The sequence below is a fragment of the Sapajus apella genome, unplaced genomic scaffold, assembly GCF_009761245.1.
Source record: "Sapajus apella isolate SASKATOON/1434 unplaced genomic scaffold, GSC_monkey_1.0 scaffold142, whole genome shotgun sequence".
Classification (NCBI taxonomy): domain Eukaryota; kingdom Metazoa; phylum Chordata; class Mammalia; order Primates; family Cebidae; genus Sapajus; species Sapajus apella.
In genome coordinates, this window is record NW_022437082.1 from 2,958,497 (window position 1) to 3,029,618 (window position 71,122).

The following is a 71,122-nucleotide window of genomic DNA, read 5'->3' on the forward strand; positions in this document are numbered from 1 at the left end:
AATCTCTGCCTTAAATGTGACATTGCAGAGCAAGTTACATAAGGAATTATCTATCTAATAGATCACAGCACTAACTGATCAAAGTGCTTAACATCAGCTTAGCACCAATGTTTAAAGCAGTCAGTATCAAAGAGATCCTTAAAGTTGTAAATTCTAAATGCGTGTTTCCCCCTCGTTGTCTCCACGTGGCATTTTCTCCCTCTTTAAACGGTTGTCTTACTCTATTGCATAGAATTCATCTTTGTAAGCTGTTTTACATCTTTTCTGGAAAAAATATACAACATACACAGATTACCACATACATAGGTGCATGCCTCTCTGTCTCAGAAACAGTCTACCATAAACCACATACACTTGAGTCTGCTTCAAGACTATTTCTTCTCTTCCAATAGTCCATTTACTCATTCCTGGTGGTACACCACACTCTCTACTTACTGTATTTTCTTCCATTTAAACAATCAAACATCTCAAGTCTTTCCCATTAAAAAAAGAAAATTCTCCCACTGTTACCTGCACTTGGCCACTAGCTTCCATGCTCACTCTCTTTCCAACCTTTTACAATCATATTTTTCAAAAAGGCTGTACATGTGGCCTTCTGTTTCCTCAGCCACTTTTCAGTCCTAAGCCACTGCAATCTTATTTTTGCTCACACCATGCCACACAAAATGTTCTTGCTAAGATCACCAATGAATGAGACCTACGTTGCCAAATCCAGAGGGCAAACTTCAGCCTTCACTAGCTTGACACAGGTGACCACTTCTCCCTTTGCCCTTCCATACTCTTGGGTTTCCTGCAGTCACTTTCCTTATTTTCCATCTTGCTTCTTTGCCTCTCCTCCTCTTTCCACTTCTTAAACACGGAAGCTCCTAGGATTTGGGGGCTGGGTTACATTCTGTTAACAGGATCACCACACAATTTACCTAGGAGCACTCCACCTCATCTATGGCTTCCAACATTACCTGCAACATGGACCATGCTACATGTTCACCAAACACCATTTCCTTTTCCTCCTTTACATGCAGCTAGACCACATTTCCTGGAATTCCTTTTGATTACATGTAATTAGCTTCTGACCAATGAGATGTGGGAAGAAGAGATGTTTGACACTTGCAGACCTGGCCACTCAAACCTCACATGTGACCACTCTTTTCCGTGTTCTCTCTTTTCATTCATCTGCCAGCCAGGTGCAAAAAAAAAAAAAAAAAATGCTAGTAGAGATCTCTGAGTGCCTAGGGGCCCCTGGAAATACTGGACAAGAGGAAGCTGAATCTCTAATAGCCTGAATAAAACGGAGCCCAACCTCCACCCTAGCCCACCTCCACTGACTTTGAACATGAGTGAAAAATAATCCTTTATTGAGTCAGCTCACTGAAATACAAAACTTGTTTGATGCGGCAATTAACCTGGCCCAACTAATACACTATCTCTATGCTAATGACAACCAAATATTTGCATTCCGGGCTTATTACTCTAATTATGCATCAAATGATTGACAATGCAGCCCAAACTGATGAGATAGTTTTTTTTAATAGATTACTAGGAAGTCACAAAGATTCACGAATGCATTCATTCATTCAACAAATGTTTATCGAGTGCCTACAGGCACCAGACACTGTGCTAGAAACTAAAGTTGCAATAACGAGCGAAGATAAAACCAGTCCACTCACTCACAAAGTCTACTGTGAGCCAGATGACAGCTGAGCCTCGAGTCTTATTACATTCCAGCTGCGAGAAACTTCCGTAGCATTTACTCCTTCGTGCAAGCCCACTACCCATAAAACTGAGGCTTCCCCTCTCTAGGTCCTGGAATCCACTGTTCTCCCCTCTGTGAAAGGGTGCAACTGGATGTACTAGTATGACACCCCTTTCTCCTAAGAATTTTGTCAGTTTTTTTTTTTGTAGTAAAAGGTGTGTAACACAATCTTTATCATTTTAACAATTTGTTGGTATATAATTTAGTAGCATTAAATATATTTACCATGTTGTGTAATTTTACCGCTATCTATACCCAAAAATTGTCATCAGGAACAAAAACTCTATACTCATTAAATAGTAACTCCTCTTTCCCCTTTATGCCAGCCTCTGCTAACCTCTGTTCTACTTTCTGTCTCTAGAATTTGCCTATTCTAGGTACCTCATATAAGTGGAATCATGTAATGTTTGTCCTCTGTGTCTGGTTTTTATCATGAAGCATAGTTTTTAATAGTACATCCATGTTATAGCATGTATCAGAGTTTCAACTCTTTTCATGGTGGAACAATATTCCATTGTATGGCTAGACCATACTTGTTTATCCACTCATCTGTTGATGTGCTTGAGTTTCTACTTTTGGCTATACTGAATAATGTTGCTATGAACATTGGTGTACAAATATCTTTTCAAGTCCCTGTTTTCAATTCTTTTGAATCTATATCTTAAAGTGTGATTGCTGTATCATATCATAATTCTATATTTAACCTTCTGAGGAACTGCCACAGCTTCCCAAGGTGGCTGCACCATTTTACATTCCCATCAGCAATGAATCCAGGTTCCAATTATTCCACATACTTGCCAACACTTGTTATTTTCCTTATTTTTTATTATAGCCATCCTGCATGTCCTAGCATGTGTGAAGCTGTATCTAAGAATATGTTTAAAATATAAAAGTTATATATGAATAAAATTTTGTTCTGACAAATTCAAACCCAGAGCAGAATTTAAAAATCCACTTCACTGTAGCCATGTCTAAACTCCTTCCCCTCTCCAGAGAAAATCACTGGTAAAAGTTTGGTATGCATCTTTCCTAACCTTGTTCTCTGAATTTGTATTCTTTTTATGCATATATGGATTTTTATTTGTGGCAGAAGTTTTATATATTTATAAATCACTTGAGAAAAGGTAAACTTTTCAATAAATGACACTGGAACAAAAGATTCTCCATATGGGGTAAGAAGGAAAATTTTGACACCCAACAAAAAATTAAGATGAAATTGACACTAAACATTAAAAAAAAAAAACTATAAAACTTACAGAAGAAAACACAGGAAAATATCTTCATTATACCTGGGCAAGGACAAATTTCTTTTTTTCTTTTATTTTTACATAAGTTATTGGGGTACAGGTGGTATTTGGTTACATAAGTCAGTTCTTTAGTGGAGGTTTGTGAGAACCTGGTGCACCCATCACCCACGCAGTATACGCTGTACCATATATGTAGTATTTTATCCCTTGGGTCCCTCCCACTCATCCCTCTAAGTCCCCAAAGTCCACTGTATCATATTTTTTTGTGCATTTGTAGTCTTATGTATGTGCAAATGTAAGATTACACATAATGGAAACAGCCATTCTGTCACTAAAGTCAGTTTTCCTTTTTCTTTCCAACCGTTCCACTGTGTGTGTGTGTGTGTGTATTTTTTTTTTTCTGTTAGAGAAGTTCCACTTCTAAAATTTTGCCCTTTCGCTTATACCGCTGCTTATAACGCAGTCTTTGATTTCCAGGAAGAGTATGCTGTGTTGGGTGAAGTCACTAGCAGGAGAACTTTGGTGTCTGTCTCATGTAGAATGTGTTGCCTAGGTCGTCTCAGGCCTGATCTGAGCCGAAATTCTCCTATCACATATACCAACAACTCTTTATGCTTTTCTCTTTCTCCGGAATTACCTTCTTTTGTCTGGAAAAAAAAAAGGAATGAAAAGATTTTTCTCCCCTTCGGCGAAAACAACTATCCAACGGGAAGAACTTGCGAATCAGCCAGTGTTTGGTGAGAGATCGCCCTCTGCTGGCTGTGTTCGTCAGGGTTCTCCAGAACAGCAGCTAATAGGAAAGATAGATATATTTGTAAGGAGTAACATAATACATATAAATAACTCTATGTCTATATTATATATAAATATATACAGGTTGGTTATAAGGAGCTGGCTGACACTGTTACAGAGGCTGGCAAGTTCCAAGGTCTGCAGGGTGAGCTGGCAAGCTGGAGACCCAGGAGAGCTGATAATGTACTTCCAGACTGAGTTCGAAGGCCTGAGACCCATGAGAGCTGATGACGTAGTTCCAGTCCAAAGCCCAGCGGGCTGAAGACTCAAGAAAAGCCGATGCTGCAGTTTGAGTCCAAAGGCAGGAAAAAGCCAATGTCCCAGTTTGAAGGCCTTCAGGCAGGAGGGATTCTCTCTTACTTGGGGGAGTGTTGGCCTTTTTTTTTCTATTCAGGCCTTTAACTGATTGGATGAGGCCCACCCACATAATGGAGGGCAATCTTTACCCAGTCTCCTAAATCAAATGCTAATCTCATTCCAAAACACCCTCAGAGACACACTGGGGATGATATCTGATCAAATGTCTGGGCACTCCGTGGCCTGGTCCAGTTGACACATAAAATTAACCATCACACTTGCCATATGGGCCTTTTAGGGCACCTGAACCCATCACAGGAATCTCTGATGCATTAAACAATTGTCCTGATGGGCATTATAGGCAGTTAAAATTCTAAGCCAGAAAGATTAAGGAAAAAAAAAAGCATGTAAGCCAAACTGGAGAGAAAGAGAATGCAATGGCAATGCTAGTCGAGTTTCTTTCCTGCTCAGAACCCCGTGATGGCTCCTCATCCCTGGTAGAACATACCCTTACCTTATGGGGTTTAGGAGGCCCGCCTTGCTCCCTGCCTCTTGCTGACACCACACCTACTTCTTCACTGTCCTTCCCTTGTTTCAAGCCTGGTGCTGTTTCAGGGCCTTTGAGCTTGCTGTTCCATCTGCCTGGGTGCTCTTTCCCAGATCCTCACAGGGCTTCATGGCAAGGCCTTCCCTGTCCCCCCAGCCCAAAATAGCACCCCCTCCATCCCTTTCCACCTCCTTACCTTCCTTTATTTTTTTCGAGCTGGTTTTCTGTCTCCTTCACTAGAATATAAATTCCATGAGGCCAGGGACTTTATTTTTTTTCTCTGCAGGGCCTGGATTGGAATAGGTGTTAAGTATTTGTTAAGTGAGTGAATAAATGCAAAAGATACAAGGAGGTGACAGATCGAGTGATGGATAAAAAGCACATACAAAATGGTATGGATGCTAAAGAAGAATTAATTTGGGGAACACTAAAGCTGAAAATGAATTGAGGCTTTCAAAAAACGCTGAAGACAGATAAGTAAAATGCCTTTTAGTCAGTGCAAGGAAGTGAGAGAGCAATTTCTTGGAAGAAAATAAATCCTCTTTTGTTGGCATTTTTCCTTCTAGAAGATTGATCGTTAAGCTAAAAAAAAGTTGGAGGAGCGGGAGGACAGACAGCTGGTGAGGTTGCTACATCCCAGAGGCTCCAAGGTGCGATTGATTGCAGGGGATGTCTAGATAGTGACAGAGAAAGCGTCACAGAGATTCCCCAGGCCCCAGAGCAGCAAGGAAGCAGCAGCCTCATGCCCTCAGGTATGGCATAAAAATCATGCCAGAGTTGCCTCACTAACAAAAATCCCGAAGGACCAGGAAGCAGGCTGATCTCAGGAAATGTCTGTGTGGATAGAGGATCTCTAAACTAGCGCCCACCTCCACACACACACACACACACACACACACACACACACACACACAGTACTGTGGCACAATGCTATGGGTTTGCATATTTTTCTCCATGCCCCTAAAGGTGATGTCCAAATCAAGGGCAGTGTGTCTGAATCTTTTTTGGCTCGTGGACTCTTTGAACAAATCTGATGAAAATTGCCACATGCACATTATTTCAGGGACTTTAAAGAAATTTCAGCAATCCTCCTCCAGGCAATTCATGGACACCTGAAGTCCCAGTGCCCACGTTAGAAACCCCTGTTCTAAGAGTATACTGCTCAATTGCAACACTTGGATTAATGATGTAACTCCTTAACCCTAGAGTTGAAGATGGCAGCCAAATTCTGAGTGTATTCATTCAACAAATGTGTATTGAATGACTGCCATGTAGCTTATTTGATCCTCACAACTGCCCTTGAAGTGGATTATATTAATACCATCGTCAGTCTTAACAGAAGCAACAAATGAGGTACTGAGGCTTTGGGTAACTTTCTAGAGGTCACTCATTTTGCACTAGTCACTAGTAGGGGTAGAGCCAGTGATGGAAACCCAGAAGTTCAGCTTTAGAGACATTTTACCACTACCCCATGATGCCTCTTGCGAAGCTGGTGTCTGTTCTTTCAGATAGTCCCATTCACCCTGAAAACATTTCTATAAGACTATATATAGTAGGTTAGAAATGAAAATCCCACCACAAACGACATCGGGAGGTTCTGTCACACTGCCTCTGCATATTCATCGTTCCCATGCTTTGCTCCCTCAGTTTTTAATCATCAGCTCACCTTTTGGATCTATTTGTATGAGAGATTGCACAAATATTTCCCCACATCCAACATCTCACAAGGAGATGGCCTCACATGCATGTTCAAGTTCATTCTCCAAGTGGAGAAGAAAGCTTTCTGATAGCGATGCTGCACATCCCCAGGGGCTCATGGATCTCTCAGCAGAGACCACATCCAGTGTCCATGAAGTCATGAGTTCTGCAGCTTAGATTCCAAATTCAGGTTTTGTTTCATCAACATTACTGTGTGCACTTCTGGTTGAGACACTTAGGGGAACAGAGAAAGTTTTTCAGTGAGAGAGAGGATGTATGAGCTTCCTGAGGCTGATGTAACAAAGTACCCACGTACTGAAGTGTTAAACAACAGAACTGCATGGTCTCACAGTTCTGGAGGCTGGAAGTCAAAGATCAAGATATCAACAGGGTGGGTTCCTTCTGAGGGCTGTGAAGAAAGGATGTGTTCCAGGCCTCTCTCCTTAGCACGTAGATGACTGTCTTCTCCCTGTGTCCCTTCACATCATCTTCCCTCTACACATGTCTGTGTCTGTGTCCAAATTTCTCCTTTTGTAAGGAAATAAATACTGGAAATATTTATATATTTTGCACTATAATACTGGAAATATTTATATATTCCTAGTATTTATTTATATATTTACAGTATTGATTCATACATGTATGTATTTCCAGTTTTTATTTATTCAATATAAGGAAATACTGGTTGTATTGGATTAAGGCCTACTGCCATAAACTCACTCTAACTTGATTCCCTCCATAAAGACCCTGCCCCCAAATAAGTTCACCTTCTGGCACACCTAGCAGTTAAGACACCAACATATGAATTTTAGAGGTCACAAGTCAACTCATAACAAGGGATAATGGTCAGGAAGAAAATAACCACAGAATACTAGAAATTTTAATAAGTTAATAAGCCCTTGCTATAGCATCAACAAACTCAGTAAATGAGTAAGCCTCATAATGGATGGATGGAGCATTGTACCAGGCACAAATCCCAGCTATGATGACATCAAAGGCACCTGCTGTAAGATATTTCTCACTAGTGGTGATGGAGGAGCTCAAAAAATGGTAGCTCAGGCACGATGTGGAAACTTGACACCATTGAGAAGTGTTCAATGCAGTCAGGGAGTCTCAATGAACCCATGTAGCAGGTAAGATCGCTCACACTCAGAAATGCAAACGTATCATTTTGTTCACTTATAACTAGACTTAATAGGGCATCCATTCAAATGAGCTGTAATTCCATCAATGCCCACACCTGGTAGCCGTTTCCAAGGGGTCCAAACCCCACCAGGATTCTACCCACTGTGGCATCCTCTCCATCACACTCCAAGACTAGATGGCACCACAGCCCTTTTGGAGCACTAGGAAGATCCAGCTTAAACCACTGCTGAACTCAAGGTGATATAGGGGCACTGCCTCAGAACCTCTCTGCCCTGACACTCCACCTAGTGGCAAGGAACATATCTGCAAGACTGCTCTCTTCCAGAATTCCAGCTGGGAAGCAGTCCTCTAGTCCAAAACAAATTTTCTGAAAGGAGGGAGCTCTGAGGAGGAGTTTCATAAGGAGTTCCCAAGTCAGGGAAAAAAGAAAAACAAGCTAATTAATTAACAGCCGTCATCAGTGGCAAAGAGGCATCAGGCTCTACTCTAGCCTTTGTTTGCTGTCTTTGACCTTACCGCACCCTTGTTTTCTACTTGAGCAAATTGAGGCTCGATGGGTTTGAATCCTTTCCCCCAAGGCCACAGCTGCTGGGGGGAAGAGTTCAGGATTTGCACCAGGGGTGACTGACTCAAAAGGCTATGCCTCTTCCCTGAGCAAAATAATGGCATGACAGACAGTACTGCAGATTGTTTTAGGAAAAAGACAGGACAGGGAAATCAGCTAGGAGGACATTTCAGCAATCCGAATTTGGGTTGAGGTGGTGGCCTCAGAAATGAAAAAGGAAGGGGTGGATGAGTGTGAATACTGTAGGGAAAGTCTGGGTGACATGTGAGGCAAAAACAGAAAAGGAAATGAAAATAACATCAATCCTCTAAACCACTGAAATCAGAAAGATAAAGGCAAAAGGTGGTGGTTAAGCAGAGGCTTGGAGCAGAAGACAGGGAGGAAGCAGGGAAAAGCTGGAAATGAGGGTAACTCTAGCTCCAGATACATCAAGTGCTGATGGTGATGTTCTTCGCAGTGGGTCCAGAAACCCACATAAGAGTTTGAGGGGTTGCTGACAGAGATTTCGGTCAGCAAATGGGTCCAATACATCCCAGCATGGCATACAAAGATGATGTCTCAGCTTCACAGCTGCAGATGATGCAGATGCACTACTTTTGCTACAAATGAAGATGTGGCCACTCCAGCGGCTTCCAGCATGAAGGACGATGAACCAAGCAGGTCATGAGATATGGAATGGAGAAAGGAGCAACGTGCTGTAAGATACTTCTCACTAATGGTGATAGAGGATCTCAAAAAACAGCAGCTCCTGCACTGTGTGGGAACTGGACACCATCTGGACAGCAAGCCCTTCCAGTCCAACTAAAGGCTAAGTGTATAGTGGGCTGACTACTGGCCATTTCCTACATAGTAGTGACTAAGTTGCAATTGTTGTTAAACTGTTGTTTTGAGTGTATGACTTCCTTCCGGTGTACAGCCAAAATTCTAGTATTCAAAGGTATGACAAAAACATAAAAAGTTGAGCAGTCCTGGAATACAGTAATCCTCGACAGCAGGGGTCCCACTAGAGGAGAGCTGCTCTAAAATCCAGTTCGATGTTGCCCCAGTGACAGCTAGAGATCCTGGCACTTGACATTGCATTTGGAAGGTCAGCACTCTCAGAAGCCAGACTGAACTTTGAGGAAATTTCCCCCAGTGGATGGTGGGGCACCACATGGTCCCTGAGAGACCTGAGTCTAACTCCTAGGCTTCCTAAAGAGGTGGTTAACCAAGAAAAACATGGTAAAACCTGTGTTTTTCTTGTCTTCCCGGTCATCACGGAACTAAAAAAAATCTCAGTCCCAGCAGCTCTTCCATGTCTTACAGAGACAGAAAGTGAACCACGTCCTTTCTTAAATCATTTCGTTATCTCAAGCTTGAGCATGTTTACCAACGAATTCTGCTGTTCACAGTAGTTCTAACACTTGGGAGCAAAGAAAAGATGAATGTACTGGACAGTTTTTTCAAGGAAATTTAGCACAACCCTAAGTTATTAAGGAGGCCCACAAGGCCCACCATGAACTGACTCTTCTCCCTCTCTATCCCCCTACCTCCCCTCCCCTCCCCTCCCACTCTCTGGTCCATCCTCCAGAAACTGACCTCTGTTCCCTCGCCCTCTCCACCACCGCACTAGGTGTCTCTGGTCCAAGCCTACATCAACTGACCTCTGCTGTCTTTCCATTCCCATCCCTTATCTCCCATCCCCCTGCACCTCTCTGGTCCAGCCCCGCATGAACTAATTTGGGTTCAGTCTCCTTCCCAGGACCCAGTCCATCATGAAATGACCTCTTTTGCTCCCTATGCCTCTAAGCCTTTGCACCTCTGCTCCATCCTCGCATGAACTAACCTCTGCTTGCTCTGCTTTTCCGTTCCCCTCAACTCCTCTGACGTCCCTCTGGTCCAGCTCCACATGGAGGAACCTCTGCTCCCTCTTCCCCTCCTTTTTCTCTAACTCTGATTGAACTTTTTAGTTCAGCCTCACATGTAGCAATCTCTGCCCTCTTTAGTTCAAAATTCCACCCCCACCCTCCTGCAGCTCTCCAGTCCAGCCCGGCAGGAACTGCTCTCTGCTTTCTCCTGTGCCTTATCCCCCACCCCCCATCGCACTACTGCTCTCTGCCACAGCTGCACATGAACAAACCTTTGCCTTCTCTCCAGCCCAATCCCCATATGCAACTGACATTTCTCTGGTCCAGCCCCGCAGGAACTGCTCTCTGCTTTCTCTCCTGTCCCTTCCTCACCACCTCCCTACACTGTTCTGTCCCACCCTGCATGAACTGACCTCAGCCTCTTTACTTCTGATCTTCTCCCACTCCCCAATATCCTTCTGGTCCAGCCCCACATGAACTGCCCTCTGTTACCTCTCCATTCCAAACCCATCCCACTGCACCTACATCTCTCCGATCCACCCACAAGGGCTGACCCCTGCCCATCCCCCCGCAGCTCTGTACACGATCAGCATTTGAACCCACTTACCTTGCCTCTTCCTCCCTAACAGCAAAATGGGAGGCAGGGCCCAGTCTTTTCACTCCTCTACAATATTATATGTCACCTCCACACCCCTTACAACTTACCCAGTCACTCCCCCTACATCTCCCTGATCCAGCCCTCCATCATGAACTCAGCTCCATTGCCTTTCCTTTCCCTTTTCCACCATACATCTCTGATCCAGCCACACATGAACTAAGCTCCATTCCCTCTCCTTTCCCTTGCCCCAGACTCCGGCTACCTCTGTAGATACAGCCACACATAAGCTGCTCTCAGTGGTTTTTCCTTTCCCTGACTCTCTACATCTCTCCAGTACAGCTGCATAGGAGCTGGCCTCCAATGCGTCTCCCATGCCAGCCCATTCAGCCTTCTGCATTTCTTGGCACATCCTACATGAACTGACTTCTGCTCCCTCTAAGTGTCCATCCCCCTCTAGCTCCCTGGACCAGCCCCACATGAACTGTCAACATTTCCCCTCACTCCCCAACAATTTCATTGTCCACATGAATAAGCCACTAACCCTACAAACCCACCCACCGCCACTCCCACAAAAACTCAGCTGCATGCTCACAGGAACTGATCCCTGCTCCCTCTCACTCCCTTCCCTCCACCCCCACTCCACGCACCTCTCTGGGATGCCCCATGCCCAGATCTCTTCTACTTCTCTGTCCCTATCCCCTGCAATTTCCCTACATCTCTTGGTTCAGCCCCACGTGAGCTAACCTCAGTTCCTTCTCCATCCACATCCTCCCCCACCTTCAGGACTCTTTTCTGCCTCCATATGAACTGAACCCAGCTCCCTCTCTTTCCCCATGTTCCTGATCCCCTTACAACTCTCTACTCCAGTGCCACTGACTCATACTCCCTCTCTGTCCCCATCCCTTCCAGTGAACAACTGCACACCTATCTTAGAATGGCTGCCAGGCACAGATATGGTGAACACATTAAGCTTGTTTTTATACTCAGGGATAACCTATTACTTGCCACTCTCTGTCCTCCCTCAAGAGATTCCTGAGAGATTTCATTTATGAGAATATTAAGCAGGAGGAGATAACAATGTTTCCAAGATAGTCAATTAGCTTAATTTAGCCATTCAACAATGTTTACATCTTTCAAAACATCATATTGTACACCATAAATATATACAATATTTTCCATTTCAAAACTTTTTTAATTAACTTTGTTTCCTTATCCCTGTAACTGTTTTCTTTTTTTAAATTTAATTTAAGTTCCAGGATACATGTGCAGGATGTGCTGGTTTGCTGCATAGGTAAACGTGTGCAATGGTGGTTTCCTGCACGTATCAACCCGTCACCTAGATATTAAGCCCTACATGCATTAGCTATTTATCCTGATGCTCACCTTCCCCCCACAACCCCCCCTCCTCGGCCACCACCACCACCACGGGCACTGGTATGTGGTGTTTCCTTCCCTGTATCCATGTGTTCTCATTGTTCACCTCCCACTTATGAGAACATGCAGTGTCTGGCTTTGTGTTCCTGGGTTAGTCTGCTGAGGATAATGGCTTCCAGTTTCATCCATGTCTCTGCAAAGGACATGATCTCGTTTCATTAACTTTTTTAAAAATGAGTGTTTCCAGGGTTACAGTTCACAGTAAAATGGGAGGCAGTCTTTTCACTCCTTTCAAATATTATGTCTTTTATCCAATCATATGCCTATTATAAAATCACAATACAACAAAGGCCAAATCATACTAGGAAATGCTATCAACTGACTTTGGGAAACAGTAATTATAAAAGCTTCATGGACCCGTATTTAACAAGAAAGCTTATATGATAACTGTGACAAAGGAATGGGAGTGAGACCGAACACCTTCAAGCCAGGTCCTGTCTGTAAGTTTGTATTTCACCTCCAATGATTCTGAGTTGGCACAACTCTTCTCCCCTACACAGACACGAAACTCCGGGCACTTAGACAAGTAGCTTGCCCCAAATTGCCCGGCATGGAAGTGGGGGAGTATGTGTGTGAGGAGCCAGGGTCGGGCTCTTCCCCCAAGTATTCCCCCAGGAGCAGTTCTTCTGCATGAGGCTCATCTGGGCAATATGGTAAAGTTCAGATTCCTGGTCCCCCAAGTCCTGCAGAGTATCAGGGTCCAGGCATGAGACCCAGGGCCAGACCTCTGGCCTCTGTAACATGCTCCCCAGGTACGGTGGCCAGTGGCATTACACGATGCCCAGGTAAATTTCCATTTCAGATCAACAATTAATAAACAAAAAATCCGAATGGGATATGCTCATACTAAACAAAAATGCATTGTTGATCTGAACTGCAAATTTACCTAGGCTTTCTTTTTATTAGCTAAATCAGGCAACCCTATCCCCAAGGGACTAGCCGACCCCTAGAAGTTTGAAAACCCGTTTACTGCCTCTCCATGTGAACAAATGAGCTTTCCATGATTGTTCATTTTCTATTCTTCCTCACCCCTTCTATCTCCCCCGACTCTCACCCTGGAGCAGAGACTTTGATGTCATCTACCAGGATTTCTGTCACAGGTAATCCCATGCAAGGCCAGGAAGATGGCTGGGCAGGGTCACTCAGCCCAATCTACCTCCAAGAGTCTGCGAGATACCCTAAGCACGTAGATTCATGAGAGGTTGGCTGAATCCATCCTAGTGTTGGATTAGCCTGGCTCTCCCCATTTCATTCAAGCACAAATTACTAACAAGACTCTTTTCCAGTCTTGCACTTTGCCAAAACTATTTTTAGAGCATCATTTAGGTTTAGGTGATACAAAAATTCTGCTAGTTTTACAAACCAGCAGGTTCCCAAGGCAAAAAGCAATTCATGCCAGGAGAGTAGCAAAGGATTATTCATTTTCTGTCCATAGGCTGGTAAGGAGTTTTGTATATAACAGGCTGCCTTCAACACAATAGTTGAGAAGATGAACTCATAGACAAAGCTAAAAAACTCATCCTTAGAGAACACAAGGTCAAACTGAGAAAGGTTTTATTTTTAAGATAAAACAGATAGCATTAACACACATCCAAATGCCAGTGCGAGAGTTCACTGGGTTGTATAAAGGAAAAACTGCACTCAAGTGTCAAACAAAAACTGGAACCACTGAAAAATGACTGCTGCTTGTGGTGACACAGGTACAACATGTGCTTGTCTAAGAAGTCGCTCTGCGTTTGTGGATATGTGGCAATGCATGACAAGAGTGAAACAATGCAAGGCAAAATGGCAGGTGCTCAAAGCTTTAAGATCCTTTTCTTCACGCTAATGTGCTCTTGTTTTGCTTTTGAGAATTAGAGTAATTAGCAGGTCATTTTACAAAGAACTTTAATATAAAAGAACACTTCCAAAAGGCTAAAATAGGTTCAAGGTCATTATTAAAGTGATACAGGGAGGTCAGTGAGGGAAACGTTTGTGTTCTCAAAAGCCAGATTTCACACAATGGCAGGTACTAAATCTAGTTACATGTGCTTGCAGTAGAAAAGAAGACACTGATCTTAATAAAGGCTGGTCTTTTTCATGATGCGCAGAAACTCTTGCTCACTGACCTCTCCATCTCCATCTCGATCAGCTTCATCAATCATTTCCTATATGACAGTAAATATTCAGGTTAGGTTAATTTATAAACTAATGCAAAAAGGTGATTAAGGAATAGACCTTTTTTTAGAGACAGGGTCTCTATGCTGCCCACACTAGTACCAAATTCCTGGCCTCAAGTGATCCTCCTGCCTCAGCCTCCCAAAGTACTGGGATTATAGGCGTGAGCCACTGTGCCTGGCAAGCAACAGACTTTTTTTTTTTTTTCTTTTTTTGAGACAGAGTCTTGCTCCGTCGCCAGCTGCCAGGCTGGAGTGCAGTGGCACAATCTCGGCTCACTGCAACCTCCGCCTCCCAGGTTCAAGCAATTCTCCTGCCTCAGCCTCCTGAGTAGCTGGGACTGCAGGCATGCGCTACCATGCCCGGCTAATTTTTGTATTTTTAGTAGAGATGGGGTTTCACCATGTGGGCCAGGATGGTCTTGATCTCTTGACCTCACGATCTGCCTGCCTCGGCCTCCCAAAGTGCTGGGATTACAGGCGTGAGCCACCGCGCCCGGCCGTAATAGACTTTTAATAATGCTATGTGAAAAGATCATTGTAGTCCACCCAATGCCAGTATGCTACTCCTGATAACAGCCTGGTTCCTGAAAAGTTATTTGAAAACCAAGTCATACTTTGTCAAACATATCACCTGGGAGGGAGCTTGAAGACTACCTTGACTGGAGGGATTCCTGGAACCCAAAATAGTAAGTAAAATTGTGCATATGTGCATTTTTCTAGAAGCAGGGTTCACAGGTTTGTCTGACTATTAAAGGAGAATTCAGCTGTCCGCAAAGGGACAAGAGTCCACTGGCTTTCCTTCAAAGAGACGCTCATACCAGGAAAAATGTAACAGAAAAGTCACAGAAGGCTGAAAGGTGGGAATCTGAAGTTCAGTGTGACGTGTTACAAACCTGCAGCTCCTCATCAGTCAGGTTCTCACCCAACTCCTTGGCCACGCGTTTCAGATTTTTGAACGAAATCTTCCCAGTTTCATCATCATCAAAGAGCTTAAAAGCCTTCAGGATTTCTTCTTTGGTATCCTTCTCAGACTTAACAAGTAGAACATAAAACACATGAGTAGGCAGACATCACGGTTACTTCTGTCCTGTAGCCCTGCCACTGCCCAGTCAGGTCACCCTCTCCTTTTTAACAATAATTCAAGTCTAGACTTGCAGCCAGTGTCAGGAAGCCCATTTTGGCCTCAGAGAAACACCAGGCAAGCCAGGCACTCCATCCAAGGTGACATTTGCTCCCTGTCCCTGTATCTGTCCCTATCCCACATCTATTTCTTAACCGGTTTGGAATTCTGAGGGAAGAGGTGTCTGCTTGGAAGTCTTGAGAGAGAAGCACAAGGGCTTATTTTGGGAGCCCAAAGTAGCATGACGGGAGGGCAGGCCTCCTGATGCAGCTGCTCCCTGGACTGCTGTGTGGTCACATGACTATTTTAACAGGCAGATGCCATGGGCCTGTGCAGATGACTGGGGCTCTGTACCATGCTAATTGTCTTAACTACTTACCATTTTCTGGGTCATCACAGTTAAAAAGTCACCAAAGTTCATTTTTCCTGTCCCTTCCTTATCAATTTCACTTATCATTTTCTTAATTTCTTCTTTCTTGGGTTCAAAGCCCAGGGCCCTCATTGCCACCTATAATGAAAACAAGATTGTCTCAATATACACATCTAAACTAGCAGAAGCAAAAATAACAGTGTTGAGAGCATTAAGCCCACATCTGATGTGATAATGTTAATATGATTGGGGAACACTATAACACTGATCTAATTGGTATCTGCAATCAATTTGATAATACTCAAGGTAAGTAAAGACAGGAAAAGAGAGCACAGTACAACCTCCCCTGTTACTTACTGCAGGGAGAAGAGGGCAAAAGGGGTAGAGAGGTGATAAGGAGATGGCAAGGAAGAGGGAGAGGAAAGGCAGGGCAAACAGCAGGAATGCATAGAGCTTGCCTTAAGTTCCTTAACATCTATGCTGCCAGTTCCATCCGCATCGAAAAGATCAAACGCTTCCCGGATCTCCTGCTTCTGCTCTTCTGTAAGCTCAGGCTTAGGACTCATTCTTTTTCGCTGGGCACTTGACGCCATGTTTGCCTTCTTAAAGTTGGAGGCCTTTATATGTTATGTAAATACATAAGCACAATAATATATAATACAGTCCATATTTACATAACATAGTTACAGACAGCTATATGTATTTTTAAAGTCATTTATAACCAATTCCAAAGCTTTGCTTAACAAGAAAGATGATAGGGTTTACTGACAAGAACAATCAATCTTTCCATGAACTTCTATCCCTCCCTTTTCTTTACTATTGTTTCTAGACGCAGGGAGATAATTTGTTCAGTAAGGATGCCTCTTATTGAAAATCATCCCAAAAGAGAGCTAGTCAAGAAACTGACTGTGAATAACTAGAGATAATCAGCTCTTCCCAAATGTGGGGATCCTGGTTCTGGAAACAGCCTTAAAATGCCCACTCCCAGTACTCCGCTTCCCAGTAAGTACTCTCTCTGACTTCCCAATTACTTCTAGATTTCGCCAAACATTAGTAAGTTGTTAAGATGTATATTGTGTCAGTATCTAACAATAAAACTCAATCCATCTGGCACTTTCGTGCATTCTCCAAGAAGCTAGAAGCACCCCCTTAATGCCCCTATATTTATATTGTAGAAAACATTTTCAAAGAAAACAATACACATTCTCCCAGTTCTGTGGGGAAATTTTGGCAGGATGAGGCGGCCAGGAGGCCAAGGTCTGAGAGAGTCAGGCGTCTGTGAGGGATTCGAGTCTTTTTTGCCCAGGGAGGGTCACCGAGGGGACCAGGGAAGGCCAGGGGAGCCCGAGGAGCGGGTGTGGGCCTGTTGTGGGTGAAGGGGAGGCAGCAGCGAAGCGCAGGCCCAGTAGGTTGGTTAGCGTCTGTACCCTACCCTTCCGGGAAAGAGCTCAAAGGAAGGACTGATACGCCAAAGCCGAAAAAGGCGCAGGAGAGGCGGCGTGGCCTAGCCGGGGCTTGGGAAGGGCTCAACCTCTGGGCGTGGGGCACGACGGAGCGGCCAGCACTCACCATAGCCAAGGGACTCCGCTGCCGGTTGTTAGGCAACCGCCGTACACACTGACTCGGCGCCGTTCCCACCGCCCCCTGCGCGCAGCCCCGCTCTCCATTGGCCGTCCTCTCGCCGTCGCCGCTCTCCATTGGTTCAGGACCGAAGTGGGTGGAATTAACCTGGCAAAGCCCTGGACCAGCGCGGGGAGGGGCACGCTGGCGACACAGGCCAGTCATTATTGGGCAAGATCACGCCGCGAACGCCAATTGGCTGAGCCAACGCTGAGCTGGGCCAATCCCCTTGGTGGAGGAAGCTCGGCTGATTCTCGTCTCACTCTGGAGGGTAGTAAAGGGTGGCGGTCTGGGGCTAGAGTTCGGTGGGTGCAGCCTGCTTGCAAGCTGAGGCCAGCCAGGGGGGCGCTTACGGACGGGTAAGAGTCTTGGTCTTGCCCTTGGAGGTCACCTTGTGTCAGCGACTGGGCAGGGCGGGAGAGTGAGGAGCTGCGGGGCCGCCCGGGTCGGGTGCTTTCTGGGCTGATCTCAGGCTGAGTTAGGGACCGAGTGCATCAGACCCCCAGAGACTACTGACCTTGCGTGTTGGAGTAGGGGCTGTACTCACATGGCAACTGAGACCCAGAGAAGGGAAGGGGTGTGCTGAGCGTCGTTGCAGAGGTCGAACTGCTGAGACCTAGGAACTGAATCCAGCCGAGGCTCGCTCTTTGAGGGTGGCCCTTCGAGAGCACCCCCAGACTGCCCCCAGAAGTATATGACCCAGATTAGGTTCCAAGAGGGGATCACTTTAGGTCTCACGTGGCTAAAAGCAGCCCAGTACGGTGAACTGGGGGCTTTGGGAACGGACTTTGAAAGGCGTGAGGGGGATGTGAGCGAGCATGAGGGGCCGGGAGAGGTCATCAAAATATACTCTTTGACACCCACTCAAGGCAGATAAGGAGGAGCATTCCAGGCCTAGAAGCCCTCATAAGCAAAGTCACAGGAGTTTTGGAAGTTACTGGTATGCCTGGAGGATTAAAAGGGAGCGTGTGCAAGGGCTGTGGACTGAGATAGACCTGCAGAAGGAGAGCTGGAGTTCCAATTTGCCCTCTTTCGCTATTCCCGTGGCTTTCAGCCTTCACCTGCCTTTCCTCCAGGCATTGGGGCAGTAATCTAGGGAGGCAAAGGGCAGAGTGTAAGTTTCTCAGGCAGACAAAGGCCCGAGGCTTATTAGAACTTTTTAAATGGAGCCTCTGCCCTTTGCCCTCTTCCTTCTTCAGCAGTGAACAGATTCATAACTTTTGGGTCATCATCAGCCTCCCAAGTAGTCCGAGCCAGAGTTCTTACCATGTTCTGCAAAGCCTGGCACATGTTCCCTCCTATCACTCTTCTTCTCTCCTCAGGCTCACTCCAGCCCCACAATACTGGCTTTGTCGTTGAACCTCATGTGCCAGCCACACTCCTGCCTCTCATTTGTGTCCCAGTTGTTCCCTCTGCCTGCCTCCTCTTAAGCACCCTATTTAAGTACTGCAGCCTCCAGTACAAATAAACCACTCACCTTGCTCTACTTTTTTTCCAATATTACTTACCACCTTCTGACCTACTGTATATTTTGCTTATTTATTTTGTTCTCTGTTCTCCCTCCGCTAGAAAGCAGGCTGTCTGAGGGCAGGCATCTTTGTGGTATTAACTAATGGTACTCCAGGACCTGGAACAGAGAGGGGAACATATTAGGTGCTCAGTAAATCTTGGTCAGACAACAGATGAGTAGTCCCCCTGTTTCCTACCTCTCACCTATCTAGCCCCCCCCCCTGCTCTGCCAGGCTAATCTTCATAGTGAACAGCTCTGGTCAGGGCAGCTCCCAGCTCTTAAACCTTCACAGCCTGTACTGTAAAGGGCTCCTTAGCCTGGCATGTGATCCCTCTGCCCAGTTTTGCCCCTGCTAACCTAACCCTTCTAGCTTAATGTCCCTCCACACCTTGCTTCCCCATCCGTCAGCCTGCAGATTGGAGGCCTGACAGACCACACGAGACAAACCCAAGTTCTGCCCAGGTTGTGTGCAGGCTGTGTGACTTTGGACAAGTTGCTTAACCTCTCTGAGTCTGCTTCTTATTTGTCGAGTGAGACTGGTACTGTCTGCCTGATGGGATACTTTCACATCTCAATGGGATAAGGTACTTATATGTAAAGTGGCCTGATGTTGAGCAGGTCTTCAGGCAATATTACAGTTGACCCCTGAACAGCATGGGTTTCAACCTTGTGGGTCTGCCTATGGAGGCAGATTTTCTCTCATCTCTGCCACCCCTGAGCAGCAAGATCAACTCCTCATCTTCCTTCTCAGCCTACTCAGCATGAAGACCGTTCACTCAATGAATGGTAAATATATTTCCTCTTCCTTATGATTTCATAGTCAAATTTTCTCTACCTTAATTGATTGCTGGAACACAGCATGTAATACATGTAACATATGAAATATTTGTTGATCAACTATTTACATTATTGGTAAGGCTTGCAGCCAACAGTAAGCTCTATTAGTAAAGTTTTAGGTAAGTTAAAAGTTCTGTGTGGATTTTTGACTGTGGGTCTCAGTGCTCCTGACCCCCACATTGTTCAAGGGTCAAATGTAATTCTTGTCTCTTTGCTCTTGTCATTCCCCCTACCCGACATGCCTAGAGCCTTAGACTTGTCCAAAATCTCTTCCCCACACTGCTGCAGGGTGATCTTTCCAACCACAACTCTTACTCCTGCTTCCAACTTCCAGGAGCCTCAGCATCTTTCACCCCGGGGAACTCCTTAGCTTGGCACACAGGCCCCTTAGGTTCTCAGCTTTGCTCCTGATCTTACTTCACACTTGCTGTGACACAGCTTGTCACATTTATCAGAACATGCTGTCTCTGTGCCATCACTTTGTCCTTCCCACCCCTGGCCATGGAATGTCTTTCAGGACACCATGCCCTCTGTTTGACTCATTCTTCTGGGGTCTTTTGAAGTCAGCTTAGGGGTCGACTAGTTGGGGCAGGCTCCCCTGAGCCAGCAGCTGGCATTGGTGCTCTGGGCTCACCCTCATCAGAGTGGGGACACACTTCCTCAACTGTTTGTTTGCTCCTGTCTCCCAGCCTAGATGGGGGACGAGAGGGGAGGTATTCCGTGCAGAGGAACAGCATAAGCTAAGCTCACAGGCATGCTGATGGGTTTCTGATTCATCTCTCTCTCTGGTTTGAAACAGACTGTTCTTTCCTTTGGCCTACAGGAATCAGTGGCCGGAACGTTCCCTATCAGGAAGGATGAGGTTGAGCTAACTCGCTTCTCTCTTCTCGCTTCACCTGAGGCGGCACACACCTTCATTATGGATGTATTTCTTAGATAAATTGCAGCAAAGCAGGAGGCCTGTAGGAGCAAAAGTAAGGCCTGCCTTTCAGAATTCCAAGATGTGACACGGGAAGGAAAATACCCAGATTAGGATTAGGGAGGCCAGTGGCTAGGAAGTCACATCTCTTTAGAGGGGTCCATTTGGCCTTTATTTTGCTGGGGCAAGTCAGCTCAGCTTTGTGCTTCCGTGGCCCTGCACTGCGGAGCAAGGTGCTGGGATTTTACCAGTACAAGATGGCTCTGTTTTCCTAGATTATTTTTAGCATAAGATTTTCATCCCAGTGTACATAGTGGGTGCACATACTGGTTTTTAATGGATTAAATACCTAACATTTTAAAGGAAAAGACTTGAGGCTTCTGATGTGTGAACCATAACAATCCACCAGCCCCTAGAACATTGCTCTTTGGAGTCTTGTTTTCAAGAGTTCAGAGCTATTCTTCTGTGTGTATGTGTGGTAAAGTAGACATAACGGAAAATGTACCATTTTCACTGATTTTAGGTGTACAGGGCTTTTTTTTTAAGTGGGAGTTTTGCTCTTGTTGCCCAAGCTGGAGTAAAATGGCGTGACCTTGGCTCACTGCAATCTCCGCCTCCCAGGTTCAAGCGATTCTCCTGCCTCTGCCTCCTGAGTAGCTAGAATTACAGGCATGTGCCACCACGCCCAGCTAATTTTTGTATTTTTAGTAGAGACAGGGTTTCACGATGTTGGCCAGGCTGGTCTTGAACTCCTGACCACAAGTGATCCACCACCCTCGGCCTCCAAAGTGCTGGGATTTCAAGTGTGAGCCACCATGCCCAGCCTGTTGAACATCTTTTTATGTGCATTTTGGCCATCTTTAAAATAGATCTTCTTTGGAGAAATGTCTGTTCAATCACAGCCATTCTCAATGTACATTTTAACCCGAGCATACATAACATGGTGAATTTAGGTGAGCAGGCAGGGGATGGGGGTTGCCCGTGGGATCTGACTCATTTGCTAGGCTAGCTCTGGGCACTCCAAGCCATAGAGACAGCTAAGCTGTCACCAGAATTCTTATCTGACTCATAGTATTTACAAACTTTAAAATAATTGGCATATAATTTGAGACAAAAGAGATTTTGTTTTGACAAGAGACTGGTTTGCAAGGAATTGTGTGATTATTGTTTCAGCAGTACAGCTCTGTTGGGGCGAGACATGTTTCTTCTTTCACCTCCTACACCCTCCTCTAGCAAACGAGGAGAGGAATAGGCTCTCAGGCTTCTTGCTTTTGCTAGTCGTACAGGAGGATGTGTGGAATTGGCAGCTCTGCTATTTGGATTTCGGGACTGCAGAGGATACTTGTATAGTTTGCTAGGTCTGCTGTAGCAGATGACCACAAACTGGGTGACTTAGAACAACAGAAATGCGCTTCTCACAGTTCTGGAGGCCAGAAGTCTAAAATCAAGGTGTTGATAAGACTGTGCTCCCTCTGAAGGATCCAGGGGAGACTCCTCCTTCCTTTGTCCCAGCATCTGGTGGCTCCAGGTGTTCCTTGACTTGTAGCCACATCATTCTAACCTCTACCTCCATCTTCACATGGCCTCCTCTTCTGCCTGCCTTTCCCCTCTATACGTCTCTTAGAAGAACACTTGTCATTGGATTTTGGGCCCACCAGGCCACCAGGGGCTTCTATTGGACCATTCTTTTCCTACTTTTCATGCAAAACTTAAGGCTGCAGGAGCAGTGAAACATTCTTTGGTTCTAATTTTTGTTAAGAAGAACTGAATGAAGGGTCTGGTATTAGTCGTTATGCTGTTCTTTGAATGAGGCCAAAGAGGAAATAATTCTTTCCACCCAAGTTTGCTTGCAAGTCCCAATCTGTCTTATTCTTTATTTACACCCCTGCTCATGCTGCCACTGTACACATACTTTACAAGACAAGTCCTTGGCTGTTTATTTGTTAGCCAGCATCTGGTTGTTGCAACAACCCCAGGAGTTAGCCTTTAAAGCAGGACCTGGGAGTCATTTCCAGGGCAGATAGAATAGTCCCTGCCTGCCCAAGCTGACACCACATGGCAGCAGGTTAGACAGGGGAGGACTAGAGTGGTGGAGAGACTCCAAAGAAGGCCCAAGAGGATGCATGGCCAGGGAGACTCCTGCACAGGAAGCTATGTTACAGTGATAAGAAAATGAGCTGCCTTGAATGGCGTGTTGACAGGTATTTGACACTATCCTCATAAAGACCTTATGAAGCCATTTACTTGACAGATGAGGAAAGGCAGGCTCAGTTCTTTTAAATAACCCCCCTTCCGAGGGCTGCCTGCTGGTAAAGAATAGTACATAGCTGGGATTTAAACACAGCAGACTCTTGTTTCATTCATTTATTGCCAGCTGTACTGAGGAGTGGCGCGATTTGTGATTTTCTCAGGCATAGAGGGTGAGCAGAGGCTTACAGGAACAGAACTCTGCAGGGGTGGGCTTGCTTAGCCTGGCTGGCCTAGTTGGCCCATCATGTGGTCCTGTCATTGCCCCAGGCACACACCCCTCAGATCCCCTGCCAGCAGAGGTGAATAAGGCCTTGGTGGGGTCAGAGGCCAGATGTGGGCGATTTCCTTGCCCCTATAGATGCCATCTGCCTTTTCATTGACTCATGTTTCCCTGAGTATCTGGGGAAACTGGATAAGAAGCCAGCAGTGGGCATTTGTGATTGTATCATTGTGAAATAGCAGTAATTTGCCCCACTGAAGCCCCTGCCCCTTAGATGGGATATGCATGTGCGCGATGGAGAGCAGCATGGGGACTCTAGTGGGTGTGTCCACACAGCAGTCTCATGATCCCAGGGCGATATGGGAGTGCCCACTTCATGCTGGGCACTGTGCTTCTTGCCCAGGTTGCAGCAGTGGGCAAGACTTTGGTGCAAGGTGCTAAAATCTTTTTTCTCTACCTGCTTTGGTCCAGATACACATAGAGTCACAATGAGTTCAATGTCAGCCGCGTGTCTTTCGAATGAACAGATGACAGGGCCCCTGCCAATGTGAAGGGGATTATGGGATAAAGGGAGGGACAGGGCAGGTGCAGAGTTACAGATTGACTTTAGTGCATTCTAAAAATGGCCATGACAAGTCAAGTTTTGAAATACAGTTTCTTGATAATTTTCAGTATGAGTTTAGAAAAATGGTCTCCCCAAATGGCCCCTCCAGACATTGAGGGTCCTACATCCATTTCAAAGCCATGTTGGCCTTCTACATGGTCTTAAAATCAGTCCCCACTGGGACACGTGATCATGCCCATTCATTAAAAGTGGCAAGGAGTGTAAAATTTGAGGTATAGGGTTGGATTGGAGCAGTCACAGCAGGTGGAACCCCAGTGCCGCCTGCCTGCCACCTCCTCACTGAAGCATTCTGTGAATCTAGCCTTTCATGAGCAAAGTTAAGACTCTTCTTGTGGATGTTGCCATCTCCAGATGTGAGGGGATCCATGACTAAGTAAATTGTCAACTAAGAAAACATAGACACAAGACCAATTACATCATAGTCAAGTGGCTTCTTTGTGTTTGCAGTTCAGTATTGTGGGTGATGAAGGAGAGAAGCACCCTAAGGGCTGTCATCTCTGGTAACATTTTTGGACTTCGTTGCTACCATCTCCTTGCTGTAAAGTGTTGGGTCCCCACCATACTCTGACCATTTCCCAAGCGTTTCTGATGGCCCTAGATACTCTTGAGTTCCTCAACCCATCATCAGAGTGGCTTTAACTTAGCCAAGCAGAAGAGCTCCATCTCCCATTGCACTCCACTCATCCCCTGTCCCAGCATCCCATGTCCTGAGCTCCTAGACATGAGCCCTTGAGCCTATTTCATTGATCGGGAAACTGAGCTGCAGCAAAGGGAAGTGACTGGAGCAGATCCATGCAGTTCATGATAGGACCAGACCAGGACTCCCTAGGCGTGGGCACTGCCACACCCTAATGAGCACCACAGGAGAAATCAAGGCTGACTGAAGAATGGGAGAACCATGGAAAAAGCTACAGTGCCAAAAACCATTTTTATGTTATAACTGATGAGTGAGCTTATTTAAGTGGCCTCCCGTGCTGCCTCTAATCCAACTGTATGGTAGGTCATGGGTCTAGTCATGCCTGCATTACAGAAACATTGGCGCAGTGTCTCCTCGAACGGCTGTACCTATGGTTCAGCTGCTTATAAAAACTAATGGGGATGGCATCTGCACAAAACACTAACAGCTAAAGATGCTTTGACTTAGGCAACATTAATGTCTATCTCTATGTCTTTAAGAAAAGAAAATCTGATTGCAAACGGGACCATATTTTGCTTTGAAATGGAACCAGCAGTTAGTGAGCCAGTGAGAGACCAAGTTGCATGGACGCATTTGACAGAGGATATTCCCAGAGTGAGTACTGACATAGAAAAGGTTAACCAGAATCAGGTAAGGAGAAAGTTGACACGTACATACCAAGAAGCTGTTACTATTTACCTGTGGGTTAATAGTTGTATATTTGTACATGGATTAATCAATGTTGGGTATTGTTGTTTTGTTTTTGTTTTTGAGATGAAGTCTTGCCCTGTCACCCAGGCTGGAGTGCAATGGCACGATCTTGGCTCACTGCAACCTCTGCCTTTAATTGTGATTAGTCACAATTAAAATCGTGAAATGAAATCTCACTAGACATAACAGCAAGGTTATTTGTTTTTTGAAAAGATTAGCATCCTTTGAAACACCTGTAACTGGAGATGCCAAATGATACAAGCAAGGCAGTCTGAAATCCCTCATGATGCTCTCAAAACATATCTAGTTCTAACTGTCTTTGGGTTCAGACTTTTAGTAAAAACTGCGGAAGCCCAGGTTGGGAAACAGGCAGCTCAGAGTTATTCTAAATAGCTACAGTTTGCCTGTACAGCTGACTTGGGAGGAGGGGAGAAGAAAGGGATTGCTAGAAAAGGGATTGATGGGAGTTTTGTATTTAATTTGGCCAGGACCTGAGGAAATATATCATATGTAACCTGGTATGATTGCATGTGTATAGGAATATTCAGAATAAAGCCTAGAAAAGAACAGGTTGGGAAGTTAGTTTTGGGTGGCAGAAGAATGGTAAGGCCGATTTTGTTAGTAGTTGCACATGAACAAATGAGGCTGAAGTACAGTGCCATCTCCAGGCGGGCCTGGTGGAATCCAGTATGAGTGCCGTTTCAGATGGGACACCCCAACTGGGAAGGAGGCGGATGTGTAGCGGCCGTCTGGCCCTGGCATTCCTTCAGTCTCTTGCATAGTTCAATTTTGTTAATGTTTAAGGGATAAGTAGGGAGATTTGTTTGTTTTTCTAATCAAGAACATAATTTATTTAAGATATTTCATTTCCACACACCCAACTTGGATTTACTCTATATGAGCTAAGGAAAGTGGAGGTTGTCATCTTAAGGAGGCCCAGATACAGTTTTAGAAATAACCTAGGGCGGAAGGCTATCACAGGTCCTCCTTACAGACACTCATAGCCAGCTGGTCTGGTGTACAGCAGCCGCAGTTTGGCACTGACATACTGGAGGGAGGATATTGAAGGGCCTGCATGTGCTCCTCTGTCCTTGCATTATGCCCAGTCACCAGAACTGCAATTACCCGAGGAATCGTGCATGTTGTGGAGGCTGAGACATAAACGCCATGGCTCTCCCCATTTCTTCAACTTCCTTGCAGTTCAGAGGAGGCAAAGCAGAGCCCTGGGCTCGCCCATCCTCACTGCAGCCCCACTAGGACAGCCCATGAAGGTGGTCTTAGATTTCTAAGCTGAGGCAAGAAGGGGTCGGGTGATGAGCCCAAAGCGACACAGCCCAGCCCTGCTGTGGTCAGGGAGGAAAAGGGACTGACTTTGTCCATCGAGTATGGAGACTGCTTCCTTCTTTCTGATGTTTTCAATGCAAGCTATCAGCTACCAAATGGCTGCCTTTTTTTTTTTTCTTGTCCTTAGAGAAGCACCCAGGGATCAGGAACACAAAGGTATCACAGGTTTGTTTTCTTTTAAGATTGTCCAGTTTTGGTCATAGGTGGTTTGATTTCTTTTCACTAAATACAAAGCATGGATCTTGTCATCAAATCCAGCCAAAGTCAATCTCAGTGTCATTTGCTGTCTCTCTTCCCTCCTTACTGATCCCAGGAGAGAAGGTTACACTAGTGATGGAACACCAGAATGATATAAACCTTCCAACTTGGCTCAGGAAGAGCTACAGACAAACAAGTATATCTACCATTGCAGTGGCTCATGATACGCAGTTCTGGACTCTACAGCTTCCAGTTCTCACTACACTGGTCTTCCCTACCATTCCTCTCTTTCCACAGGCTAAGAAATGCACAGTGATCGGGGGCTCTGGATTCCTGGGGCAGCACATGGTGGAGCAGTTGCTGGCAAGAGGATATGCTGTCAATGTCTTTGACATCCGGCAAGGGTTTGATAATCCCCAGGTGCAGTTCTTTGTGGGTGACCTCTGCAGCCGACAGGTAATGGACCTTGCTGATTTCCCACAACTCATGAGGGGGAACCACGATACTTCCCTTGCTCAGAGGCCAGCCAAATTGTTTGAAAAAAAATTGTTGCATTGTGAACATTTTCAAAGTTATAGGAAACAACACCACATTCTTACTACTCAGAATGAATAACCATCATCTCTGTCGCAGCCACTCAGCTCTGTCCTGGTAGTACAAAAGCAGCCATGATCAGCACTTAAATGAACAAATGAATGTGGCTGTGTACCAGGGAAACTGTACTTCAAAAGCAGTCCATGGGCTGTTTGGGCCAGCTGCAAAAAGTATGGGTGCTGGGCCACAGGGTCATGTTTTTTTTGATTAAGAAAGAATTCATTAAAAAAAGATTCATGTACTGCCAATATCACATTTTTAACATATGCAATTCAGTGGTTATCCATATATCCACAAAGCTGTGCAACCATCTCCCATGATCTAACTCCAGAATATTTGTATTCCGCCAAAATGAAATCTCATAGCCATCCCCTCTCCTCCCCTCCCAGCCCCTGGCAGCCACTCATCTGCTTCCCATCTCTATGGATGGGCCTCTTCTGGACATTTCATATAAACAGAATTATGTCGTATTCATACTTCTGCGTCATATTTATATTTTTTTCACTTAGCATGATGTTTTCAGCTTCCTCCATGTTGTTCAGGTATGAATAGCTTGAATTTTATTACATGTTGCCAGATGGCTCGACAAAGCTGCTATGTCAATTTCACCTCACACCACAGTGTGGCAGGAGCCCCATTGCTCCACATCCTTGCCACCGTGGAGCATAACTAGACTTTTTGGTGTTGCCATTTTGAGGAGTATGAAATGGTGCCTCGCTGATGTTCAGAGTCACATGTCCTCCCTGATCAAGTAACCAGCCACTCTGTCATTGGGTGATCGGCTTTCAGGCTTCCTCCTGTATGAAATGTTTGTGTCCTTTGCCCCTTTGTCTTTGGGATTGCCTTTTCTTCCTTGTTACTCTAGTTGGAGTGCCGATCCTGTGCTTGTGTCCTTATGGATGGCTTCCCTCAGCCTGTCACTGGGCTCTTATTCTTGGCTTTGGTGTCATTTGCCATATGGTTTTTGTTTATGAAATATTAAGACCATTGCTTCTGCTGCAAAGTTATGGCTGTTTTCTCTCCCACACTGCTCACACCTCCGGGCCTGGAGATGGGGTAGACATCTTCCGTACTCATCATGGCTGCCTCCGAACCATTCTCCCTCATGCCGCTCTAAGCCCCTCCAGCTTTGAAGAGGATACCCTCAGACTATACAAACCCCAACACCCTTCCTTCCTTGTGATGGCCACCCACAGCCATCTGCTCCCCTTCCCAGGTGACTCCACTTTATAGGATTTCAGCTCCTTTCTGGCATTATGATTTGTGAATTCAGTGTTCACGTAGATGACCCTACCAATGCTCTCGCCTCTCTCACCCAGTGATGCTGCCCTCCTGTCATCACCAGTAAGCATGCCCTCTCCTTCATCCCAGTTGCAGGCATTCTACTCTGAGTACCAGCTCCTCTCTGTCCAGCTCATGCCCTCTAGTGCCTCAGCTGTCCCGATTCCTTGACCCCACCCAGACATCCAGGCATACCTGCTGTGGCTCACCCCATTTGTGCTTCACTGCCTTTAGTTCCATGGTCCACTCATTCACTTGCATGGTCTTCACCCCCTTCCCCTTTCTCTTTTGGTTGTATGTATCCATAAAGTTTCTCCACAGAAACACCCAGCAGGGGGTAGGGAGAGAGAGAGGGAGAGGTGGGTGAGAGGGAAAAAGAGATTGAGATTTTTTTTTTTCTTGAGATGAAGTCTTGTTCTTATTGCCCAGGCTGGAATGCAGTGGAGCGATCTCAGCTCCCCACAGCCCCTGTCTCCCAGGTTCCAGAGATTCCTCTGCCTCAGCCTCCTGGGTAGCTGGGATTACAGGCACAAGCCACCACGCTTGACTAATTTTTGTATTTTCAGTAGAGACAGGGTTTCACCGTGTTGGCCAGGCTGGTCTGGAACTCCTTACCTCGGGTGATCCGCCTGCCTCAGCCTCCCAAAGTGCTGGGATTACAGGTGTGAGCCACCGCACGTGGCCGAGAGATTGAGATTTAACTCACAGAATTGGTTTACATGATTGTGAGGGCTGGATAGGCAGGTCTGAAATTTGTAGGGCAGACCAGAAACTCAGACAGGAATTGATGCTGTGGTCCCACGTTAGAATTTTTCTTACAGAAACCTCAGTTTCTCTTTCAGGGTCTTTGAACTGATTATATACTGCCTTCCCAGAGTATCAAGGGTAATCTCCTTACTTAAAGTCAGCTGATTGTAGATGTCAACCACAGCTACAACATACCTCTACGGCAACACCCACACTAGTGTTTAGTGGAGATACCGGGGACTGGAGCCTGGCCCCCACAGTGTACTTCACATTGTAACCCCCACCCTGGTTAAATCTTGCCTTGTGCATGGCCACAGCCCTCAAGCAGACCTTTGGTACCACTGAGCACCACCTCCACAAATGTGCCTACGTTCACATCTCCAGTCAGCCTCCCCTGCTGTTCCTGAGGATGCCTCATCCCCACCAAAGCACCCATCCTGGTGCCAGCTGGAAGCCACCTCCTCTTCCCTACCCAGTGATTCGGATAGGACCTCTCTCCCTGGCTGCCTCTGATTCCTTCCTTCTGTTATCTTGTGGAACCACTCCAGTTAGGTCTCCCCCAAACAGCTCCTGTCACTGCCACCAGGGACCTTGAGGCAACCATATCCGGTGGTTGAATCTCCGTCCTCCTCTGCCTTGGCCCTTTAGCAGCATCTGATGCTTTCTTTGCTTGCCTTCTAAGATGCCACGCTCCCTCCTTTCTCCTTCTGCCTCAATGATTGTCCCCTGGTCACTATCATTTCTAAACTTTGCAGGCTCCAGGACTTTGCTTTTCTTCTCCAAGTTTAGACAGTGTCCCCATGACTCCATCCCATCTCATGTATTCATTATTGTCTAGAAGCTAGTGGGCTGCCTGCTTGGCATCTCTACCCCCCAGCTCTCTCGGCCATGTGTGTGTCTGTGTGTGTTTGTGTGTGTATCTCAAAATGCCTGCTGGGCATCCCTGTTTGGATACCTCATGGTCACTTCAAGCTTGCTACATCCAAAATTAAGTTCCTGGTTCCCTGATGCAAGCCCCTCCCCTATCCCAGCAAACCTACTTCTGCTAAGTCTTCTCCAACTCCATAAATGGCCCACTCTGCTTTTCCAGTTGCATTAACCAAAAACCTTTGATTTATCCCTGCCAGGCTCCTTTCTCTCTCATGCCCTTCATCCCATCCATCATGAAATCTTGTTGACTCCACTCAGAACAGATCCCCAACCCAGCAACTTCTCACCCCGCCCATGGCTGCCACCCTGGTCCATCATCACTCTCATCTAGATGTTAGAGGGACTCTTAATGGATAGATCAGATCATACCACCCTCTGTACAGAAGCCTCCAGTGGCATCCAGTCCCATGTAGAGCAAACAGGCCTGTGTAATCACCCGTGAGGCCCTGAACAGCACGTCCCCACTACCTGTCGGGCCCCCTTCCTCCCACACCCGCCTCATGGCTCTGCCCCAGGCACACTGGCCACAAACCAAGTTTCTGCCTCAGAACCTTTGCACTTGGTGTTCTTTTTTCTTTTTTCTTTTATTGCATTTACAAAGCACTTGGTGTTCTTTCTGTCAGGAACGCTCTTCCTGAACCACAGAGCTTGCTCCCTAACTTCCTGTAAATCTCCAACCACCCCGTGCTAAGGAACCAGCCCCTGCCCATCTCCCTTACTTTGCTCTAGTTTCTGCATATCAGCTGCCAGCCAGTACGGACGTCCTCTAGATTTACTTGTTTCTTTGCTTATTTGTCTTGAAACGTGATTGATCATGAGCGGATACAGAGCAAAGGAAATCTCATAAGAAATTTGTCCTCAACGTAAGCTCCACAAAAGCAGGGATTTTGTCTTTCGATCACTGCTTTGTTCCCTCCAAGGAGATGAGAATCCTTAGCAGGCTTTAACTTCTCTCCAAAAGGCTCCCCAGCTGCTATGCTGCTGTTGCTAATATATTATTGCCAGCTTTCCTTGAGTACAAATTTAAAGGGAGACCCTCAAGCATGGCATGTAGCTCTCCAGCTATACTCAGCTACTCAGCTGCAGGCATGGAGAAGAGGCGAGTTGCATTTAACCAGGGTTGGAGTTTGCTAGACAAATTTAATAAAGGGAGAGGGGAACAAGGCAAAGGTGGTGCTGATGGATCATGAAATCTAAGCTAAGTCCAAGGTGGATGTGATGTGGGTGAAAGGCATGGCAGGAAAGGACTTTTATTTTTATGTATTTTTTATTTTTTGAGACGGAGTCTTGCTTTGTTGCCCAGGCTGTGGCGCAACTCAGCTCACTGCAACCTCTGCCTTCCAGGTTTAAGTGATTCTCCTGCCTCAGCCTCCCTAATCAGGTGCCCACCACCACACCCGGCTAATTTTTGTGGTTTCAGTAGAGGCAGGGTTTTGCCATGATGGCCAGGCTGGCCTTGAACTCCTGACCTCAGGTGATCTGCCTGCCTCGGCCTCCCAAATTGCTGGGATTACAGGCATGAACCACTGCGCCCGGCTGGGAAGGACTTTTAAAATGTGCTTTCAGCTGGGAGTGGTGGTGTGCATTGCAGTCCCCCAGCTATTTGGAATGCCAAGGTGGGAGAATCACTTGAGGCCAGGAGTTCAAGACTAGCCTGAACAACATAATGAGACCTCCATTTCTTTTTTAAAAAATGTGTTTTTATAGTCAGTAGAGAGAGAGGGGAGAGAGACAGATATATATACACACATACATATAGATAAAGTTTATATATATATATAGTTATATAGTTTTATATACACAACATATATTACATAACACTTTGTTTGTTTGTTTGTTTGTTTGTTTGTTTGTTTGTTGGACACAGAGTTTTGCTCTGTCGCCCAGGTTGGAGTGCAGTGGCACGATCTCGGCTCACTGCAACCTCTGCCTCCTGGGTTCAAGCGATTCTCCTGCCGCAGCCTCCCGAGTTGCTAGGATTACAGGCATGGGCCACCATGCCTGGATAATTTTTATATTTTTAGAGACAGGGGTTTACCACGTTGGCCAGGCTGGTCTCGAACTCCTGACCTCAAGTGATCTGCCCTCCTTTGCCTCCCAAAGTGCTAGGATTACAGGTGTGAGCCACCATTGCCACCACGCCCAGCCCATAACACTTTTTAAAATCACCCCAGTCTTGTGGCATCTTTTGCTGCTAACAAGAAGTCTACTCCCAAGCTGGTTGCTGCTTCTTTGTAGGTTGTCTGGCTTTTCTCTCACAGCTTTTAGAATTTTATTTTTTATCATTTATAGTCTCTATAGAGAATGCATCTGAGCCTGAGTTCTCGTTTTGATTTTAAATCTGACTCAACACTTGCTAGGCCTTTGCAGTCTGAAGATGAATGTCTTTCCTCATTTCTGGAAAATTCTTCAAAGACTCTACTCTTCTCTCTTTTCTCTCTTTCTGGAAGCCTTGCTGGACGGATGGTGGTCTTTCATTGTGTTATCTGTCTGTTACCCTCTCTTTCTTGCATTCCTTCTCTTTCTCGTTCTATTTCATAGCAGATTTCCTCTTCCCTGCATCTGCCCATGGCCAATCATGTTTCACCTATAGTCCCCTCAGATTATGTTGAAGCCATTCCTAGACATCATATCATTTTATCTGTAAATATTTCATTATTGGTCTCTAAAAGATAAGGATTCTTTTTAAAAACACTGACAGTAGTTCTTTAGTATCTAGCCAGTGTTCAGATATCCCTGAATGTCTTATAAATGTCTTTGTATTATTGTTTTTCCACATAAGGAACCAAACAAGGTCAAGACTATGCATTTGGCTGAAATATTTAGGTCTGTTTTAATTTACAGTTCCCTTCATCTTTTGAAACTTCAGTCTATCTATTGAATAACTGATGTTTAATAGGATCCATGTTTGTGGTGCTGTAGTATTTCCCACAGTCTGGATTTTGCTGATTACATCCCCATGATGTTTAACATGCCCTGCTGTCCTCCAGTATTTTCTGTATACTGGTAGATCTGTGATGGTACTGTCCATTAAGGCAGCCATTAGCCACATGTAGCTATTAGACACTTAAAATGTGGCAAGTCAGAATTGAGAAGCACTGTACATGTAAAGTCTACACCAGATTTCAAAACTAAGTACAGAAAAAAGGAATGTAACTATCTCATTCAAGTTAATTTCACCTTTCTCTTTTTACTTTTTAATGTCATTACTACAAACTTTAAAGTCACTGTGGCTTGTATTATGTTTCTACTGGACTACAGACTTGGTCAGACTTGTTCAGGTTTTTCCTCTGGGGTATTATTACTTTTGATATTCCAATAGTAATAAGCATGCCTAATGCTCATATTTGGGTTTCCATATACCATTTTGCATAAAAGGAACTAGGGCTTCTTGGGAAAATTGCTCATTCTAGGACCCTAGGGCAGGGGCAGTACAAAATTAGTCTGCAACATTTTCTTAGCACAAAATGAATGAGGACATATAAAGAAGACACAAGAGCCAAATTGAAGGGCCTCCACTGGCCAAATATGGGACATTTTGAGCCTTGAAAAACATAATAGTAGTGGATTATAATGCATTGATTTAAAAAAGAATCCATAGGTCTGTAGAAATACTGAAAATAGGCCGAGCGTGGTGGCTCATGCCTGTAATCCCAGCACTTTGGGAGGTAGGTGGATCACCTGAGGTCAGGAGTTGAAGACCAGTCTGGCCAACATGGAGAAACCCTGTCTCTACTAAAAATGCAAAAATTAGCTGGGCATGGTGGCTGGCACCTGTAATCCCAGCTGCTTGAGAGGAGGAGGCAGAAGAATCACTTAAACCCAGGAGGCAGAGGTTGCAGTGAGCTGAGATCGTGCCATTGTACTCCAGCCTGGGCAACAAGAGCGAAACTCCGTCTCAAAAAAAAAAAAAAAAATACTGAAAAGAACAATTGGGATCAGGGAGAAGGGGAAGCTCTACAGAGGAATTCCAACTAATAAATGTAAAGAGCATGAATTAAAAAGCTAGACTTAGAATGTCACCATTTTATACCCAGTACATTGATTACTGTTCCAGGCAAGGACGATCAATAAATGCTGAGGTCAATCGGTGGAATTAACATGCTGGAGATTACTTAGGAATTGCAAGGGAAAAGGTACCTTTTTGATGGCCAGAATCTGGCAGCCATCATCATCACCAACTTAATATCACCAACAGTGGGACAAAGTTGCACCTCCTGAGGTAATTCCCTGAGAAGGGCACACCACCACTGATGTGGTATTCTTGCCAAAACCATTAAACCCGAATCTAATCTTGAGGAAACAGACTAATCCAAACTGAAGGTCAGTCTATAAAGTAACCAACCAGAACCCTTGAAAAATAGCAGCATTAAAATAAGACAAAAAAGAAAAGATGGGAAATTGTTTCAGATTAAAAGAGATGGAGGAGACGTGAGGAATAAATACTACACGTCATGGACCCCAAAACAAAAGGCTGTAAAGGACATTATTGGGACAATTGGGGGAATTTGAATATAGACTAATTATTGGATAAGAGTATCATATCTGTTAGGTTTCTTGAGTATGATCATTATTTCATGGCTATTTAAGAGAATGCTTTTGTTCTTAAGAGATACCTGGTAAAGTTTAGAGGCAGCATGAGGTCTGCAACTTACTTGAGGGGTTTCAAAAAATATCATTGTATGTATGTAGAGAGAGGAAATTGTGGCAAAATATTAATTGGTGAGTCTAGGCACATAACTGTCTTTTCTTTTGGTGACAAGCATGAATCATACTTAGATCCTGTGAATTAAGGTCTGGCGAAATGGTGATGTGCTATTACTTCTTCATTTAGTAGCTGCAGTGTTTATACCTTTTGCAGAATAAAGGTTTGGTTTTTTTTCCCTTTATTTACCAGTTTCAGAAAGAATTTTTATTGTTACTTGTGGTCAAGCTGTCCTTTCTTTGCCCAGTGGGAACGTCTTCAGGCCGGCACCTGAGTGCTTTTAACATGACCCCAGTAGTCTTAGCTAGCATCCTCACTTTCTGGTACAAGGTGTGCCTGGTTCTTCTTGTGTATTTCCTGTCCCAGATCTGCAATCGGCCCTTTCTCTCAGGAGCTCTTGTTCCTTTTAGCAGTAAATCAAACAGACCTGTTTTAAAAATCCCTTTCAGGTTGCTGTATTGTATCTAGTTTCACAGGAAGGAATATGCCTGTGTATCGGCTATTTATACTGTCTTTAATGGTGTGAAACTTTTTCATATGATTCGTAATTTCTATCTGAGTTCACCTTCTGGGGGAGTTTTACCCCCTAGGTGCCCGCCCTGAACCACCCGAAAGGGTGTTGCCTCTGTGTGGATCGCACAGACTTCTCATGCACCAAACCCCTTTTTATGGGGGACTAGTTACTGGGGAGAAGGTGATTAAATGGACAACTTGGTTTCCATCCCGTGTACTTCAGTATTATTGAATCTCTTATAAGAATATGTTTCCATATTGATTGTAGAATTATAAGATAAGGAACCTAGAAGCCACAGGTTAGAGAATGAAAATGTGGGAATGGTACTGACCTGTCAAAGCAGGAATGATTATTTTCTCTTCATTTGCTTTTCCAGGATCTGTACCCAGCTCTGAAAGGTGTAAACACAGTTTTCCACTGTGCATCACCCCCGCCATCCAGTAACAACAAGGAACTCTTTTATAGAGTGAATTACAATGGCACCAAGAATGTCATTGAAACTTGCAAAGAGGCTGGGGTTCAGGTAAGGGGAAAGCTGGAGTGAGTGCTGTCAGGAACGTGTGATGGCCCTTTCTAAGGGTGTAAGGTCATAGTTCTTGCAGTCTCCCCAGGCCTAGGTAGGGTTGCTTCTTAAATTGTTAGGAAGATGTTAAAAATGAAGGCCTGGGGAGTCACTGAGGATTATGAAGGTCTGCTTGCCAAGGCCGATTTGAGTTGTAGTATTCTAACTGCACACAAATAGAACATCTGAGGACCTCAAGGCTATTAGCCTTCAGTTAAAGAGCTGCAGAACTTAAGACATTGCTTGTATTTTTATTATGATAAAATATATATCACATACAATTTACCATCATAGCCATTTTGAAGTGCAGAGTTCAGTGACATTAAGTACACTCACAGCATTGTACAACCATCACCACCATCCATCTCTAAACCGTTTCTTCTTCCCTAATAGAAACTCCGTCCCCAATAAACAGCAACTCCCAGTCTCCCTTCCCCACTCAGCCCTTGGCAACCACCCTTCTACTTTCTGTTTCTATGGGTTTGACAACTGTAGGAACCTCACAGAAGTGGAATGATATAGTATCTGTCCTTTTGTGTCTGGCTTATTTCACCGAGCATGATGTCCTCAGGGGTCATCCATGTTGTAGCATGTGTCCAAATGTCCTTCCTTTTTAAGGCAGAACAATATTTCACTGTATGGATGGACCACATTTTGTCTATTCATTAAGCCATTGATGGACATTTGTGCTGTCTTCACATTTTGGCAATTGTAAACAATAATGCTGTGAACACAGGTATACAAATATCTGTTCAAGTCCCTGTTAATCACTTCTTTTGGGCATATACCCAGAATTAGGGCTGCTGGATCATATACTAGTTCTATGGTTAACCTTTTGAGGAACCACCACATCGTTTTCCAGACCTTGCTTATATTTTAAAAGAAATGCAAATTGTGTTACTCTTAGCCAGTAGAAACCTGTTATAACTCAGGCCTGAGGGGATATGAATTTCTGCCACATTGTAGCTTACTGCATTGTTACCAGTCCTGGTTCTTAGGGTTTTCTTTATAGGACTCCAGCCACTGACTGAAACAGCACCCTGTCAGTTCAGCATCCTGACCCTCACAGGGCCGCATGCCACAGGTACTACATAAATTAAGAGAAAGCGTGAAGCAAACCAGGGGTTCCTCTCCCAACAACCTCTCCTGGCACTGTCTGATCCCCGTGTCCCCAGCATCCTCAGCCGGCCCAGCAGGGCTGGAGCTCTTCTGGGCTCGGACCCTGGAGAGGATCAGTTATAACTGGCCCCTGGCAGTTGACAAGATGCTTTGTCCTGATGCAGTTTTTACCTAATTGGCTCTTCATTAGGTAACCAGGGGCTAAACAATGTCTCTTAGCTAGTAACTGCAAGAGGTGGAGTCACAGTGGATTCTCCAAATCCCAGACTTTGCACTCTGCTATGCTGATGTAACTGGAGCCCTGGGAAGGGCCCTGCTGCTCTTTGTTAAGTGGAAGGTTCCAGGCATACAAAAAAGATTTGCACCCAGGTGTGGTGGCTCACATGTGTAATCCCAGCGCCCTGGGAGGCCAAAGCAGGAAGATCTCTTGAGCCCAGGAGTTCAAGACCAGGCTGAGCAACATAGCAATACCCCACCTCTACAAAACTTTTAAAAGCCAGGTGTGGTGGTAGGCACCTATAGCCTCAACTGTTTCGGGAGGCTGAGGCAGGAGGATCGCTTGAGCACAGGATTTTCAGGATGCATTGCGCTATGATCCCAACACTACACCCCAGCTTAGGCAACAGAGCAAGACCTTGTCTCTTAAAAAAAACAACACCACAAAAAAAAGCAAAATAAGATTTGAGAATAAAACAGCAACCCTACACTCACCACGGCATTTAAGAAACAGCATGACTGGTGTGTGTGATGTGTGCCATCCTCCATGCCGTTGCTGCCATCTTCGGTTTCTCATTTCCATTTGCCCCATGTGCAGCCAATATAAGGTATTAGATTGCGTGTTAGAAGATTTTATAAAATGATACCTGATTGAACAGATCCTCCTGCAACTTGCTTTTTTCCCTAGTGTTATGTTTTTCTTTGCTCATCTTGGCATATGTAACTGGTTCATTTACTGAGGGGGCAGAGTAGCTTAGTGGGTAAGGGTACAGAAAGTGATTTCTGTGTTGTATTGAAGGAAGGTTTTCCAACACTAAGATCAAAAGATTATTTCATGTACTTTTTTTTCTCAAAGGTTTTAAGTGTTGTTTTCCACACTGAAGTCTTTAATCCTTCAGGGATTTCTGTGTGCATATGGAGTGAGATAGAGATCTCACTTTTTGCTATGTGTATAACCAGTTCAGCACCATTTCCTGCATAATCCCTCCTTTCTGCGTTGCTCCACACCATCTGCGGCCTGTCTTCGGTGTTTGTGTCTTACATGGGCCTGTTCCGAGGCTCTCCCCTCTGCCCCATTGACCTCTCTGTCTGCCCATGCAGAGAGTCTCTGCCTTTTTAGGACAAGTCTCGGTGTACGGTAGGATAAATCACCCCCTAACTGATTTCTTCGAAATTCACTTGGCTCTTCTGAACCCTTCGTTCTTCCACATATATTTGGCTTAACCAGTTCCTTGCTAAAGCCAGCTGGGACTGCTATTGTAATTGCATTGAACTTGTAGGTAATTTTGGAGATAATTGATATCTTTCCAATATCGACTGTTCCTGTCCATAAATATGGGATATTTTTCTGCTTATCTCTCTCTTTAATGTCTTAAATAGTTTTATAGTTTATTTCATGAAGATTTTGCATATCTTGTTAAATTTATTTGTATGTACTTCATTTTTTGTTATTTAATAATTTTATGTTACATCTTCAATTACTGCTAATGTATAAGACTACTTTTTGAATATTGATTTTTAATTCAGCAATTTTGCTGAATTCTAATATTTTCTACATATTTGCCTGTGTTTTCTGTGTAGATTTTTCTATCATCTGTAAGTGATGGAAGTTCAGTTTCTTTTCAGATCATTGTAAATTCTTGTTTATCTTACCCTACCACTTTGGCTAGGGCTTCCCATACAATGTTGAACATGAGTTGGAAAGATATGATTCATGCTAATGGTGTCCAGTGTTGGATGAGCTGCTCTTAACCCACAGACTGGACGCTGGGGACCCTCATAAGAGAGCATCTTCCTTTAGAATAGCATTTCTTGAGGTCTTGTGGTGTGTGTCTTCATATGTGTGTTCACATGGCCAGGTCACTATCAGAATAGATAGTGATCTTTTTCAAACAGATCCTCCTAGAAGTTTGTGGGCTGCCCTTCCCCCACAGAGAATCACTGTCTGTTCTATCCCTCAGATGTGATCGGATAGAAAAAAATGTGTTATCCCTTGTTTTGGAACCAGGATCCCTTGATTCTTGGTTAGAATGTAATACCATAGTGTGTCTGGAATCCACATAGCTGCAAAGATGGTGATCTTTGGATTATTTTAAGAAGGCATGAGAAGCAAAGGCATTGTAGCAAATAATTTGTACAGTGCCTTGAGTGTGAGGGCAGCAAAGGGACGCGCCTTGATTCTCTTTCATACAGGATCATCGCACTCTGAATTGTGATAATTTGTGAATTTTATTCTTTCTAATGTTTGTCTGTCAGAAACTCATTTTAACCAGTACTGCCAGTGTCATCTTTGAGGGTGTCGATATCAAGAATGGAACTGAAGACCTTCCCTATGCCATGAAACCCATTGACTACTACACAGAGACTAAGATCTTACAGGAGAGGGTATGTGCCTTGGAACTCGTTGAGTGCGCAGACTGAAGGGTTTAGAATCCTAAGAAAAATGTTTAAGAATTTATGAAGTTCATATTCTGAGGCCTAAGTACTTGACTTGGGATGTAAAATTTGTGGGTGACATTGAATTCAAAAATATTGTGAGAGGCCAGTCACAGTGGCTCACGCCTATAATCCCAGCACTTTGGGAGGCCGAAGTGGGCGGATCACCTGAGGTCAGCAGTTCTGGAACAGACTGGCCAACATGGTGAAACCCCGTCTCTACTAAAAATACAAAAATTAGCCAGGCATAGTGGTGGGCACCTGTAATGCCAGCTATTCAGGAGGCTGAGGTACGAGAATTACTTGAACCTGGGAGGTGGAGGTTTCAGTGAGCTGAGTTTGTGCCATTGCATTCCAGCCTGGTGGATAGAGAGACTCTGTCTCCACAAAAAAAAAAAAAAAATATATATATATATATATATACACATACATACATACACACATACTATGAGAACAGGTTTACTTGGCCAGACGCTGTTTTGAGTGTTTTCCAGTATTTTCGCTGTTTAAAGGTCAAAGTTATCCCATCGTCACCAGATGACAGATGAGGACTGTGGTGCACAGAGAGACTCGGAAGCTTTCTTAGGCATGCAGCTGGGAGGCGGCTGATCCCAGACCGTCTGTCTCCAGAGCCTGCGCACGCACCCTCGATGCCTTGCAAGCTTTCTTGCTTGCTGTGGGAATTTACAATGGGGGTCGCAAGTGTGCGGACAGGAAGCAGGCTGGAGGCACCTTCCTAGTGGCACTCTTGCCCCCTCCCTTACTTACAAAAACAAACAATGGAAAGATCTTGCTCTATTTTAAGGAAAAGGACTTTTCCATTTGGCAAAGCAGCTTCATCAAAGGACCGCTGATTTTAGTGTGGTTGGATTCGGCCGCAGTCGCTACCAAGCCTTCAAGCTGGCGGGGCTGCTGTGGGGCCCCTGACAACTGCTAGCTGCAGATGGGGATTGTCACCCTGAGGCCATCCTAAGCTGCAGGCTGGGAGTGCTCCTGAGCCTGAGATAGCTCACCTTAGCTGGGTAGCTGTGAGTATACCCCTCCCAGGTATGTGCAGCGTATCACACCCACTGAGGTTTGCTTTCAAAGCCAGTACATACTGAACTGGAGCCGAACACTGACCTGTCTACCTGAGAGTCAGCTACCTCCCGGCTGTTTGCTGCTGCTTCAGCTCAGAAAGTCCTGGCAGAACTGGTCCACAGGGAGACAAAAGGGCTGTCTCACTCCTTGTAGCACCCATGTGGCCAGACTTGGCCCCAGGAGCACTAAAGCCTCCCCGTGCCTTGCAGGCAGTTCAGTCACCATGGAGACCTGTGCATCCTCAAGCCAGCATGCCTGGGACTGGGACTGTCTGCCACCAGTGCTGAGCCCATCTAGGCTCAGGAGCTTCAAATGATGGCCTTGACCCAGCCCATCAGTGGCTCGCTTATATCAGCTTTTGGGTTTCAACTGGAAATAAGCAAAACCTGCAGATGACTCCAGTAGTAACTCACCTGCAGCCTCCTTCCAACCAAGGTCAACACCCATTGTTGCCTTTATAATGTTCCTGCTGATCATAAACCAAATGTGATGGGGAACTAGGACTCCTTCACTGCTCTTCCCTTCAGTAATAGAGATGAGCCTTGGTGGAGGCCATTTGAGGGTTTATTTAGTCATTCCCTTCATCGCTGTGGGTACCAGAGGCCTGACAGGAAGAGGAAGGGAATCTGTTGAAAAAGGCAGCTTTTCCGTTGTTGAGTGGCTTAAGATCACCGGGGCCAAAATATGGACCAGCACTTTGCCACCATAGAATAGAAACCCGAGGTGACATGACAGAGGCACACAGAAACAACTGACACGGGTCATCGTCAGGGCAGCTGCGTTTGTGATCACCGCTTTCACACACGATAAATTCTTTTGGAAATTTTGTTACTTTTGAGGCCAAATCCATTTCTCTGTGCTTTAGGCTCTTGAGCTCTAGTTTGTCCATGAAGTCACACGGAAGACACCTTTTCTGTCTTCCTCGTAGTGGTAGCAGCAGCACTGGCTCCAGACCAGGCACTGCTCTGAGGACTTTACATGGCTCAGCCTCCTTCACTCCCCAGCTGCTGGCCTGTTTCTCCCGGGGCATGGTCTTCAGACCCTTCACTTTCTCTGACCTTCTGTGCCCACTTGGGTTTCTGAGAGCCCTCCCCTCGGAGGTGGTACTCAGAATTGCCTGGAACAGCCTGGTGGAAACGTGGGCGGCACATGCAATTTGAGTTCCTGGCGGCTCACAGCTGACTCGTTTGCCGGAACCTTCGGATCTTTTCCACAAACCGCTGCAGAGGCATGTCTTCTGGCAGTGTTGATGGATTTTAGCCTTTGAACCCAAACCTGGGTCTTCTGATGTGATCTTACTGGGTTTTGCCCAGCTGTCTCTCAGGCAGTTTCAGATTTTGGTGTGAGGGTGGGTGGGGTAGAGAGGTAGGCAAGAATTATAGCAGCCACTGATGTAGGTTGTCAGCTCAAGGCAAACCACTTCTCGGAGGCCACATGCCAGCAGAGTGTGTCATCTCGCTGTCCCCCACGGGTGGTTCTACTCACCCAGTGAGGCACTGTCTTGGCTTGGGCCAAGGGGTTTGCAATGGACATGCTCCTTCTCATGCTCTCCTCCAGGTAGTCCTGGGTGCCAACGATCCTGAGAAGAATTTCTTAACCACAGCCATCCGCCCTCACGGCATTTTCGGCCCAAGGGACCCCCAGCTGGTACCCATCCTCATCGAGGCAGCCAGGAATGGCAAGATGAAGTTTGTGATAGGGTAAGTCAGCCCGCAGTGGCTCTTCCCACTCCCTCCTGGTCCATGACCTCGTATTCAGAGAGCCCTTGGCAGGAGCCAAGCAGCATTCTAGCTCTTTTCTTATGTGACTGTCTAGGTGCATGCAGGCTGCCGTAACAAAATACCTGAGACTGGGTAACAAACAACAGATAGGTTGGAGGCTGGGAAGTCCAAGATCAAGGCGTTCCCAGATTGGGTATCCAGTGAGGTCCTGTTCCTCATGTGTGTCACCTTTTCACCATGGCATCACATAGTGGAAGTGGCAGACAGGCTCCCTTGGGCCTCTTTTATAAGGACACTAAGCCCATTCCTGAGGACAGAGCCCCCACGACCTGATCACCTCCTAAAGGCCCTCTTCATAGTACCATTGCATTGGAGATGAAGTTTCAACATGTGAATGTTGCAGGGATACAAAGACTCAGGCCATAGCAGTGACCTCGTCTACTGTCCTCTGTATTCATATCCTGTAGTTGCTGTAACAACTTGCCATAAAGTAAGTGCTTAAAACAACAAACTGATCCTGTCACAGTTTGGGAGGCCGGAAGTCCGAAGTGAAGATGTTGGCAGGGCTTATGCTTTCTGGAGGCTGAGAGGGAGCATCTGTTCCAGGCCTCTGCCCTAGCCTCTGCTGGCTGCTGGCCATCCTTAGCATTCTGTGCTGGGAGAGGCATCACTCCTGCCTCTGCCTCCCTTTTCACATGGCTGTCTCCCTTGGTTTCTGTGTCCAAATTTCCTTCTTATAAGGACATGATTCACTGGATTTCAAGCCCACCCTACTCCAATATGAGCTCAGCTTAACTAATTACATCTGCAGAGCCCCTGTTTCCAAATAAGGTCACATTCACAAGGTCCAAGCAGACAGAAGCTTTGGTAGGATCTATTCAATCCAGTGTACCCTCTCAGGTGGGCTGGGAAGATATTTGTGACCCTGTTTGGAAATTGAGGAACCCGAGGCTCAGAGGGAAACAGTGGGCCAGGGTCAAGGTCCAGGGCTCGATTATCCTTGCTTCTAGGAAGGCAGGTGGGGGATTACACTGCTCCTTGGGGAAAGTGCAGGCAGAGGGAAGAGCCTCTGCAGGGGCCAGCAGTGTGGCTGTGTCCCAAATAGGTCTTCTCTTCCTTCATTTCCTTCTCTCCTCTCTCTCTTTTCTACTTTTTCCCTGTGCCTTGCCTTCTTGTTTCTCACTCAGCCTCACTGCCACCCTGACTTGTTACCAGTCAATAAATGGGAGACCAGAGCAAGGTGCTGGCCCCGTGTCTCCTGGGAAGGGGCTGAAAAGCTGCTACCCAAATCAGGACAGGAGAGACAGCACCAGTGTTGGCCATGCTGGAATGGGGTGGGCAGGCCACCAGGTTTCAGATTCCACTCACCGTGAGGACCCAGAAGCCCTGGCCCAGTGCGCATCTTTAACCAGTATAGGCATCTATGAGTGTCAGGGCTGGCCTTGCCAAGGCAGGTAGCAGTCATTCTGCACGTCACAGTCTCTCAAACGCCAAGACTTGGGAGCGACACTGGCTTTGGTACAGGGACTCCCAGCACACATTCCATCATCCCTTGTGCACCTGCAGGAACGGGAAGAACCTGGTGGACTTTACCTTTGTGGATAACGTGGTCCATGGACACATCCTAGCTGCAGAGCAGCTCTCCCACGATGCAACCCTAGGTGGGAAGGTAAGGCCCACTGCCCCGTCTCTGCATGTGTGCCTTTCTGCAGATTTGTTATCCCTGCCATTGGACTTGCTGGCAAATTGCTCCTGTGATCCTGCATCATGGAGGCTTTGCCTTAGGACCCCCTGTGCCAAGGTCAAGCCCCTCTGACCCTGTGCCAAGGTTGAGCCCCTCTGATAGAGCATCACTTGGGGCAGCCAAAATTAGGGAGCCGATGAGCTGGGATGGAACAGACATTTAGGACACGGTCATCCGTGGCCCCTGACCTGGCTGCCCACCTGTTGGCATGGCTCCTCAAGGCAGGAGTCCACGTAGATTGGGCAGGGTGCTTGCTCCTCACTCTCCCACTCATTCCTCAGGTCTTTCAGTCCCTTGCTGTTTGGTCCTCTTTTATTCGCCTGAAACTCTGCCATTTTCCCACTGATAACTTTCCAAGAAGTTGGGAGTCGGGTGGGTGTGGCTTTTTTTTTTTTTTTTTTTTTTTTTGAGACAGAGTCTGACTCTCACCCAGGCTGGAGTGCAGTGTCGCAATCTCGGCTTACTGCAACCTCCACCTCCTGGGTTCAAGCAAGTCTCATGCCTGAACCTCCCAAGTAGCTGGGACTACAGCCACGTGCCACGACACTCAGCTAATTTTTGTATTTTTAGTAGAGATGGGGTTTCACCACGTTGGCCAGGATGGTCTCAAACTCCTGACTTCAGTTGATCCACCCGCCTCCACCTCCCAAAGTGCTGGGATTACAGGCGTGAGCCACTGAGCCCAGCCTGGGTGTGGCTTTTGATTTAAAAGAAGCGTAACACCATCAAGAATATGTAATGTGACCAATTCATTACATCCAAAGATATGTAGATGAGTTTTACGATGATTAATAATTATCAAATTAGCAAATGTACTTTTCCAGGTGCAATCTAAGCGTCACTTAAAACCCTGGCTGACAGATAAAGCTTTCATCATCTGCCCTCTCTATGCCTTGGCGGTTGTGCAATTGAGGGCAGGCCACGTGGGCTGCTGCAGCAGTTAGGCAGTGAGGCTGCAATCCCCAAGGGCTTCATAGATGCGCCGGCTTTGGGCAGGCGGGGGCGCTGTTTCTAACTTCTCGTTCTTGTTCTGCCAGGCATTTCACATCACCAATGACGAGCCCATCCCTTTCTGGACATTCCTGTCTCGCATCCTGACAGGCCTCAATTATGAGGCCCCCAAGTACTACATCCCCTACTGGGTGGCCTACTACCTGGCCCTCCTGCTGTCGCTGCTGGTGATGGTGGTCAGCCCTGTCATCCAGCTGCAACCCACCTTCACACCCATGCGGGTCGCGCTGGCTGGCACATTCCACTACTACAGCTGTGAGAGAGCCAAAAAGGCCATGGGTTACCAGCCACTAGTGACCATGGATGACGCTGTGGAGAGGACCGTGCAGAGCTTTCGCCACCTGCAGAGGGTCAAGTGAGGGACCTTGGAGGCTGGGCTCTCTCTACACGTTCCCCAGCCAGTAACTCTCTCCCCTGTGGACTGATGACATAGCATCCTTCGAATGATTTCTCTTTGAGTCTGTGACTCCTCTTACTAGGTAGAGAGCGCACCCTACCCTTTCCATAATGACAAAGACAGCAAAAACAGACATTTCTTCCTTCATGGAATTGGATTTGGGTTTCTTAAGCAGGCAGCTTCATATTATTACTGATTTGTTCTCTGCCTTTTTGTGTCTGTCTGTATACCCGCTCCCTTGCCTCCTCTTCTGGGTTACACATTTCATTCCAATGTCCTTACACGTAATCAAGGAAGCTGTAGGAAGCTACAACCCATTTATTAGTTGCAGTGGAGAACCATTTCCATGCAGACTAAGGAGGACTAGAGGGAAAGCTCTAGACTTAGTTCAGATGCATCTTCAAAATATCCCAGAAGACAAGCAGAAGTTAACGCACAGGTGAGACTTGACATGTACATTTCATACTGACAGCTTAGAGGACAAACTGAAAGCCAAAATGCCTGTAATTCCTCCCCAGGCTCTGTTGCTTGTTCAGCTCACTATATGCTTCCACATTCTCTTTCAGGCACGTTGCTGTGCCTGCCTGCATTTTTGTTGTTGTCATTGTAGAGACAGGGTCTGAGTGTGTCTCTGTTGCCCAGGCCAGAGGGCACTGGCTAATCACAAGCCCAGTCATACAGCACTGTAGCCTTGAACTCTTGGGCTCAAGCAGTCCTCCCACCTCAGCGTCCTGAGAGCAAATGTGCACTGCCGTGCCAGGCTTGCACTGTTTTCACAAAACATTTCACTTATCAACAGGCTTCTGTGGTTTTTAGAGGCAAGGCAGTGATCCAGCCCAGCGGCACGCTGTTTCAGCTGTTCAGCTCCTCTCCTAATGTGGGACACTGGGCTGGGTGACAGTAAGCCAGAGAGCAGAAAGGGCTGCTTCCCTGCAGCTCATCCTCAGAGCTCTTCAGGCCAATTTCCAAAGGGCATAGCACAGAGATTTCCTCTGAGTGAGGAGAGACTGTGCTGCCCTCTGCTCATGGGGCGGGGGATATAAACATAAATAAGACAGCCTTTGCCCCTAAGGCACTTCGAATCATGGACTTCAGATACGTTCCGAAGCCTGTGTGATACCAGACAGGACATGATATACACACCAAAGACACAGTGGTACACGTTCAGCTTCTGTCGGGGAGGGGATGCCTTGAGTCGGACCTTGAAGAATGGATAAGCAGTCAGACTTACTGTCGGAGTTGTCATTTCAGGCTAAAGATATCAGAGTATCACAGTCAATGGCATGTTGTAGTCTAATTAGCCGCATGTTGTGTTTCTTAGTGGTCCATGAGATAATGGTGTCTTACACACTCACTGATATGTCTTAGATTCAGTGAGAGACAAACATGGCAGCCTGGTTTGTGGGGGAAGCCAGCCAGACTGATGGTGCAAAGCTGATGGGGATGAACTTTTATCTCCTAGGCAGTGGGGGCCAAGAATCAAGAAAACCATCCTGGCTGTTACGTGGAGCCTGGGAGATCAGACAGGAAGCAACAAAGGGCCACGCAATGATGGCTTCATTTCTAACCCCACCCTGCCTTGCAAGAAATGACCTGGAAGGGGTCAGATCTCAGCGCCCGATTTCCTGTGGGGAGGGAGGGAGGGAGGAGGCCAGGCACAGCAACGGAGGACTCCACTCATGCTGGGATGAAGCCGCAGAGCAGCTGTGAGCTGGTGGGAGGATGGTGTCAGGCCCAGAGAGGGTGAGGCCAGCAGACCTTGCTGATGAGAGGAAGGGCCAAACTGCCCTTGGCTTCTACCTAACCACTGAGAAAAATGCTAGCTGCCATCTAGACCAAAGATGTCCCTAATGGAACCTCTTCTCTGCCCTCTGTTCACTCATGCAGACCACACATATTCATTGGGCCCTGCCCTGCCCTGCCCTGCCCTAAGCTTCAGTGCTGCATAAAACACGCAGCCCACAGACCAAAAAAATGTGCTATGAGAGGGACAGGGCTGCGGGCAAGCCTGGCCCGGGTGGCCATCATGGCAGAAGAGTTGCAGAAGCAGCATCTGCTCAGATCTGAAAGGTGAGGCTGTGCACAGACACCTCCTCGCCACGGCTTCTGTTTCTGTGTGTTCCTGACCCAGACCTATCTCAACCCAGCCATTTGGAGCAAGTCTAACCACAGGAAACCACAACCTCATTACCCCCTGAGAGCATACTAGAAGCCATCAGGCCCCGTCCCAGACCTACTGAACCGAGGGCCTGGGCCTGGGCCAGTGCTCGTCACAAGCCCTGTGGATGGTTTCTGGCCAGTGAAAGAGCCTTCCTGTAGGTCACTAAGTCCAGCTAGAAACTCCCACTGCAAGACTGAACTTGCCTACTCACAGGCCCAAGGCCTGGGGGCCAATTTCCTTCCTGACGACTGATGGCTTTACAGCACACCGTCCTAAGATGGCATCCTGGAGTGTGGACCCAGACCTGTGCCTGTCCCTCGTGTCACATCCCATCTGGAGAATCGGGGCCAAGGGAAGGCAGTTCTCTCCCAGATTGAGGACAGCTAAAAGCCCCATTGCCAACTGCTGTGTGTCCTTTGGGATGATCTCATTCAATCCCTCTTCCTTCCCGTCTGTATCGGCACTGACCTAGTTCAGCACCTGACCCCATCTGTACCTAGGTCAGGTGTCCTGGGACAGCCGACCTGATCTGTCTGCTTATTCTTGCCCCTCCTCCCATCCAGCGGCTATGTGTACACCCAGGGTGTCCTGCGTCTCCTCTGCTAAAAACACTTCAGTGGGGCCCGGTTTTCTCCCAGCCCACATTTCCAGCTTCTTCCACTGGGCTTCACACCTGCTGTGTTGTAGCCAAATGGAACCATGGTTTCCTGTGCATGCCCTGTCACGACTGCATGCAATGTCCTCTCCCTCGTGTCCCAAGCCCAGAATAGCCCACTCCCTTCCCCTAAAAAGCCGAGCCTAATCCTTCCAGTTGGAAACCACCCGTTTTCTCTGGATTCCTGGCTTGGGGCTGACCTGTGCCTCATTTTGTGTTTCCTATTTGTGCTTTTTCCCACCCCCACCAGGCTAGGAGTTCTTAAGGACAGAGGCAACCAGTGTCCCCACAGCATAGAGGGTACTCAGGAAACCTCCTTGTCTTGGAATCCTGGAGTCACAGTGGCAACGAAAGAAAATGGCCCCAAGAATGGGGAAAGGCACAGCCCATGAGACTGGGTTGAAGCAGAGAGAGGTTCCCAACCTATCATTCGGGTGGGGACTTAGGAAGCCTGTGAACTCCATACATTGGATGCAGCCTTTGGGGGGTGTGTGTGTGTGTTTTGGCATGAGAGGGCACATGGCTTTCACCAGCTTCTCAAAGGGGACTGTGGCCTAATAAAAACTATGAGTGAGTGGATGGGGCCAGCAGCTGCTGGGGGAGGGGCCCGGAAACATGGCAAGGGCAAAGTGGAGCTCCCAGGCCTCACCATCACCCCTGACTGTGTGTGTGGCTGACTGTTCCATCATGGGGTCCATGGCTTCAAAACAGGGAAGCACTGGAATCCACAATGAGGAGGGTTTGGCCGACAGGACAGCAATGGTCGAGGCCTCTGTCCCCAGCCCTCTGGGTTTGGGTGCCCACTGCCCCTGGAAGATTCTTAGCTTCCTGGATGAGACAGCCCTTGCTGGTAGAAAGCTTCACCTTCTGCTGAACTGAAACACCACTGGATGTGACTTCCCTTATCCTCCCTCATTTCCCCCCCTCACCAAACTCCAGCAAGTGAGGCTGGCATGGGTGCTGTTCCCTACGGCTATCCCGCAGTTCCCCAGCAGCACCCTCTTCTGCTCAGCTCACCTGCCTCAGGGCACCTGGTCCTTCAGGGCCAGCCACTCTTCTTCACACTCCATCTCCTACACAATTTCTTGTTTGCAGCTGTCCCCCACAGGTCTCTCTGGCTTCATACAATGGCTGGCCCACATCTCTATCAAAGCACTTCCTCCATCATGGGGCAATCATCCACTTAGCTGCCCAGATACAGCTCTACGAACCGCTTTGCTCCTCAAGGGCTTTTGATTCGTTACCTGTTCCAGGAAAGTGAGTGTGCCCAGCTCGTGTGCCAAGACTCCAAGGGCATTTACAGGAGAAAGCCATCAACTCCACATTGGCCAGCTGAGGGAGCCCCAGAGAAAAGAGGCCATGACCAAGGGCACTCAAGGGCAGTTAGCAGAGCCAGGGCTGGACCACTAGCTCCTGATCCCCTAGGCCAGCACACCCCAGGTCACCTATTCATATCCAGGCCCAGGCAGCCTAATGCCACATAGGTGCCCATGTGGGAAGGAGGCAGCCAGGACATGGACTCCAACCTGAGGTTCTCTAACATGAAGGGCTCAAAAAGCACAAATAGATTACTAGGAACTGTGAGAAAGAAGATGTGTTGGGAAACACTAGAACCTTCCATTCCAGTATGCACCTCTTTTCACCAGCACTGCCTAGTCATTGGTAATGGAAGGCTCCAAAGGATGGTGGATCCAAACTCGAGCCTTTTTGCCAGCTCTGCCTCATACCAGCCCCAGGAGGTTTGTTCATATTAACTCATTCGGCCCAGAGAATTTTCCAGAGAACTTTCTAGAATGACTGGAGTAGGGGAGAAAAGGAGGGAAGAGGGTGAAGGCCTCTCAGCTTCTTTTGTCCTGTACTACAGCCTGGCTCCCAGCAACACTTTTGGGATGCCTCTTGTAGCAGGTACTGGGAGACATGCACACCACTGGCTTTGTTCTCCGCGGCGGGCAGGGGAACATCAATTCAGAAAATGTTAACTGGGCACCTGCCATTTCCAAAGGGATGCAGAAGTGACCAAGGTAGAGCCCTTGCTCTCAAAGAGCTCACAGTCCCATAGAAGAAATGAAATGCAGAAATGCATAACCCAACTGCTCCTTCCTTTAAGAGCACAGGCCATCAAATAGAACTCAGGCTCAATTTTACTTGCCACTTGCTTTTATAAATATGGTTTTGCTGGCACACAACCACATCCATTTATTTACATATTGTCTAAGGCTCCCTTTTCACTACAATAGCAGATGTGAGTAGTTATGACAGAGGCCATCTGGCCTACAAAGCCAGTCAAAATATTGACTGTCTTGCCCCTCATAGAAAAGGTTTTGTGATGGAAGAATGGGATGAGAGAAAAATAAGGAAGAAAAGGAAAGGTTTGTCAACCCCTGCTTAAGAGTGACTGGGAGCCCATGAGCACATGATGCTCAGCATCACTAATCATTAAGGACGTGCACATCAGTACCACAATGCAGTAGCCGCACCCCATTACGATGGTTACTATCAAAACAAAAAAACAGGCTGGGCACAGTGGCTTACACCTGTAACCCCAGCACTTTGGAAGGCCAAGGCAGGTGGATCCCTTGTGGTCAGCAGTTTGAGACCAGCCTGGCCAACATGGTGAAGCACTGTCTCTACTAAAAGTACAAAAAATTAGCAGGCACAGTGGTGCCCACCTGTAATCCCAGCTACTCAGGAGGTTAAGGCAGGAGAATAACTTGAACCCGGGAGGCAGAGGTTGCAGTCAGCTGAGATCGTGCCACTGCACTCCAGCCTAGGGAATAGAGCTGGGACTTGATCACTCCCTGGAAGGTGACATGGTGACATTTGTGTTTGGTTGGCAGGGAGAGTGCAGGGAGAGGGATCAGAGGCAAGGTATCAGTGGGGAACTACCTCTGTAGTCCAGGGCAGAGATGATAAGAGTGTGTCTGTCCCAAGGAACTGACAGCGGGGCTATGGCACAGACATAATAGAGAGATACTTCTGTGCAAGAATGCATCATCCATGGTGATTGATTGGATGTTGGGCTAAGGAAGGGGAGAGGTTAAAGAGAATTAGGAGGCTGAAGCTTAGAAGAATTGGTGGCTAGTCATGCCTTCTGCTGAGCTAGGGACCCAGGAGAGCGCAAGATTTGGGCAGCAGCAGGGAAGAAGCCGAATTCCATTCTGGCCATAATGAGTTGAATGAACCTTTCAGTTTTCAGGTAGAAGTGTCTAGAAGGCAAGAGATAGATATTTGGAAATTTTGGCCTATTGCTGCTACCAAAAGCCACAGGAAAAGCAGGAGGATGAAAAATGACACCCTGAGAATTCAGAGGTAAACCAAACACCCAGGTGTCAAGGAAAGCTAGGGAGGAGGGATGAAGCATGAGAGGATGGTCAGCAGCATGGGCAGTGCTGGGAGGTTATGGAGGCTGAAGACTGAGGCAGGAAATGTCTCTGAAATCTAACACTGAACACCCACTTTATAACTGGCGTTGTGCTGGGGGTAAGGGCCACTGTAGTGGAAAATCTATACAAGAGCCTTTCCAGAGCTCCTGATCTAGCTAAGGGAAAGAACCACAGTTGATTCCAACTGAGCTAAGCAGCCCCAGGGAAGCTGGAGCACGGCCCACTTGGCAGTGCATTTGTGCCCACTGTGGATTTTCATACCCTGCTCGTGGACTTGTGTCCTTCCTTCATCCTCCCTTCTGTATTCTTCCTTGATGGTGCTCTTCTCGAACATAGATTTTCTTAGACCTTTTGGAGACCCCTCCAGCTCCTGACCCAGACAGTGCTAGCCAGGCGGTGGGCACTCCAGGTTGTTTGAATCGTTAAGGAAAAGCCAAAGGCGAACGCTGAGCAAGATGAAGGGAGCAGGCTTGTGGGAAGGAGGGTGCCTCCTCAGCCAGCCAGCGCCTTCCCAGGTGCTCATGCAGTTTCTCCTTTGATCCTCAACAAGCCTGTTGAGTCCAGCAAGGTCTCCCATTATCCCTACTTTGTATAGGGAAACCCAAAGCTTAAGACAGGGAAAGGGGATTTCTGAAGATGCACAGCGAGTTAGGGACAGCATCCTTTTCCTCAATGGCCTTCTACTCTCTCGGGATAATGCTAAGTGGCCTGAACTCCTTGCTTCTGCACTGGGTGGGAACACTGAATGTATTCCTTTCCTATGACTGCTGTATCAGATAAAGACCAGTTAAGTGGCTTAAAACAATGCAAATGCATTATCTTATAGTTCTGGGAGCCAGAAGCCCAAAATCAGTTTCCCTGGGCTAAAGACCAGGAGTTGGAAGGACTGGTTTCTTCTGGAGGCTCTGAGGGGGAGTTTCATTTTCTTTCCTCTTTTGAGCTTGTGGTGGCCACTTGTTTTCCTTAGCTTGTGGCCCCTTCTTCCATCTTTGAAGCACATTGCTTCAATCTCTGCTTCTATGATCACATTTCCTGCTCTTCTGTAGTGAAATCTCCCTCTGATTTTCTCTTATGTGGACACTTGTGATTACACTGAGGGCCCGCCCAGATAACCCAGGATAATCTCCCCATTTAAAGATCTTTAACTTGGCAGGGCACAGTGGTTCACACCTGTAATCCCAGCACTTTAGGAGGCAGAGGCAGGAAGATCACAAGGTCAGGAATTCAAGACCAGCCTGGCCAATATGGTGAAACTCTGTCTCTACTAAAAAAAAAAAAAAAAGTACAAAAATTAGCCGGGCATGGGGCGGGCACCTGTAGTTCCAGGCTGAGGCAGGAGAATCACTTGAACGCAGGAGGCAGAGGTTGCAGTGAGCCGAGATCATGCCACTGCACTCCAGCCTGGGTGACAGAGCCAGACTCTGTCTCAAAAAAAAAAAAAAAGATCTTTAACTTAATAGCATTTGCAAAGTCTCTTTTGCCCCATAAGGTAAGAAGAGTAACAGCTCTCAGGGGTTAGAACATGGACATGAAGCTGGCTAAGAGAGGCAAGCCTTTGGGTAAAGTGCCACCTCAACCAGGGACCCTCCTTGGCTTCAATAGGCCAAGGACCTTGAGCAAATTCTGCTAGATCCCTACAGCCCTGTCTTCCAGAACTATCCAGATCATTCACTGTGCTGGTTTGGCACCAGCTAATGATTGTGAAAACTGTACAGAAGTCACTAATAGGATGTTGCCAACTTAGAAAGTGCTAGAAAATGTGGGAGGATCCAGAGGGCAGGTTCAAAAGATAATCCAGTGGCCCAGGTGAGCAAGTGCCTGTCCTGGCACTGCTTCTAGGCTCAGGACTTGGGCATCTGATCTGAGGTCTGGACTTCAGGTCCTGCAGGAGAGGGACTCAGCCTTACACATCCTTGTAACTTGTTTTGTGCTGGTATTAGAACTTAGGGGAGTGAAGTTCAGGGACTGATCTAAGGCCTCCCAACCAAAGGCCATCTAGCCACGAACCAAGCAAAGGGGCTTCCGACATGGTCCTAGGTGGTACTGAGATCAAGCCTGCAGAGATTGGGCCCTGTGAGAGAGACAAAGCAAAGCCCCAGGACACTGTAGGCTGTTCAGGTGAGGGCACCTCATGCCACTGTGGAACCAGGAACTCCCAAGATCCCTGTTCTATTAGCATGTTTGTCTGATTGCTCCCTTCTTCAAAGCCAGCTGTGGCTCAGAACCCTTGTGCTAAGACACTGCCTTTGGTGTAAAGGGGCCCAAGATAACCTCTGACATCTACAATCCCTCTGGGCAGGGTGTCATGGTCAGCCTGCTCAGGAGCTTAGAGGAACTCCTGCTGAACAGGGAGGCCTCTCTCTGCAATGCCTTCTGCCCTGTCTGCCTGCCTGACTCCCACATGTATCTCTATGGGCTGATAGCCTGGTCAAGTGAGGCTCCCTCTGTGCCTGTCCAGGGACTTCCTCCACCATCACACCAGCCTGGGTCTTGTACCTGCCTCTTTCTAGACCAAGGAGTCCTCAAAGGCAGGGCCTGATGAGAGCTTCCCTGTGACCCCTGCAGTACCAGCACAGGCATTCGTACCATGAGTTGAAGAGAAGGCAGAAGCTTCCTGGGGGTGAGCAAGAGGAGGACAGAGAGCCCAGGAATCACAAGAAAACAGTAATGGCCCAGGGCTAAAGGAATCCTCCAGAATCCAAGCTCTGTGGATCCAGGTTGGCTTGGGACTGCCTGAGGATGGGGCAGGCCCTGCCCGGAGGCCTCTTGGAACCAGCCTCCAGCACCAACTCAGCCTGACCTTCCTCCTCAAGTGTTTAGAACTCAAAGTAAGCTGCAGGGCATGTAGTTCAGCCCTGCACTGCTTGCACGAGTGGGCCAAGACTCCAAGAGGGGCTGAGATTTGGCCAAGGCCTTTGAAGAAGGAATACCCATTCATGAAAGAAGAGTTATTACAACTCCCATTTCCTTCTAAAGTCTTCTTTTCAGCTCCTCCTAGAAGAGTACGACCGTCTCGGTCATTCTCAGGTTCCTCTGCTGAGGACAGGAGTGAGGAAGGGAACCTCACAGGAAAGAAGCACCCATTGGCCACTGGAGATCAGATGGGCACTATTATATGTTGGGTAGTATTCCTCCAAAAGATATGTTGAAGCCCCAATCCCCAGTACCTGTGAATGTGACTTAATTGGGAAAGAGGATCTTTGCAGATGTAATCAAGTTAAGATGAGATCATTAGAGTGGGCACTAATCCAACATGATACTGTCCTCATAAGGAGAGACAGAGACACAGACACACGTGGGAAGACAGTCACATGGAGATGGAGGCAGAGACTGGAGTGATGCAGTCATAAGCCAAAAACACCTGGGGCTACCAGAGCTGGAGGAGACAAGGATCCTCCTCTAGAGGCTTCTGAAGGAGCATGCCCCTGCTGATACCTTGTTCTTAGACTTCTGGCTCCAGAACTGGGACATAATCAATTTCAATTGTTTCCAGCCACCCAATTTGTGGAACATTGTTCCAGCTACACTAGCAAACTCATACAGACACTTTGACAAATGTCTCACAACAGCTTCGCAGCCAGACAGAGGTGGAAGCATGGGCCCCGTCTTCTCATTCTAATGTCACCTCCTTGAATTATCTTTCTAGGCTTGCCACCGCCCCAATGGTGAATAAACAGTGCTCCTCATCTTCAAAGCACTTTGGAAATACTAATTAACTCTCGGTTAATTGCATGAAAGAACATGAAGCTCTAATGACATCATCTCCATTCTGTGCCCAGATCTAGCCACAAGCGAAATCTGGGACTGCTGGGCTATGAGCCTTGTCTTGTGGGAACATGTCGTACCCACGGAACATGGCTGGGGATGGCATTACTCACTTTAGCTCCATGGGCTTCAGAAAACGGCCAGCTGTGGGTAACTTAGCCAGTCAAGCACACATAACACAAATGATTTCTGTGATTAAGAGTTTGTGTGGGTCTGTGTATGTGCGTGTGTGTTAACCACATACCTCTGCACTCTGCACATCACCGAGATTGTCTTATTGGCTGTTCTAAATGGAAGCTTACAAAAACACACGCACTTTCTCAAATATTCCTCGAAATGTGTTCCTGTGACCCTGAGGCACAACCCCTGCCTTGTAAAACCAAGGAGAAGAATCCCTCTGTGCCCAGGCCCCAGGGGCTAAGCATCGGTTGGGCTGGGCAAGCAGCTGCTTGCAAGGCCTGGAGGCATGAGCCTGCAAGTCAGAGAAATTCCGACCAGGGCCAGAAGGGTGTGATGAGGAGGCGCAGGCCTGGGGCTGTCCCCACCACAGCATGGTCTTTGGTGGACAGACAGTGGGCATGTTGCAGTGAACAGAGTCAGGAGACGAGGGTTAGAATCCTGCCTTTAACTGTGCCACTCATTAACCTGGACAACAGCAACAGGCCCGTTCCAGGTCTCCCTGACTCCGTGCGGTGTCTCCCTCATCCTCCACCCTGTGGCCAGGATCACTATCCATGCACCAGACAAATCTGCTGCTGGCATCAACCACTAAAAAACGTCAGCCGTGTGTCCCAGGGGATGAACTTGGACAGTATGGGTAGTACAATGACCATCTTTATTTAATAGCAAAGAAAGAAAGGGCATTCGTGCTCAATTATCTTTCAATCCTTCAGATCATGAAAAATAAAATACAATAAACTTTAAAAACCCCAAAACCTCAGAGCTCCATGCTCTCGTATTTTTTGACTTTGTATTGAAGTATAATATACACTTTAAAAAGTGCATGTCATGCGTAAGTATATGGCTTGATGACTGCTCACAAGAAGAACATATCCATGTCACAGCACCCAGACTGAGAAACAAGATGGCCACTACCCTGACATCTAGCAGCAGAAATTAGTTTCGCCGGTTTTTGTGTTTTATTTAAAAGAAATCAGGGGGGCGCAGTGGCTCACACCTGTAATCCACCTCAGGAGACCAAGGAGGGCAGATCACCTGAGGTCAGGAGTTCAAGACCAGTCTGGCCAACATGGCAAAACCCTGTCTCTACTGAAAATACAAACATTAGCAATGTGTGGTGGCATGTGCCTGTAATCCCAGCTACTTGGGAGGCCAAGGCATGAGAATTGCTTGAACCTGGAAGACAGAGGTTGCTGTGAATAGAGATCTGGCCACTGCACTCCAGCCTGGGCGATAGAGAAAGACTCTGTCTCAAAAAATAAAAATAAAATAAAATGCTGCACAGCATTACATTGTGTGAAGATAACACAATTTTCATGTTCCTTCTACCTTAACGGGCATTAGGGTTGCTTTTAACTATAACAAATAGTTCTGCTCTGGGTATTTTTTCTTGTGTATATGTTTTTAAAAAACAACCGTAGGCTATTCTACTGAGTGGGAGCCTGAAAGTGGGATTACTGAGTCAGAAAGTACGTGTGTATTTGGCTTCAGTGAATAAAGTGAGTTTCCCAAGTGGCTGTACCAATGTACCCTCCCCACCAGTAAAATATAAGTATTCTAGCTGCCAATAGTTAGTATTTTCTGTCTTCTTATTTAATTTTTTTATGTATGTATTTATTTATTTTTAGACACACGGTCTCACTCTGTTGCTCAGGCTGGAGTGCAGTGATGCGATCTCAAGTCACTGCAGCCTCCAACTCCTGGCCTCAAGCTATTCTCCCACCTTAGTCTCCCAAGAAGCTGGGACTACAGGAGTGTGTCACCATGCCTGTCTACTTTATTATTTTGTAGTTTTTTGTAGAGAGGAGGGTCTCACTATGTTTCCCAGGCTGTTCTCAAACTCCTGAGCTCAAGCAGTCCTCCCGCTGTGGCCTCCCAAAATGCTGGGATTATAGGTAAACACCACTGTGCCCAGCCTGGAGTTGTTTATTTGTTTGATATATTCTGGATGAGGGTTTTGTTGAAGATGTGTCTTGGGAAGATCTCCCACGTGTTGGTATCCTTTCACTTTCTTAACAGTGTGTTTTCATGAACAGAAGTTTTTCACTTTAATATGGTTCAATTTATCACACTTTTGGTCACACTTAGCACTTTTTGAGTCACATCTAAGAAATCTTTGCCTGTTGAAATTTCACAGACACTCACCTATGTTTTTCTTCTAAAAGCTTTATTGTTTTACCTTTCACATTTAGGTCTGCAGTTCGTCTGGAACTGATCTTTTTATATGATGTGTGGTTAGGATTCATAGACGTTTTTTTCTACATGGATACCCAATTAGCCCAGCACTTTTTGTCAAAAGGCCAATCCTATTCCCATTGTCCTGTGTTGGGAATTGTGTTGCTAGTGTATCTTTAACTTCTCAAACACTTGTTAACTCTCTGATTTGATGTCAGAAGTGGTAATGAGTCAAAACAGTTCGGACCCCAGTTATCAATCAAGCACTTATGTAGGGGTTGCTGTGAAGGTGTTTTGCAGATATGATTAAAGTCCTTCATAATTGACTCTAAGTATGGAGATTGTCCTAGATCATCTGTGGAAGACTCAGCAAATCAGTTGGAAGGATTTAAGAGTAGAGCTGAGACAGTCCTGAGGAAGAAGAAGAAAAAATCTTAGCCAAGTGGCCATGACCAAGTTCATGTTGGTATACATTGCAGTTGCAAACCAAGTCTTGGCCAACTCATCTTAATGGAAATGATGAAATTAAATTGAGAACGGTGGCAGACCAACAGTCAAACTTTTGAATGAAATGCACTTTAATTTAACGCCTCATCCTTGAATATCTTCATATCTTTATTATCCTTGGACTTTCATGCCCTAGGACCCAAGGCTGAGGAACCAGGTTGAGAAAGCATCCTGGACCCACAACTGATTTGGCTCCTCCCCTACATCTCTCTCCTGGAACTCCCTGTGTCCCCTGTCCACCCCACTCAGAAGCAGCAATCCTCAATCCTTGGAACACACCTGAGTCTGCAGGGATACCTGTTAAAAATGTAAACTGTCTCCTGGGGCAGGGTAGTTGACCCAGTGGACTCACGGCTCTGAAAGGTTCCAGCTGACTTGCATTCATGGCCAGGATCACCCACTTTCCAGCTGTGTGGTCTTGGGCAAATGACCTCCCTTCTATGAGCCTCAGCATCCTCCTGTGAACCACATGGCCTCCCCAGCCCAAAGGGGAGGGAAGAGTCCCACCTCCTTTGCCCACCAGGCAGGGTACCGCATGGTACCACATGGTGGTAAGGGCAGCAGCCAGTAGGGAGCAAGGGAGGATACCCTGGGTCCAGGAAACTCAGCTCTGCCTTGCTTAGCCCCAGGAGGAGCTGCACTTCTGCCAGGCTCTCAGCAGACTGAACAGGAGCAGCCAGGCTAAGCTCACATCCCTCTGAAAGAAACACAGCCATGGGGCATTTCCTGCTGGGGACTGGTGGAATGAAGTCCTTACTCTCCTTGCAGGCAGCCAAACATTCAAAGTGAGATGGCCAAGTTCAAGTCATCCTCTGATCCTTCTAAAATATCTTGCTAAAAGTCAATCGCATGTTTTCTTTCAAATGTAGCATTTTGTACAGATGTTTAAACTCTGGCATAAACAGCAGGTTGCATCAGCCTCTCTTATATCTAAGGCCAGGAGGATTCCAATAATTTAATGTTGACCAAAGAAAGAAAGCCTCCTTGCAAAGTGGCAGAAAGGAGAGGATCAAGATGCCTACTAACAGAAGCACTGAGCATCATGCCTAGCACCTAGTAAGTCCTCAACAAATGGTAGCTTTATTATTAGTGTTAGCACAGCTCCCATGAACAGTCCCTGAAGCTGCAGGTAAGTGGCTCATTGAGCAATCTGAACCCAGTGGGGTAATAGTCTCGGAAGAGTCCAGGCTCTAGAGAAAGACAGCCTAGGTCCAAATCTCAGCTCCACCACTCACTAGCAGTGAAACCTTAGACACAAGACTTATCCTTCTGTGCCTCGGTCTCCTCATCTGTAAAATTGGGATAATAGTAGTATTTCTGTTATAGGGCTGTAGCAAGGATGGAATGAGACGTTCTCAGTAGAGTGCTTGGGATAGCACCTGACATAAAAAGCATTAAGTCAACATGGACTCTCAAATCACCCCCTTCAGCTGAGCTTTGTTAAATCAGCCTTGCCCATCTATTAACAGAACGTATTAACAGAATCTTGGGCAGATTTCAGAAGTTACTGGTGCCTTGCAGTTGTTAAAACTCAGACCAGATTGAAATGTCAATCTCAGACTCAGTTTCATTCTTCTCTACCCAATGCAGTGCAGCTTCCCTGAGCCCATGGCAGCTCTGAGATCCTCCTGGCACCCCACATTGTTTAGGAAAATGAAAGGACATTAGCTGTCTCATGGAAAAGTGGGAGGAGTGGGGAAAATATGTGAACGCTTTTGAAGGCTCTTTGAGACTTGAGTAGGTTTCTGCTCCTTGCCTCATAGGCATCTTGACAAAGGTGACTCCTGACATTTTCCTGTAGGCTCCTTTCGCTTGGGGGATCATTTTGAGGGGAGCTGGTTGGAGCTCTTTCCTGGACTTCTCTGATCATCCAACACACACTGAACCCATACTGCCTAGGTGACGTCATGCCCTCCCGTGGCCTCAAGGGCCTACTGCTGGCTGTCTCTGCTTCCACAAGCTTGGCCTCTACCCTGGACAGTTCCTCTGAACACTTGCCCTGTAATTATCTTATCCACTTGGTTGTCACACAGGCCCCCAGTCTCACTATTTCCCAAGTGAAAATTAGATCTCTACCCTATTCCCTTCCCCCACCTGTTGCCCATGGGGTCTCTAATTCCTGAATAAAATATTTGTGCAACTGAGGCAGCAGGCCCTTCTGTCTCTCCTTCCCAGCCCAGACTCCCTTTGGGCAAAGCTCATTTCTCACTATTATGCACACCAAACACCTCTCCTTTGATCTGGGGCTGCAGCAAACAGTTTAACTCTCCAGTCTTAGGAGGAGAGGTCTCCCTTGTGGAATATGGGAGTGGAGGCCAGGGAAGGGGGAGATGAAAGTATACCCCAGCCGTGTAGGAACATTTCCACTGGTGCAAGAAGCCTATATTAAAGTGGCCACAAGATGAGCTAATAGAAGATGGATGAATATTAGTCCACATTTACTGTGTTTTATGTGGAATCTTGACCATGTAGAGATGGACGGGCCTGCCTGTGCCATTCTCCTGCTCCCGCCCCTTGTTCCCCCTTGGGTCTTGGGGTTGACTTTGTAGCACTTGAGATTCTTATCTCTTCCTTCTATCCTTTTGAAGCAAATGCTGACATTCTCTACTTCCTCCGACTTTTCCCCTGGGTAAATATAAGAAAGGAATAGTCTCATTCACCTGGAAAAAAACTGAGTTCAACTTTTACAAGTAGAGAATAAACTATAAAGAACTTTGATTTGATGGTTGACTTTCGCTGACAAGACATTCCTCCTTTCCTCTCCATCTCTGCCTCTCCCTCCCTCTTTTTCTAAGCATCTAGCAGCCCCCTTATCTGCTCTGTAGGCATAGCCCTGGCTAATACCTGTGACTGGAGGAGCTCTCAGCCACCCAAGGTACACATCCTGGAGGCGAGGCCTGGGGCTCAACAGATCTTGGAATCCCCCTCTAAATTCAGGCTCCCCTTCCAGTCTATTCTTCTGAGGACCATCTCTTTCTATTTTTCCCCCCAACACCCTCTGCCCCCCCCCCCAGTGACTCCCTGTCCCAACCCCACGACTCCTCCATCCTCTGGCTACTAGTTCTTGCTTCAGTACTCAGGGTCCGGGCCTGGCTCAAAGCAGGTGCTCAGGACACAAGTATGGCCCACTGGAAGCCCTGTATCATGGGTAGGGAGCAAGGAGTAGGGCTTCAGGGAGCATCTGCAGGAATGACTTCATACAATCCTCTACAATTCTGATATTTTAAACGAATACTATGTATGACGTTTTAAATGTCTTATAAAACACGATTTAACCTGTCTTTAAAATACACCAGGTATTTATCAGGTTCCTACCTGTGAGCAAATATTATCTTCATCCAAATGTTAAGAATGGCTAAATGCCATCATGTTCCCTCCTCCAAAGCCACCCTCTTGGAAGAGACAAATTTGTCCAAAGAAGCTGCCTTGGCCTAGAACTCAAAGGATTTTGCCCCCTCCATAATTTGGAGACACAGCATGAGCGAGCTTTGCCTGCCACCCCACACCCCCACCCTGAGTCTGGCATACTGGGCCATTGCAGATTGGATGGCAATACTGGGAAACATCCAGGTGTGACTGTTTACCTTGGGTTTAGAAACATGGGCACTTGCAAAATGGCATCTCTGGTTTCTTTCTGTTCTGGAAGTGATCACCTTCTGTTCCCTCCAATGCTGACTGAGCATTTGGTGCATGCCAGGCCCCGTACCTCTTACCTAAGACTCAGGGAGGAATAGAAGCTGCATTCTGCCTTCTAGAGCTCATGAGCTGTCGGGTGGAAAGAGGAACACCCAATCATCACCACATGATGCGTTCATGAGGGGACTGAGCCACGTGTGTTGGCTTGGCAGTCCCTGGTAGTTCAGAAGGGCTGTCATGAAGGGGACATTTCCTTCTGGTGGTCCTTGAGAAACAACCTGTCTACACTGTCACCAAGTACAGCAGCACCTGCCTGTGTCCATTCACCTGAGTGAAGTCTTTGTTTTAGATAAAATTAAATCTTTCTCAGTTTAGAGTGGCCCCTGATTCTGCCATACAAGTGTGTAGTAGATAAGTTCACGTTCAGTGTCTCTACGACTTTCTGATTTTGTAGTCTTTATTTCCTTTCAGCTTTCACCTTTACAGACTTCAAAGTGCTCCAGTGGAAACATAGGTTATTTGTTATTGGAGTGTTTTGGCCTCTGACACCCCTTTGGCTCCTTGGTTGTACTCCTCAATTTTCTCTGGGTCTTCTGGCAGACTGGCTTCTCCTTCCCACATGCTTTATAGGGGTGACACATTGTTCTTGGCTCAAGACACCACCCAGAAGCAGAAGGAGCTCTCTCCTGGGCAGCCCAATTACTGGCACGGGCTCAGCAGCTTGAAAGCTCCCCAGCCAGAGAAGATCGGGCTCGTTGGGAAGTACTTGAGGACCTCAGAATGGCTGGGTGGACTGGGCCCACAGCAGCAGGGGCTGGCAGGGCTGGCATGAATGTTAAGAATAGCTCTTTTCTATTGTTGTTTTTATTAGTGCTTTCTTATTATGAAAGTAATACACTGCCATAAAAATTCAAAGAGTACAGAAGAAAATAAAGAGAAAACTGAATGCACCTTTCCATTCAGCCCATACAAACCCACTTCCTAGAGGCAGCAGCCATGATCAGTTTCACGTGAAACCGTTAAGGTAATTTTTATGAATATGCAAATGTAATAAATATAAGAATGCATTTTTTGCAAGTTGCTTTTCTTTAAAGGAAAAAGGATATCCCCATTTTTTAAAAAGTCAAACATTACAGAAAATACAAAATAAAACACAAAAAACAAATCAAGGAAAAGACAGCTTTCAAAATCCATGTGTTAGAAAATAGCAAGTGTTGACAGTCTGGGAGGTGTTTCTCAAAGTCTTTGGGCAATTTGACAGAAGTGAAATCACGCTACTTAGGCTGCCATATAAGTTTAGTTTTCTTTGATGCAAACTGCTATTTCCCTGTTTCATTCCATTTTTATGCCCCTAATTACAGATCTAAAATCATCATCTTGATTGGCCACATGCTATCCTGTTATAACTTTGGAGTGGATCTTCTGAAAGAAACTTATCTTGTAATGACTCTATCATGATGCGAAAGCTATACACATTTGGTAGAAGCCAAATTTGGAGTCCCATACAAGTATTCTGTTTTTCACTTTCAGTGCAGTATTCAATAAGTTACATGAGATATTCAACACTTTATTGTAACATAGCTTTCATGTTAAATAATTTTGCCCAACTGTAAGCTAATGTAAGTGTTCTGAGCACATTTAAGGCAGGCTGGGCAAAGCTATGATGTTTGGCAGGTTAAGTGCATTAACTGCATTTTCTACTTAGGGTATTCTGAACTTATGATGGAGTTATATCCCAATAAATCCACTCCAGATCTGAAAATGTTAAATGCTACTTACATATCCAGTAAAATGCAAACTGAAAACTGATCATTGGATTTAGTAACAGAGGGCGTTGATGACCTTGACAACAGCCATTTCTGTGGAGTGATGGGAGTGAAAGAGAAGGGAGGAAGAGGGCTCTGAGAAAGTGTAGAGAATTCTCTGAAGGATTGTTGCTATAAAGGGAAGAAGGGGAATGAATGGACAGTAGCTGGATAGGAGTATGGGGTCAAGAGAAAGGTTTTGTTTTTTTTTTAAATGGTGGGAAGACTTACAGCATGTGTGCATGCTGACCAGAATGATCTGGTCAAGAGGGAATAATTGATGGTGCAGGAGAAAGGGAGAAATGTTACCAAGATGTACCTGAGTAGGTGACAAATGGGATTTCGGGCACAAGCAGAAAACTTGGCCTTTCATCGGCTTCAGGACACACCATTCCCTTGTACCAAGATGGGAAAGAATGTATAGATGATGGTGCTGTGGGGTTAGGGGATAAAGATGTTTATATGCATCACATTTAATATAACATACATATGTACTATTTTTATATGTCAGATAATAAAAAGATTTTTAAAACGTTAGCATTGTTGAGTCCAAGGGATACCTCATCATTCATTTTGTGACGTATTTTTAGATCACCACCCGGAAGGTCGCCCTGACTTATCCTCCCACTGTTAGAGCTCATGGGTCATGAGAGTGCCCATTTTCCCACACCCCAGGTAACCCAGGGTTTTGCAGATTTGTTTTAAGTTTTACATACCTGAGGCTGCGGTGGAAACAGTTGACTTACTTTGTAGTTCCTTCACATGCTAATTGGCGACTCACAAATCTTCTTTTGTGGTTCTCTGTTCCCTTCCTTTGTTCTTTGCCCATTTTCCTACTGGGTTGCTTTAAAAGGAGTCCTTATTTTATTTTCGGAAGATTAAGCCTTTTGCTGTCATACACAGTGCAAATAACTCTTCCTCATTTGTCATTTGTCTAATGACAGTTATGGTGGGTTTTGCCATCCAGAAGTTTTTAATTTCTCCATCTTTTATGGTTTCTGGTTTTCATGACATATTTAGAAAGGCTGTCCCCACCCCAGGATTCCTTCTCGTACATTTATGGTTTTATTTTTTTTACATTAAATTTCTGAGCCATCTGGAGTTTATTTTGGTGTGGAGAGTGAGGTAGGAAATCTAGCTTGTTTTTCCAAATCACCGTTTATTCCAACACCATCTCTTGAATTATACACATTTAATTCACTGATTCAAAATGCCACCTTGATCACACACTACATTAGAAACTACCCTCTGTCCCTCCCTTTGTTAATTTGGCAGCTCTTCCTGTGTGTCTACTCAGGCATCATACTGGCATGAGGTGTGTTTCCTACATCCAGGAGGAAGGGGGAGGAGACACAGGAGATAGCGACCCTTCAGGGTAATAAGTGCTAGGGCAGAAGGAGGTGGAAGAGGCACTTAGCTGGGTCTTCATAGTTAGGGATGACTTCCTGTAAAGGCAATGACCTCTAAACTGAGACAGGAGTATAGTAGCAGTTAACCAGCTCGAGGGACCTCAGTCAGCACTAAGGTCTACAGACAGAATGGAGACCTATGTGGGGAATCAGCAGGAAGTCCAGTATGGCTTCAATATGACAGGAGCTTGGTGCATGAAGAGACTGGAGCCATGGCAGGTACCAGACTTGGATGGCAGAGAGAAGAAGGAATCTCAGATGGTGCCCCTGGTTCTAGCCTGGACCACTGGACATGGAGTCACCTTATCATCCAAGTAGAGCATAGAGGAAAATGGTTCTGGCTGCTTTGCAGAAATTAGATGGCAGTGGGCCAAGAGTGGAAGCCAAGAGACTGGGGAGGAGCTGATCGGGGACACTAGTGTGTCCCAGGATAGTGGCAGTGGAAGTGGATATGTTTGGGAGCTGCAATCAAGACTTGCTGCTGGATTGGACATGGGAGACGAGGGAAAGAAGAAAATCAGTTAAACAACTAAGCCTTGGGAGGTACCTTTCATGATGAATAAAACTGAGGGAGGAGAGGTTTGGAAGGTGCAGGATGAGGGAACAAGAGTTTTGCTTTGAACATGTTTCATCTGGATTGACTCAGACATTCATTTGGTGATTCCAAGTAACAAAAGTAGCAATAATAAACATTCATTGGGCACCACCATATAACAAACTCTATTCCAAGCACTTGATGCACGCCATCCCATGTAATCTCACAACAACCTACAAAGGTAGATGCTAGCACTATCATCTCTATTGTACAGGTAAGAAATTGAAACTCAATGGGCACTTTACCTGCAAGGTCACACAGCTATTAATTGGCACAGCTGGGATTTGCATGCATTCCAGTTCCAGAGTCTGTGCTTATAACCTTCATGCCTCCAGATAAGTGGGGTGTCAGGGAAGCCAAGAGAAGCAAGTTTTTTCCAGAAGGGGAAAGTGGAGTGATCAACTGTGGCCACGGGGTAAGTGCAGGCTGAAATGTGAACACTGGGTTTAGCAGCGTGGAGATGACTGGTGGCAAGAACAATGTGAAGGGAGTGGTAGGGTTGAAGTCCTGATCGGGCGAGTTTACGAGTGAATGGGAGGAGAAGTAGAGTCAGTGAGTCTAGACAACCCTTTTGAGGAGTTTTGCTCACTAGCAAAGTGGAGGGAGAGATGGGGCAGTAACTGGAGGTGGGAGTGTGGTCAGGTGAGATTCTTTTTTTTTTAATGTTGATGGGAAAGCTCCAAGTGAAACGGACATTTTTATGATGTAGAAGAGAAAGGGATAATTACAAAGACGGAAGAGCCTGTGAAGAGGAGAAGGAGTGGGATCCAGAAGTTTATATTGGCACCATTCTGCACAGCTGTGTGACCTCTGCCAGCACGATTCCTTGCCTTGGGGCAAGCATGAAGAAAGCGGACATTTAGCTTTGTCCATATTTGATACCATTATCATCAGGGGGAGGTAACAAAAAGACAGTAGGGTGAGAAGATTAGGATGTTCACAAGACAGCGGTTGAAGTGAAGTGATAGGCCATTGACTGTAAGCTGGATAAGGAAGGGAACAAAGAGACGAAAGGGCTAATGGGTGGAAGGAAAGTGGGGGAGCCAGCAGTGAGGGGCTTGAAAGATAGCTGTCACAGAAGTGGTTGAACAAGCTTGCTGGAAAGAGAGGAAGTTGGGGCGAGAAATGGGAAAGCCTGCATTCCCAATTCTGGAGGTAACAACAGCAGGCAGGATGCACTTGTGGGAAGAGGTGTCTGTGATGGAGCTTATGGGGTCTTTGGAGATGGCCGGGGAGCCTGAGGGTTGGGGATAGCTAAGCCACAAGCATGGATGCTCAGGTCACACACTCACTACCTCACTGCTCTTACCCTCACTCTCCCAGCCACTTTCTCACATTCAGGGCAAAGACCTGCCTGAATGTCAAGTAGGGGATGGTGTCACCAGTTGGCCTGAGCCTCAAAGGAGGGGAAGCTTTCATCCAATGGGAGATGGATCTATTCTGAGGTAGCTGGGGCGTGGGAGAAGGAAGAGCCTCCTCTGGATTAGGCTGCAGGGAGGGAGGGTGCCTGGCTTCAGTTAAGGAGGAAGTGGATATCTCCCTCCAAGAAGGGTAGCATGTGAGGTGGCGCTGTCCTAGAACTTCCTGTGATAATGGACATGTCCACTATCTGTGCTGTCCAACACAGTAGCCACTGGCCACATGGGGCTATTGAGCACTTGAAATGTGGCCGGTGTGACTGAGGAACAGAATTTCCTATTTTATTCCTTTATAATTCACTTAAATTTAAATAGCCACATGAAGCCAGTGGCACCTGTCATAAGCAGAGGATCTCTAGAGACATGAGCTGATTACAGTTTACAGAGCTGCAGCCCCCAAGGCCTGGGATGGGACAGGTGGGGGAAGAAGGAGAGGAGGAAGAGAGGGCACAATGCCAGGAAGCCTAGAGTTATTTGATCAAGTTCAAGGTCTCCAAGTACAGGTTACTTGGGCCAAGTGCAATCAACAGGAACCAAATGCATCCCCCAGCCAGGCTGGTCCAATCCTCTTTAATGAGAGCCAGCCCCTTCTCCCTATGCTGAGAAAATTAGAGTTTTCACCAAGTGAGGCTTTGGCCAGCAGTAATGTGGGCAGAAGAAGGAGGAAAGCAGCAGGTGTGATTCCAAAAGGTCAGGGACCACAGTCCACTCAGTTGGACAGAGGGTCACCCTCTGAACGCTTCTCCCCTTTAATTTCTCAAAGGCTGCTCCCTATGAGGAAATCGAGGCAGCTAAGCACCCAGGGAGGTTTCTGGAAAAGACTAATAAAGAAGCATACAACCTTGAAGAGGTGAAGCCCAGTAACCTTCCGTCCCCTGTGTGAAGAGGACTTGGATTTGCAATGGCATTGCAGGGGTCCACTGCATTTCCCCTTCCAACCAAAAGGAACAAGACTGGGCATGGTGGCTCATGCCTGTAATCCCAGCACTTTGGGAAGCCAAGGCAGATGAATGGATTGAGACCAGGAGTTCAAAAATCAAAATCAGCTTGGGCAACATGGTAAAACCCCATCTCTACAAAAAATTAGCAAGGCACAATGGTGCGTGCCTGTAGTCCCAGCTACTAGGGAGGCTGAGGTGGGAGGATTGCTTGAGCCCAGGTGATTGAGACTTCAGTGTGCCTTAATTGTGTCACTCCAGCCTGGGTGACAGACTGAGACCATGTCGAAAAAAAAAAAGAAAGAAAGAAAGAAACAAATCCGCAACTCTCGGAGCCAGACAGCCCCTCGGGTTTAGCCATGCCAGGCTTAGCAGGGCCCCAGAGTCAGAGCTCCCTCCCTCTGGGGACAGATCCAGCTGCTCAGAAGTCAGCAATCACCCGCAGTCTGCATCTTTCTGCCAGACCTCCTAACCTGGGGTTCCCGAGGGGTCTGGGGCGTGCTCACAGACCCCAACACTGATTCTGGCCTTCCCATTTCTTGAGCATGCACAGCTTCCAGGTCTTTCCTCTTCCAGGCCTACACTTGCAGTGCCTAGTGAGCATCAGTCCTGCCAGAGGGCCTAGGAGCCTGGGCTGCTTCTGGCGCAGCAGCAGGGCCTCTAGGGGGGCGGGGTTGGGTCCAGCTCAGGGGGAGGAGCTCCCAGCTGAGGCTAGACAGCCTCCATAGTCTCCAGGCTGAGGACCACGGGGGCCCTCATCATGGCCTCTTTGCCAACAGTGGCTGAACTGAGCTTGAGGGGATGAGGGGGCGCTGGGCAGGGAGCCCACTGTCTCCTCCTCATGACTTCCCTTCCTCCTTATCCCAGGAGTCTCCCTGCCGGCCAACTGTACTAAAACTCCGGAAAACCATGGCGGGGAGGTTTTCCAATTAGAACATTCTTTTTCCGATCTGTGGATGATTCTTAAAGCAGCAAAAAGCCATTCTTCAGGGCATGCAGGGATTATCGTGCACTCGTGCTCAGGAGGCCTGGCCTGGGGCTGCTTCAGCGTGAGACTGATGGCTGCGGGTTTCCTGGGCTCATTTGAAGCAGTGGGGATCCAGGCCATGCGAGTGGCAGATGTCCTCGCTTTATGACAGGGCCGCTGCTCCCAATGAGGTCACTGTTCATACAGCAAACAATCCCCAGGCGTGGATGCTGTCCCTTGGAGTAGAAGTGGGCTGCCTCCTCCCTCAGACTGGGAGCCACTACAGGCCAGGATAGGGTCTGACTGGTCTCTGGCCACGGTGGGGGTGGCAGTGCAGTGGGGCAAATAAGAATGTGTGTGTAGCCGGGTGTGGTGGCTCACACCTGTAATCCCAGTATTTTGGGAGGCCAAGGCGGGTGGATCACGTGGTCAGGAGTTCGCAACCAGCCTGACCAATGGTGAAACCCCATCTTTACTAAAAATACAAAAATTAGCTGGGCATAGTGGCATGTGCCTGTAGTCCCAGCTACTCAGGAGGCTGAGGCAGAAGAATCACTTGAACCTGGGAGGCGGAGGTTGTAGTGAGCCAATATCGCGCCACTGCACTCCAGCCTGGGCGACAGAGTGAGACTCCATCTCAAAAAAAAAAAAAAGAATGTGTGTGTGTGTGTGTGCCAGAGAGGGGGACCACAACCCCTCAGCTTGGAGTGCAGGTGGAGAACTGGGGGAGAGAGGCAGTCACTCCATATGCTGAGAGGCTGTGCAGCTCTGAGCAGGAGAGCTGGTTGCAAACACAAAGGCCTCGCCTCACAGGTTTGAGGCTTCATAGGGCCCATCCTACCTGCAGTCACACCTGGGGCCCCTGCCTCCAGGACATCCACCCGGCTTGGTGTAGTCAGAGTCACCCAGCAAGTGTAAACCAGTTGAAGAGCTTAGGAGGATGAGGTGGCAGGGTGGGCCCTGGCAAGGAGGGGATTAGGGCCCAAGCAGGACCCCAGCCCTCCCCACGCATGAACCTGAGCACCCCAGCTTCTCTCCAGCTGGGCAGGGACTGCCAGAGCAACTGCATCCCCAAGTTCTAGGTCCAGCTCTGCCTCAGACTGGCTGTGTAATCCTGGCAGTAACCTGTCCCTCTGTGGGCCTCTGTTTCCCCATTTGTACTACTGAAGGGTTGAGGCTGGTTGCCTGTCTTCAGTCCCCGCTAGCTAAAGACACTGCCTGGGTCAGCTTTGGGGCCTGACAGCTTTCAGGGCACAACCCCTCTTTCCTGTCTCTAGCCTGGAACTCTTTGTTTTCTGTATTTTTTGTAGAGATGGGGGTCTCGCCATATTGCCCAGGCTGGTCGTGAACTCTCGAGCTCAAGTGGTCCTCCCTCCTTGGCCTTCCAAAATGCTGGGATTACAGGCATGAGACACCATGCCCAGCTCCTGGCTTGGGAACTCGGGCTAGATTACCTTGCCTGAGTTCTGTTCCCAGCCCTGGAGATAGAATGGGGCCTCCCCTGGAGCGGAGAAGTGCTGTTGGCCAGTTCTTTCCCTGGCAGCCACCTGTCCTGCCACCATCTTATTGCTTTGATGCAGCCTCCCAGAGAAGGTGCCTCTACTGCCTGCTCGTGAGCTATGGCTTCCCCAACACAGCTCATCACCTGCCACTCCGTGCCTCAACCTTTCAGCCTCTTGCCTGCCCAGACAGCCCAGCCTGGGCCTACCCTCAAGCCCCCACCTCTCACTTAGAGCCTTGCTGAGGGCCTACTTGTTGGTGGGAAGAGACTGTCCTGTCCCCTGGAGGTGGCACTGTCAGAGCCAGGGGGTGGGAGGTAGTCTGTCTTGGAGCTGGAGCAGGGGCTAAGGTACAAGAGGAGATGTGAAAAGGAAAAGATAGGCCAAGCTCAGGCCAGGCAGGGACAGAGCCCAGTCTGTAGGCAGCCAGCAGCCAGCACAGCCTTGGCCTAGAACTTGAGGGAGGTCTAAGGAAAGGTTCATGAAGGA

The 71,122-nt window shown here is 46.8% G+C and overlaps 2 protein-coding genes across 3 annotated transcripts; one reads left to right on the plus strand and one right to left on the minus strand.

Annotated features, from left to right (window-relative positions):
- Positions 1–13,461: 13,461 nt before the first annotated feature.
- On the minus strand, positions 13,462–17,249 carry CETN2 (centrin 2). The gene is made up of 5 exons (XM_032264157.1): positions 17,143–17,249; positions 16,032–16,190; positions 15,583–15,711; positions 14,977–15,114; positions 13,462–14,071 (listed from the first exon to the last, which is right to left on the minus strand). Exons 1-5 carry the CDS (start codon positions 17,143–17,145, stop codon positions 13,982–13,984), a joined length of 519 nt encoding a protein of 172 aa, XP_032120048.1. The 5' UTR covers positions 17,146–17,249; the 3' UTR covers positions 13,462–13,981.
- Positions 17,250–17,406: 157 nt separating this feature from the next.
- On the plus strand, positions 17,407–45,747 carry NSDHL (NAD(P) dependent steroid dehydrogenase-like). 2 transcript variants are annotated; one of them, XM_032264158.1, is made up of 8 exons: positions 17,407–17,552; positions 24,731–24,881; positions 26,781–26,939; positions 35,631–35,777; positions 39,408–39,536; positions 42,225–42,367; positions 43,955–44,057; positions 45,170–45,747. In XM_032264158.1, exons 2-8 carry the CDS (start codon positions 24,774–24,776, stop codon positions 45,500–45,502), a joined length of 1,122 nt encoding a protein of 373 aa, XP_032120049.1. In that variant the 5' UTR covers positions 17,407–17,552; positions 24,731–24,773; the 3' UTR covers positions 45,503–45,747. The 2 variants fall into 2 exon arrangements, with proteins under 2 accessions (XP_032120049.1, XP_032120050.1); XM_032264159.1 differs by having other exon boundaries at positions 17,412–17,552; positions 24,731–24,845.
- The last annotated feature ends 25,375 nt before the right edge of the window (positions 45,748–71,122 follow it).

Bases quoted from the DNA above. Each gene is read 5' to 3' on its own strand.
- CETN2 (XM_032264157.1), bottom strand. The intron at 15,712-16,031 runs GCAAGCTCTATG...TTTTCATTATAG, and splicing joins TAGATGTTAAGGAACTTAAG to GTGGCAATGAGGGCCCTGGG. The intron at 14,072-14,976 runs GTTTGTAACACG...ACTGTCATATAG, and splicing joins TGACTGATGAGGAGCTGCAG to GAAATGATTGATGAAGCTGA.
- NSDHL (XM_032264158.1), top strand. From the start codon at position 24,774: ATGGAACCAGCAGTTAGTGAGCCAGTGAGAGACCAAGTTGCATGGACG. The intron at 24,882-26,780 runs GTAAGGAGAAAG...CTCTTTCCACAG, and splicing joins AAAAGGTTAACCAGAATCAG to GCTAAGAAATGCACAGTGAT. The intron at 42,368-43,954 runs GTAAGTCAGCCC...GTGCACCTGCAG, and splicing joins AAGATGAAGTTTGTGATAGG to GAACGGGAAGAACCTGGTGG.